This window comes from Cajanus cajan, chromosome 2 (assembly GCF_000230855.2).
Source record: "Cajanus cajan strain Asha chromosome 2, NIPB_CcT2T_4, whole genome shotgun sequence".
Lineage (NCBI taxonomy): Eukaryota > Viridiplantae > Streptophyta > Magnoliopsida > Fabales > Fabaceae > Cajanus > Cajanus cajan.
In genome coordinates, this window is record NC_138518.1 from 3,086,439 (window position 1) to 3,158,527 (window position 72,089).

Consider the following 72,089-nt stretch of genomic DNA (forward strand, 5'->3'; position numbering starts at 1 on the left):
AAACATAGACTAGGTATTTTACTAAATTCTAAAAATGTGCTAATACTAAAACTATAGCACACTAAAGACTTAATCCTAAAAATTAAAACATCTTGCCTAAAGTACCCTATGTGGTAACCTAGGCATTTCCTAGAAAATAAGGAAAATACTACTAAGAAATTTCCTAAACAATTTTGGATTATATTATTTGTTGGATAGTTATGAAAAGAATTTGTCACAAGGAACCTTGAAGGTTCATATGTTATATCCAACAAATAATATATTCCATAAATTGGGTGCATTATTGACACAACTAAGGTAGGAAGACTATCTACCTTGGGCACCACCAAGGAAGTAGCATGAGAAGTGGAACTAAGTGAAGTCCACTTCTCCTTCACCAATTCTTGAAGTTGAGACTCTTTTTCTTTAAAAATAATGGATTTATGAATCTCCTCTTCAAGACTAGTGGTAGAATGAGGGCAAGAGTTAAGATCTATATGAATAAAGAGAATTTTTTTCATAGGAGTTTTAGTACTAAAACAATTCTCTTTAGTCACAAATCCTTTAGAGAATATTTCTTCCTCTTTACTCTTCCCTGCACAAAGTTCTTTATTTTTTTCTATTTCTTCTTTTCTTTTGATTTTCATTTTTCTTCTTCTTTTGTGTTTTCTCATGTCTTCTTTGAATTTTTCTTCTTCTTGTTTAAGAATTCTCAACTTCTCATCTAGGATAGCAAGTTTGGCCTCTCTTTCAATTTTCTCCTTCTCTTTTTGAAAGGCCTCTTGCTTCTTCCATAGTTTAAGTGATTTTAGCTCTTTTGTTAAGTAAGAAATGCTTTTAGGAGAGCTATCACTTCCACTATAGTTGGATTGTTGAGACATTTTAAACAACAAGATTTTTCTCTTCACACAAAAATAGATTTTAAGAAAATAATATTTTTGGAAGTGCTAGACTTGGCAGTTGGAGGTCTAAGAGTACAAATTGAACTTTGGAGGGAGGTGAGCTACTATCGAGCCACTTAATAACCAAGCCTCTTCAAGTAAAAATCTCTAAACCCCTTTGTACTTTGCCTTGCACAAAATGTTTTCACAAAGTTCTTTTCAAAAGAAAAATAACAAGCAAGTGCCTAATGTGTACAATTAAGCAATGCAATCAAAACTTGAACACATAAATTGCATGAAAACTTAAAGACAATAAAATATAAACTAGACGTGGAAAGCAATTAAACCTAGGTGAGAGCTTGAAAGGCACCAAAGACCTTCAAGGACCCTCTCACAAGTACTAAACGAAATTACTATGAGATCACTTAAGGAGAGATGGAGATACACCAAAGGCACTCCAAGACACTCCTTAATAAAGGCCCTGTACAAAAATTTGGAAATTAAAAGATTACAAAGATGAAATGTAAATTTTACACCAAATGAAGTGCAAATTCACATTCAAATGAAATGCAAATTTACACCAAATGAAATGTAAATTCACTTAAAGAAAATTTAGTGGCTGCACCAAGAATTTTAGAAACAAAAATCAGCCACTAATTTAGTGACAACTTTAGTGACGGATTTGGTATTGAAATTTTTGAAGAAAAATTTCTGTCACTAAATTTGTTACTAAATTCTTCACAAAATTTTCACAAAAATTTTGCTCCTTCTTTCTCCAATTCAGCCACCTAGCTTGCAGCCTCTCAATGTGTTTCACTCCTCTTTAGAAGCAACCTTGATGGTGGTTACTCCTAGGTGTATGAATTTCCAAGAAACCAATCCAATGAGAAACAAGCTCCTAGGTCACCACCAAAGTCCTTCAATATTGGCTAACCTTGAGCTTGGCCTTCAACACCTTCCAAGAGGCACTCAACACACCTTAAGATGCTGGAATATTAGTTCAAAAATTGAAAAGGAACAATTAGGAACAGCTACACCAATTGGTGGAAGAAAATGAGACAAGACTAGAAAGAACTCCACAAAAATGACAAGCAACAATTAAGGCTAATTTGGAAAGCTAGCTCACAAAAGATATCCTATCAAAGGCACTAGAATGGATTACAAAACAAAAGATAAGATTAGAAACAAAAATAAGACACAAACTATTTGGCTGGACCGAAAAATATGTAAGCAAACACACACCAAAAACCGAGAGCTAGTAAACTAGTTTTTCACTCCTTTTGGCTTCTTCTTTTGCTATTTTCTTTCTTTTCTTTTGGCAATATATTTTTCACTTATTTTTCATTTAACAACCAGGAGTTTTAATGCCTTTTTAACATATATGAAACTCGGTTTTGATGAATTAAAACTGTTGCAAAAATATTTCACACAAAACAAGAGGTTTTCACATGCATCATTAAACTAGTGCTTCACAATTTTGTGCTATTTTTATGTCAAATTTTTAAGCACTTTTTCTTTTGCTTTTCTAATGCTTTTCACACACTTAAACCTCTGTTTTGCCTCTGTTTTAATGAGTACAAAAATTATAAAAGTTTCAGCCACACCAAAGAATTGAAGAGAACCTAATAGGAGAGTGTTTGAAGCATTTTCTTGACAAACTTTTAACAAGACATAAAGGAAACCTAACTCTAAGAAATTTGCTAGAACTAATAGCAAATCATGAACTCAAATATGTAAATCAAAAGCACATATAGGTAAGGTTCAGATTTAATAAGAAAATACACAAAAATTTCGGACACACAAAAAAATGTTAGGTCAACAAGCTAGTCTAGGAATTTTCAACATGAAAAGGACTACACATGACTTCTATGACAAAACAAGTGATTCAAAAACAAAATCTATGCTCAATGAATGTTGTCCAATCACGGACACATGTTATAGAATGGAGAAGACTCAAGAAAATACAAAAACGCACAAGAACAAGAGAACCTAAAGAACAACACAAGTGATTCACGGATTAGGAAACAAGCAAGAACATGAATCAACTTACTTCTTAAGTGACATATAGGATCTATCAAAAAAATTTAGAAAATTTAGATCCATGCAGCAAACACATATTTAGACATAGGAGAAGGAAGATACAACACGGATTCATACAAAAAAAATATTAGAACACCAAACCTCAAGAGCACTAGGCTCTAGATACCAAAACTGATGGAAGCACTTGGTGAAGATTGATGTTCATCCAAGCTTCCATGCAAGGACCGAAAATACTCCATGAGGTTATCACGTTTTGACCTTGGAATTCTCCTTTGAAGAAGCTTCAATGGAGGAGAAGCACCTTTGAGGATGTTTGGTCACCTCTTGAAGAAGTGAGGAATCTTGAGGAACCAAGCTTCTAGGAGAAGGATCCTTGAGAGAAAACTAGGAACTAGTTCTCACGAAATTGACTCTTGAAAATGAGAGAGAAATCTGATTTCTAATTCTCATAAATGTCCAAAAGTGAATACAAGAGAGGGTTTTACAAATATATAGGGGAGGTAGCTTCTAGGAGAAGCTAACCTTAACCATGGTTCACTAGGAACCATGGTAAGGTGTAGCTAACCATCCATGGTTTCTAAAACTTGTAGGAGAAGCTATCCTTGACCATGGTTCACTTAAGAACCATGGTAAGGTCAGCCTAACTTACAATGGTTTAGAAACTTGGAGGAGAAGCTTTCAAAAACTAGAAGGAAAACTAGTAATTTTCGGCCATGAACAAGAGAGAATGCTAGGCAGCCTTGGCTCCAAATTGCTCCAAGATTTATTTCAAAAATATTTGACTTGGTTTAGTTAGGTTCATCATATGATGATGAGACCTAGCTAAATCAAATCTATGAAAAATTAGGAGCAAAATGAGTCCAATATGCAAAATTTTGCCTAGGCCCAGTTCTGGCCCAATTACTACTCACACCCTCAAGTATTGCTAAATGTCACCCCCTTTTCTCTACTGAAAAAATACAAAATGAATGTATCAACTAGGGAGGTTAAATGGAGTTAAACTCTCCAAGTAGCCTACCTTAAAATCAATATACAAACACTAGAAAAAGCAAGTAAAGTGCCTCACAAATACAAAGGCAAAAATAACCTATACAAAAGAGCTACTATATGTACAAACATAAGAAAAAGGTCTTTAAGATCATCTCATTCCTCTTGGTTCTTTTAGTATATCACCTCTTGGATTCCTTGGCCTTGGCCATAGTCTATCAGATCATCAAGATAAGAGAACATTGGGCAACTTTTTTTCTTCAAAGTATACATTAGTTAGATTTCTAAGTTTAGTTAGTTAGATATTATGTTTCTAGTTTGATAGCATTGACAAACATATGTTTTATAGCTTTTTTTAGGATAATAGGATTTACATTGTCATAATTTATGCTTTTTAAGATTTATATATTATTTTCTTTGTCATTCAATTTTGAAATATAATTTAAATTTCTATTTTGGACTGCCTGATTTAGGTTTTATATTCTGGACTGCCTGGTTTGTTTTATATTCTCGATTATATATATGCAGGTTTTGGGTATATTAAAAAACAATCAAAATATTAAAAAAAAAAGAACGCAATAATTTACGTCAGACTAGACCATGTCCGACGTAAATTATTGCGTCATTTTTTAGCCCCTTTTTACGTCGGGCACTAGGAATATCTGACGTAAATTTACGTCGTCTTTGACAGGCGACGTAAATTTACGTCTCCCGTATTAACGTCGGAGCCTTTTCCGACGTAAAAGGCTCAAAATCTCTGACGTGAAAGACCCTTTTTGTACTAATGTTTCTTTGACAGAAGGATGTGGAGATCATGTGTATAAATAAGTATGAAAAATATATATTATATAAATATAATTAAAATAATAACCCCGTATACAAGGTACTGAACTCGTAAGCTGACGTGACATCTTCTAAATAGTCTTTAAATGGGTTGTAGTTGCGAGAGAAGCAAAATTGGAATGTGCATTTATGATTATTTTGCAAGTCAGTCGATATTGCAGTACACTAAAATTAATTTTTTTGTGGTAATTAATTTATTATTTAACGATCATATAAATAATTATTATTTTTTTAACCAGCAATGGAGACTTTATATTGGCTTTCTCAGGTTTGATTGGAAACTGTTCAGTGCTACAAGCTGAATTATGGGCCATTTTTCATGGTTTGAGACTGATAAAGGATAAATTTCTCTCATATCATATAATCATAGAGTCTGACTCAGTACTAGCTACTGAATTCTTGAACAAAGGTTGTCCCAGATTTCATCTGTGTTACTCCCTTATCAACCAAATTGTTAGGATGGCAGGAGGGTTTTACGAAGTAACACTACAAGAAAAATCAAGATTATCTACGGAAAAATCCGTAGATAAACATAAAAATCCGTAGATAAATGTCAATTATCTACGGATTATCTACGGAAAAAAATCCGTAGATAAAATGGTCGTAGATAACGTTATCTACGGAATTTTCCGTAGATAACGTTATCTACGGAACATTATCTACGGAATTTTCCGTAGATAATGTTATCTACGGATTTTTCCGTAGATAATGTTATCTACGGAATTTTCCGTAGATAACCTGTTTTAGGAAATTTTTATTTAATTTTAATAAATTTATTAAAGTAATAACCCTCATATTTGGCCTCTCAAGGATGCTATTTCATTACACTTCACTTTTTAACATGTTTTGTCCTTATTGCACATTTTCTGGGAAACTTCCCAGAAGGTCACCCATCCCTATACTACTCCAGGTCAAGCACGCTTAACTGTGGAGTTCTTATGAGATAGGCTACAGAAGAGCTAATGCATGTTATCAGTATAAGTAGTGCAAATTAATTCATTTAAGTACAATCTCATACTTATACTATTTTTGGATCCCTCTCATTTTGGTATGTTCAGACCGCTATAAAAATATAAAAATATATAATAATTATATTACCAATAATAATAATAATAATATTATATTTAATTAATATTTATTTATAAATATACTTACTTGTATAATTAACAATTTACTTATTTCTATTTAAAAATAATATTATGATACAATTTAAATTAATTATTATAAATTTAAAAGTTTAAATAATAATTTATATATTTTAAAATTATAATCTTAAATTTTCAATCATTAATAAAATACTAATTTAAAATCTTATCTAATTATATCCTAATATTTTCATATCAAATTTAAAACCATATATTAGTATGTTATTTTTTTTATCATCAATTAATTTAAAATATTATAATGAATTAAATAAAATTTTAAAATATATTTTAATCATAAATAATTTTAAAATGTATTTTAATCAAAAATATATTTTTTGGTCAATACGATAACTAAAAGTATTATGATAAATAATTAAATTAAAAAAATTAAATCTTATAATGATTATTTTTTTAATGATGCTAAATTAAATATTCTAATTATTTTACAATAAATTAAAATGAAAAGATAATAAAATATGTTAATTGATGTTTCAAATATGTAACCTAAGAAATTTATTTACGGGTGAATTTATCTACGAAAATTTCCGTAGATAACTTATCTACGGAATAATCCGTCTGTAGATAACTTATCTACAGAAAAATCCATAGATAAATTATCTATGGAAATTTCCATAGATAACTTATCTACAGAAATTTCTGTAGATAACTTATCTAATAACAATTTTAAAAATATTTATTTTAAAATATTATAATGAATTAACTAAATTTTAAAATATATTTTAATCAAAAATATATTTTTTGGTCGATACAGTGACTAAAAGTATTATAATAAATAATTAAATTTTAAAAAAATTAAATCTTATAATGATTATTTTTTTAATGATGCTAAATTAAATATTTTAATTATTTTACAATAAATTAAAATGAAACGATAATAAAATATGTTAATTGATATTTCAAATAAAATGTTTTACCTACGAAATTTATCTATGGGTGAAGTTATCTACGGAAATTTTCGTAGATAAGTTATCTACGGAAATTTTCGTAGATAAGTTATCTACGGAAATTTCTGTAGATAACTTATCTACGGAAATTTCCGTAGATAACTTATCTACGGAAAAATCCATAGATAAGTTATCTACGGAAAAATCCGTAGATAAGTTACCTACGGAAAAATCCGTAGATAAGTTACCTACGGATTTTTCCATAGATAACTTATCTAATAACAATTTTAAAAATATTTATTTTAAAATATTATAATGAATTAACTAAATTTTAAAATATATTTTAACCAAAAATATATTTTTTGGTCGATACGGTGACTAAAAGTATTATAATAAATAATTAAATTTTAAAAAAATTAAATCTTATAATAATTATTTTTTTAATGATGCTAAATTAAATATTTTAATTATTTTACAATAAATTAAAATGAAACAATAATAAAATATGTTAATTGATATTTCAAATAAAATGTTTTACCTACGAAATTTATCTATGGGTGAAGTTATCTACGGAAATTTTCATAGATAAGTTATCTGTAGATAACTTATCTACGGAAATTTCCGTAGATAACTTATCTACGGAAAAATCCGTAGATAAGTTACCTACGGAAAAATCCGTAGATAAGTTACCTACGGAAAAATTCGTAGATAAGTTACCTACGGATTTTTCCATAGATAACTTATCTAATAACAATTTTAAAAATATTTATTTTAAAATATTATAATGAATTAACTAAATTTTAAAATATATTTTAACCAAAAATATATTTTTTGGTCGATACAGTGACTAAAAGTATTATAATAAATAATTAAATTTTAAAAAAATTAAATCTTATAATGATTATTTTTTTAATAATGCTAAATTAAATATTTTAATTATTTTACAATAAATTAAAATGAAACGATAATAAAATATGTTAATTGATATTTCAAATAAAATGTTTTACCTACGAAATTTATCTATGGATGAAGTTATCTACGGAAATTTCCATAGATAACTTATCTAATAACAATTTTAAAAATATTTATTTTAAAATATTATAATAAATTATCTAAATTTTAAAATATATTTTTTGGTCGATACTGTGACTAAAAGTATTATAATAAATAATTAAATTTTAAAAAAATTAAATCTTATAATGATTATTTTTTTAATGATGCTAAATTAAATATTTTAATTATTTTACAATAAATTAAAATGAAACGATAATAAAAAATGTTAATTGATATTTCAAATAAAATGTTTTACCTATGAAATTTATCTATGGGTGAAGTTATCTACGGAAATTTTCGTAGATAAATTATCTATGGAAAAATCCGTAGATAAGTTATCTACGGAAATTTCCGTAGATAACTAAATATTATCTACGGAAATAATTCCGTAGGTAATATTCCGTAGATAACTAAAAATTATCTACGGAAAAAATTCCGTAGATAATATTCCGTAGATAACTAAACATTATCTACGGAAAAAATTCCGTAGATAATATTCCGTAGATAATAATCATTTTTCTTGTAGTGTAAAGTGTGTTCATATCTTTCGAGAAGCCAACCAAGTAGCGGACATATTTGCTAAATTAGGACTCTCTTTCATAGAGGGATTTCAATGTTTTAACACGCCTCCAAATTGGTCAAATTTTTTGGTTATTAGCAGATAAGTCTGCTGTTTGTTTCCCCCGTGGCTTTTAGTGTTTTTTTGGGCTTCTAAGCCCCTTTGTCAATAAAAAAAATAATATTATTACTAGCATATTTATATAAAATGTTGGTAAAGATCTACTAAATTGTCGAAAAAATTTATTTTTTTAGTGGCAATTTTAGTAGTCATTTTAAAGGCTATTAAAAGTTATTTTTTTTCAATTATTTCCTTTACTTTAAATAATTTATTCCTATAATTTCATTTTCTAAATTCATAACTTATATACTTTTTTTATCTTTACTCGATGTTGTAAGATAAGAGTTGTCTTTTATTTATATATTTTTTAATTTATTTTTTAATTGTCTTGTCTCTTAAGAAATGTGAGATTTATAAGGTGAAAGTTGCTCTCTAATTGTTTTATAACACTATTGAATTTGGTAATAATGGGTGATTTGATACCAATTTAGAATAGTAAATTAGGAGTCAACCCTATAAAACGAACTGTAAGGTGATAGTTATTACTCACTTATATACTATTTAATTATTTTATCTTTAATCGATGTGGAAACACTAGTGGAAAAAAGGCTTTTAAAATCGGTTATTTTGGACTTTTAAAATCGGTTAACGAACCAATCTTAAAAGAGCCGATTTTGAAAAGGTAGACTTTTAAGATCGGTTATCAACCGATTTTAAAAGTAGACTTTTAAGATCGGTTATTTTACAACCGATCTTAAAAGTCTTGACTTTTTAAATCGGTTATAAAACAACCGATCTTAAAAGTCTACTTTTAAAATCGGTTGTTACAGAACCGATTTTAAAAGTCAAGACTTTTAAGATCGGTTATGAGACAACCGATTTTAAAAGTGTTGACTTTTAAGATCGGTTACAATCTTAACCGATCTTAAAAGTAAAGACTTTTAAAATCGGTTATGTAACAACCGATTTTAAAAGTATACTTTTAAAATCGGTTATGGCATAACCGATCTTAAAAGTAGTGATTTTTTTTTGTATGTTTGACTTGTTTTGAGAGCACCTCAGAACAAAAATCCTGCAGAAAAACCAGACAGTTCAAAATATATTCTCAATGAAGAAGCACAAATCGCATACAATTGACAAGATGATAAATGTTAATCATATATATAATTGAATAGTTTTAAATACATCTAATACATAAATAGACTACATTGCTCAATGAAATGTAAGTTCTAACTAGTTAAAGTAATACTATAAAACATAAGCCCAAACTAGTTAAAGTAATGGTCAATAAAAAATGTGGCCCATTGCTCCCTAATGATGTTTATGTCTTCTAGCGGTAATGGTGATCGATCTATAAATATCTGTTAAGAAAAATTAAAATAATTAGTAATAATTCATAAAATATATAGAATGAGAACTTAAAACAAAAACTTTCAAAATTGTAAAACTTACTTCAGTCCACCCAGATACTATTTGTGAATCGACAATAGTATGCATTGTCTTCATTACCTTGGAATTTTTCATGTCATTTTCTTTCTGTTGTTTAAAAATATATAATTCTGATATAAGTTCTCCTCAATACTTGTTAAAGATTTTCTTATTCTTAGAAACTGAGTCATGAATATTGTTTCTTTAACAATTAGTAGTTACTAGTTATTTCATTTTAATAATGGGTAATGTCAGCCAAATTCAATCAATTTTGAAGTTTACGACCACTTTAGTAATTTAATAATTATTACATATGTGGAATAGATATTAAAATTTATGTACAGGTGACAGTTAGCATTAACTTATGAATTAAACTAAATGAATAAAACAAAATGTGTTGCTTACTTAAAGAAAGATCAGAAAAAGGGTTTATGCTTAGTTGAGTTCTTTTGATGCCAGAACTAGCTACTACAACTGGAACAATCCATGGAGAGGTTCCAACTTCCAACGGTCGCTCTGGCAGCAGCTCGCTACTATTGCAGCCACTTTTAGTGAGTTGCTGCTATGTGTCCAACAGTTTTAGGTTTTTGTTGGGGATCTAGCGGTTCCTAATAGCTAGTTGTCAACATGTAATTTTTTTATTTAGACTAGGATGTTGCGTGTCATGTCATGTAAGACTTGCCCATCTTAGTGATGAGTTCAGGACTCACCCATGTGGAATTCAGTCATAGTCTTTTAAAAAAATAAAATTAACATGATATGCAACTCGCTAGTCAAACTAACGAATTGATCCAGTCAAAACAGCCTTGTTTATGAGAGATATATTTGTTGGACAGTAACACTGATAAGGACAATTACATTGGACCACAAGGTCCGTGAACAGGGTAGAGGAAGACAGAAACACAGAAAGGACAGATCAATCTACTCCCATCACAAAATTATTACACAACTTATTCTATGTTTCTCTCTTCTCTTCCTATTTTTCTTCTTATTGATGAAACTAAAAAGTAATGTGAGTGTTAAGTAGGAGTAACGTTACTGTTTCTAAGGAGGTTGACAGTTTTCTGGATATGCTTCTAAAACATGAACAGTAATCGAATCTTTAGTTATTTTTAGGTGCTAGATTCTCAGAGACATCAAATTATCAAAAACATCAACGAGCATTTCTAAATTATTGATTTTTGAGTGGAATACCTTAGTCTTAAACGCAACCTGCAGTACTTTAAAATGCTAAATTCAGCATTTCTAAATTATTGGACTTGATAAATGTTCAGGATATGATTAACAACCACTATATAAAAGTGTTACCAACTTTTAAAGAGATTCTATTATCTTTCACTCGCCTTATGTTTGGCAATCTCTCATCTTCAAATAGAAACACATACAGAACAAAGATCAATTTTAAATTAAAATAATTAAGCAGTAGAAATCATAATAGGTAAGAATCTCACCAGAATCTATGTCAACTCCAAGAATGCTCTGGCAGCAAAACTTCTGTGTTGTGGGGGTTAGAAAAGAGACAACACCTAGGTCAGCGTGATTCAAACTTTACATTTAGAATTGAAATTGTAATTGTTCAAATCAGCTGGAGGGAGAACTAGGATGGGCCTGCAAGAAATTATAAATTTATAGAATAAATTGTATGTTAAAATAGCAAAGGTTTTTAACCAGTTTACTGACTTTCCCTCTCGATTTGTGCTATGTTTGGTTCTCCTCAAAATGATTGGCTTTAAAATTGATTGAACTAACTTCAGCCCTCTTTCATCACCGCCCTCAAATGGTTTCTGAATAAGTTTGTTCCACCTGAATCATATAAAACAAATCTTCACAGTCCAGTACTCCATCCACATACACAAAAAGAGTAAACAATCAAAGTAATAAACAGAATCACAGTTACTTAAAATAAAATGTCTACCCACAACAAATATTTTGCATTAGATGACTACGCTAAACATTCATGACATCCAACTTGGTTTCATACTCCAATTATGTTGCACAGATTTTGACTAGTATATTAATTAATTAAGGATGGTAGTATTTTTTGGACTTTAACTTGTTTAACTAATAACTAGTTGCTGAATATTGTGCTGAATAAAAAATGGAACACTTAGTTTCAACCAAAATAAGAACTCCAAACAAAATAAGAACAATACGAGACTGGACAACTACACATCCAAACAAAATAAGAACCACAAATTCAGTACAGCACAAAAATCAAAAGCTACTTTAATTTCTCTGTTGAATGCCATCATTGGATCAAAATAGAATAATTTTTTGGTTGAGCGATTCAAGTTAGTAGCATAATACCTTCATCTCACTAGTCCTACTGTAGGACAAACAAATTCTATTTCATACAAGATACATTCTGAAACAGGCATTTATATACTGTATGTTAACCCTCTACATTAACCACTAAACATTCTCACAATTTCAGCAGATTCAAGAGGGATTAGAATTGCAGACAACATTATAATTATTTATGCAGAACAATATTTTTTAAAGCAATACATAAAGTAAAAACAGGTATGCATCATTGTATCAACATATATTCATTCATCACAAAAATCAGAAGAGAATAGCTCTTACTGTAATCTCTGTGCCAAACCACTACTTTTAGCTGGAAACTGAAAAGATATGAACCAATTATATCACAAAATTTCAACTCAATCTCACTTTTCCGGTTGGCCACTCTTCTCCACTATCCAAGATTAACATCACTTCAAAGCAAACCCTCTCCAAAGCCCAATCCCCTCGCTGTTCTGCAACCACTTCCAGGGGGAGATTCAATGGTTACGACTTGAGCGACAATGGCGTCACGAGAGACGTCCGCGAAAAAACCCTAACGGAGAACAAAAAAGTGAAGATTGAAACACATACCTCTTGGCGAAGACGAGAGACGTGAAGACTGAAGCACGACAAAGCACGACAAAGCTAAGACGTGAAAACGCTAATGGTGAGCCTGAAAGCACAACAAAGCTGAGACGTGAAAACTGAAGCACGAGAGAGAAGTTGAAAAAGTGGTGAACCTTTAAGATCGTTAGTAAAAGAACCGATTTTGAATATACATACAAAATCGGTTCTCATAAGACCGATTTTAAAAATAGAAACATTGCATACTTTTTTAAATCGGTTATTCTAAAACCGATTTTGTATATCATATATAAAATCAGTTCTAAAACAACCGATCTAAAAAGTAGTAACAAAATGGACCTTTTAAAATCGGTTAGATAATAACCGATTTTAAAATACCCTTTAAAATCGGTTAAAAATGAACCGATTTTAAAAGTTGTGATTTTAATTACAAAAATGCCACCGTCCCTCTTTTAAAATCGGTTCTCCTTTAACCGATTTTAAAACCCCGATCTTAAAAGCTATTTTTGCACTAGTGAACTTAAGTTTTTTCTAATAAATAATTGTCGCTAATAATAAGTTTTAATATAATATAAATATATTTTTAGTGGCTATTATATATTAGCCATTAATATTTTTATATATGACGGCAATTAAATTATTATTATTAAATAATTATCGTTAATAATAAATTTTGTTGTAGTGTTGCTAGACGATCTTCCATGTCTCAGAATGGAGTGATGCAGATTGCTAAAGATCCAGCGAAAAAATATCAAAAGAAAAGAAACATCTTGTCCATTAGTTAATTATATATTAGATATGAATACTTTGATGACAAAATTAAATTGCGCAATGGCACTCATAATTCTTAATATATGTAAATAAACATGTTACTTTTTCTTGAGTATTTTTTTCTTTTTGCAATTTGACTCGACAATTGATTTTAGAGATGAATTTTTAAATTTAAGTTTGATGAAAGAATAGATTACTAAAATCTTCCTCAATAAAAAGGGCTATGAATCTCTTTCTACCTTTATCAAGCCTTTCACATGAGGTTCTTAAAGAATTGAATAATGTATAAATTATAGTATTATTATATAATAAAATATTATATATACTATTATGTGTTGTTAGTTATATATAAAAATATATCAATGCATGTATAATTATAATATAGATTATAATAATTATATAATAGTATAATTTATAATTTAATTAAAATTTTATATATTACAAATAAATTAAAATGAATTTATATGAATATTTGAAAATTCTAAACTTATTTAAAATAACTAGAGGTGTATGTGTGCACATTCGTGTGTGTGTTTGTATATATATATATATACATATATATTGTTAGAAAATATTATAAGAAAATGAAAGAAAAATAGTATTTTATTTGAATATATTATTAGCCACTACTCTAAAAACAAATTTTGGTGGACTTCTAGTACAATTTAAAATTGAATTTTTTCCTAGTGTGTACACAACATTGTGTCTGAACGTGTACACTTGATGTCAAACTACATTAGAGTCTCATGAATAATGCTTTGAACAACAAAGACTAGGATAGGTAATACTAATTAATTTTTTAAAATCATCCTCAAGTATAAAGTCTTTAAATCTCTCTTATTCTAATGTGTTCAAGATGTTACAAGAGCAACAAAAGAGACATGAGTTTATAAACATATAAATGTCTTCATTGGTATGAGGTCTCTTAAGTGATCATTGAAAGTAAATTCATAAGGATTTAAGTTCAGTGTAAACAATATCATACTAATATAAAAATACATACGTGTAAATTCATGATGTATAACAATTGTTGATTTTAAGGTGGCTAAACATTTTAGAAAGGACTACTTAAGAAAAGTTTGCATCGATAAAAAGTTTTAACAAATAAAGAGTTAGGTGTAATGTCATTGTGTGATGCATCATATAATGCAACTATTAAGATGTGAAATCTAAGAGTCATTATGTATAATATTAAAGGTAATCATATCCACCAATTGTTCAAGTGCTTCATCCAGGAAGAATTCTTTGTATCCAACTTATCAATGCAATTTGAATTAGCAACATTGAGATTATCAACATGTTCTTGCAATATGTCGTCTTGTTACCTAATACTCTCACACTTCAGTCGGTAAATGTTTCATTCTCATATTCTTAGCAAATAAACTATTTAGTTTATGCAAATTCTAGCATTCAATATTTTAGTTTGACATTGATATCGTTGTATAACCAATCCTAATTAAATTGGTGTTTTGCGATTGTAGTGAAAAATATAATTTTTTTATCATTTAAGAACTAATGTGATGAATCTTATGTTTTCAACCATTAAAATAACTTCTTATGAATTACAACCAAAATATCAATATATGAATAAAATAAGAAAAATTAAAGTCAGTTAATCATCAAATTATAAATTTAGGTGAAATTTAAACATAATTTTGACTTTATTAGAAAAAAATACTATTATGACCGAATAATCACATTCAAGAGATAGTGCAAATCAATCTCCTTATTCCTGATAATAAAAATGAAAGCAAGAAAATACATAGTTTTGAAATACTTCACACAAGACAAACACGAACGTTTACCCAAAATAGACTACATAAATACATGTACCAAGTTCACACAGCTAACTAACATATAAGAATTACAAACTTTCATAACAACTAGGAGATAATCGTGGCTTAATAAGAACCTGAAGTGGGGTGGCTTTACCATTGGCTATTCCAAAGGTTTCAGTCATATCAATAGGTTCGGTTGACGAATTTAAGATCTCAAAGGAATGCAAAAGACTTGCAAGAGTAAAATGAACAGTATGAAGGCCAAAGGATATTCCAGGACAAATCCTCCTACCACTTCCAAACGGTAATAGCTCAAAATGATGACCCTTCACATCAATATCTTTATGAGTAGTAAAAAATCTTTCTGGTCTAAACTCTAATGGATCTGACCACACATTAAAATCTGTGTGAATTTTCCAAAGATTTGTAATTAGACGAGTTCCTTTCTTGATATTGTATCCACTTAAAATGCAATCATCTGTGAATTCACGAGGCGTTGAGAGGGGAACAGGAGGGTATAATCTCAAAGTTTCTTTGACTATGGCATGAAGATATGTTAACTTACTTACATCAGACTCACGTATGCATCTTTGTTTTCCAACTTGAATATCAAGTTCTGCTTTAACTTTTTCTAATACAAGAGGATTTCTCAGTATCAAACTTATTGCCCATGTCAGAGTGCTACTGCTTGTATCAGTTGCTCCCAAAATTACTGTCTACAAATCAAATATGTGATCCAAAACCTTTTATAAGGAGAGTTTCTAAATCAATAAATAAAGAAAATTGATATGATTTTTGCTTGTTTAAGAATTTGTTATTTCGAATACTTTGAATCTTTTTACATGAATATGAAAAGACTTTAGCATGTTATTACGATTTTGGAATGATACCATTATACTTGGATTTATATATTTTTCATATATATTATTGAAAAGATAGAAATATCATATTTAATGAGAAAAGATTTAGCAATTAATTTTATTATTCATTATATGAATAATTAAATATTAAAATATAATGTAGTCGTATCTTAAAAGAAAATTTTGATTTTTTCCTTTAAATTTTAATTTTGAGTTAATGTTATCCATTTGATATAGTGACCAAGACCTAATTTTAAATACTTTTTGATTAATTAAATATACGAAACATGTTCCATTATATTCATGAAAATTATAAAACTCAATTTATTCTTGAAAAAAAAAATTCAAAGTGAATCTCAAACAACTGATTTTTTTTTTTTAAAATGTAATATATATATATATATATATATATATAATAATAATAATAATGATTAATTGTGCCTTAATGGTAGATTTAAATTATTAGTATTAACTATGTCGATTATTATATGCAAATTATATTTTTTTAATCATTTATAAGACAAAATTAAGAATATTTTTATAAGTGATTAAATTGGATGGACGCGAGGTATAAAATACACAAATGTAAGGTAATCACTCCTATATCATTTATCACTTTTATCATTTTCTTTCTATTTACTGATATTTTTCTTTAATTTTATCTCTTTCATTTCCACAGTCTACACCCCTATACGTTTATCACAGTTGATGACTATATTGAAGATTTAGTTATGTCGAAAAAAAGAAAAATAAAAGACAACGGTGCTAACAATCTTGACGACTACATGAAGAGTATAGGTCCCGTATACATTACCTCTACGGTGGATTTGATGATGGTATCGGCATCGATCCCCTCAATTGTTTTTCCATCAAGCAAGGAAATCATCACATCCATGAAGTCTTGAACGTTCTCACCCAAAGCCCTCTTTTTTCGATGCTCCTCTAACCACTCACTTAACATACTATCCAATTCCTTGCCAATTTCTTTCATGGCCTTCTCATGGCCACCAAAATCAAACCATCTTAAATAAGGAATAGCATCTCCCACTGTGAACACGCCAAACAGACGCAAGAACTCCTTCATAGCTTTTACACATCTCTGTGCCTTCTCATCATCCACACTTGCAGCACCAAAGTATCGCTTTCCAACGGTCATTTGAAAAATAATGTTGAATGTCAAATGAGAAAACCATTGCTTCAGCTCCACCAATGCATAACCAGACTCGCTCTTTGTGCTACTCCAAACATCAAGGAGCTCTTTAATCGAATTTCGAATTTCTGTCACACGAATATGTTGTAGTTGCTCTACTCGACGAGTGGAAAGAATTTCTGATGTTATAATCTTTCGTAACTCCCGCCAATAAGGACCATAGGGTGCTACGGCAAACATGGCTTGGTTGTAGCCTAAGTGCTCAACGGCAACAAGCTTAGGGCGAGAGGAAACGACGGCGTCGTTTTTGGTGAAGCATTCCTTAGCCACTTCCCAATTGCTTATTATTAAAGCCTCTTTGACACCAAGCTTGATAGTGAATATGGGTCCATACTTGTCAGCTAAAGCACCCAAGGTTCTATGTGGTGATTGTGAGCCACTCAACAACGGGAGGTGGCCAAGTATTGGCCATGCCCCTGCAACCGTGGGAGCCTCTTTATTATGACCAAATTTGAAGGGATGATACAAAAACAAATAGAAAAGGAAGAGGAACAGAGAAAGAAGTCCAATGGCAGTTGCATTTAGGTAATTTAGAACAAAATCCATTTTAGCCAAGTTGTACTTTGAAGTTATACAAACAAAACCCTAAACCCTTAAATAGATCCTCCGTTTATATGAATATGCTTGTGATATAATCAATTTTGTATATTAAACACCAAATTTTATACGAGAGTGATTTTAGAGGGTTTTTTTTTTTCCAATAATTTTTATATGAGAGGATTTTAGAGGATTTTATTCGCCACTTCCGATCATGGAAACATTGTGTTATTTTTAATATACAACAATGCTGGCGACAGAACAGCATTATTATTTTTCCTGTACAAGAGATATGAGTTTAGTATCTACAATGAAAGAATAAGTTAATTAGGTAGTGTTTGTTTTCGCTGATTTACTGTTCACGAGCAACGAAAGGCGAAGAAAGTGGCCGTTTGTTTCTGCTGATTTGCGAGGATAGAAAGGCGAAGAAAAGCGGGAGAAGTCTCGTTGCCATCGTCGTGCTATTGCGAAGAAAAGAGATGAAAGTCGCGTAAGATTTGAGAAAACCCGATAATACCCTGTCCAAAAGCTGAAAAGAGGTAAAAAACTAAAGCGAAAATATGTCAGCATAATCGATTATGCATGACACATATATAATCGATTATGGCAGCCCATAATCGATTGTGGGACATACATAATCGATTATGGTAGCACATAATCGATTATGGGCCAGCATAATCGATTATGCATGGCACATAATCGATTATGTGACATATTTTCGCTTCCAATCATGCCCAGAACGGGCCGTTCCAAAATTGGAACGGCCCGTCCAAATTACCAAAACAAGAGTAATTTAGTAGCCTGGAACGGGCTGTTCCGAAACTGGAACGGACCGTTCCAAACTAGTAAATTGGCTTAAAAATTCTAGTTGAGAACGGACCGTTCCAAATTGACATAAAATGCAAACCCCAAATTTGTAATGTTAAAAATTTCTTCATTTTTTAATTGGTAAAAATTAACTTGTACAATTAATAAATATATATTCATCTCATTCTAATTTATGTCAATGATTTATTAATTTTTTTAATTTATTAATTAACTTTCAAAAATTTTATTGTACATTTTTTTATATTAAGAAAATTCTATTATTTAAATATTGACATTAAAAAGTGGAAATATAAAAAAAATAAAGTAATACATGTTTATAAAATTAAAATAATAACACTTTCATAAACATTAATAAAATAATGTTAGAAAATATAATTATCATAATATATTTTGTTATTATTATTTATTATTATAAATATTATTATTATTATCATTATTATTAATATTATTATTATTTATTATAATTAGTATCATTATTATTTATTATGATTCTTATTATTTTTCTAATATTTATTATTATTATTATCATTATTTATTATTATTTTTAATAAATTATACCTATTAATATAATTTTATTATAATTATTATTATTTACAATAAATAACATTTTACTCATTTTTAATCCAAGGGTAAAAGTGTAAATTACATATTCATCTATTAAATTTTTAATTTTTATCTATCATTAAATTTAAAGCAAATATTTAAATTAAATTATTTTTAAATTAAGATTTTATATTTATTTTTTTAGTTAAAATTTTTATATTTTCTTTTAATTATAATAATTATAAATTTTTTTTAACCTAAGGGCAAAATAGTAATCTTACAAAATCATCAATTAAAAAATTTATTTTTATCTATCACATCAATCAATTCACTTACAAACTTTCACAAACTTTCTTTACACTTTCCACTCACTTTCTCTTAATCCAAACAATCACACTTTTCACTCACTTTACCTTCAAATCCCTCCTTGTCCATTTCCCTTTTTTCATCGTCAAATCCAAACAAAGCCTTAATTTTCCCTAATTATCAATTATAGTGACGTCAGTGGAATAATTTTTGACATCAGTCAATCTTATTTGATGGACAATATATTTATAAAAAAAAAAGATTCTTTTGTCACCTAACAATAATTGAGCAGTAGACTGTAGTTGTATATATTATTTACAATTTAGTCTTGTATTTTAATTTGCTAGATGTATCTTATATGTAGCAAATGGACAAAATACTCCAATGATCACAGCTGTTAAACACCGAACTTTTTTTTTTATGACCCTTAAATAGATCCTCCGCTTATAGGAATATTTATGTTTGTGATATAATCAATTTTGTATATCAAACACCAAATTTTATAAGAGTGATGTTTTAGAGGATTTTTTTTAAAGTAAGTTTGTAGACTTTTTTTTTTAATTTATATTTTTTAATTTTTTATATAATTCAATTTTTATTTATTATAAGTATTTGTGAAATAAATTTTAATATTTTAAAATAAATTATCAATAATAAAAATAATATTATAAATTTAATTATATATATAATTAATAAATATTTAACATATGTATTATACATACTAATATACTAGTTATAATTATAATTTTAAATAATTTTCTATATATGTGATTAGATAAAGATGATAAGTTTATAAAAACGAATTTATTAAGTTTTCCGGATGGAAGTTATTTAATTTTCTAATAAATTATTTATTTTTGTCTCCATGCTATCAGTTTTAACTTTAAAGGAACTGATGTTAACAAATTGAATTATAAATATGGATAGATAAACTAGACGGTGTTTATTTTCCTTCAAATACAAGATGAAAATATCATCAAATTAATTTCTCAAGTTCATAAAATAATATTGCTGCTTAATAAAAAAAAATTGTATATTTTAATTTTAAATATGTTTTTAATCTCTATAAAATTAACAAGTCTTGATTTTAGTCTCTGTAAAAATTTTCCTTTGTTTTCCATCCTTATAAAATTAAAATTATTGTTTTTAGTTTTATTTTTATATGATTATATTTTAACCAATTTTTATTTATTAACAAATTAAGTAATCATCTTAAGTTTCAACTACAATTATTACGTATATCATATCGATATTTAGCACTTCAAAAAAATTTATAAATCCTTAAAATAAATGTTATTTATTTACCTTAAAATGATCATTAGGGACTAAAAATAATTGATTTAGATATTAGACGGATGGAAACCAAATAAAAATATTTTATATGATTAAAATCAAAATTTAATCATTTTATAATAACAAAAATCAATGTTTATAAAGTTTAGAAGGATGAAAAAAAAATAGTAGAACTAAAATCAAAATCATCAATTTATTAGGGATTAAAACCATAATTAAACATATATTTTATATATAAATTATTAAGAGTGAGTAAGATCCAATTCATTTGTTGACCTAATTAATTTATTATTGATTTGAATGATCTAAATTTTAATATTAAATTTAATATCATTTGTAATGCACGTTCATATTATATTTTGAATTATTCTAATTTATTTTATATTTTTTAAAGAATAATTTTTTTAGAACATTATGCATTAATAATAATATATTATTTTAGTAGAAAATATGTAATGTAATATTATATTTATAATATTATTATTTATCATAAAATTAATATTATATAAAATATATCTCAATTTAAATTTTATATTTGAATATTTTATAATTTAATCATATATAATATTAATATTAATATATTACTAAAAACATAAATTAATCTAATTTCTTCATATTTATTTTGGAGTCAATAAGATTAAATTTAAACATAAATAAATAATTTAATCAAATTTTCAGTTCAACTATAAACAATTAATAATAAACCTATCCCAACCAGTACTTTATTCACCACTCCGATCATGGAAACTGTTTATTTTTAATATACAACAATGCTGGCGAAAGAACAGCATTATTATTTTTCCTGTACAACAGACATGAGTTGACAATACAATTAAAGGATAAGTTAATGTTAGTTTTCCCTAATTTTCAATTATAGTGACGTAAGTCGAATATTTTTTTGACATCACAGTAAATCATATTTGATGGACAATATATTTATAAAAAAAAAAAAAAATCTTTTGTCACCTAACAATAATTGAGCAGTAGATCGTAGTTGTGTTTATTATTTACAATTTAGTCTTGTATTTTAATTTTATAGATGTATCTTGTATTGTAGTAAATTATTTTAGAAGGCACATAATACTATAAAAGTGTCATTTTTTTAAATGAATTTTCTTATAAAAAAATATTCGTAGAAATTTTTTACGAATTTTCTTGCAAAAAAATATTTACATAAATATTTTTGCGAATTTTCCTGTAAAAAAAATATTCGCATAAATTTTTTGCAAATTTATTTGCGAAAAATAATTTACAGATATTTCTTACAAATTTTGCTACAATTTTAATAATCATTGAATTTTTTTTCAATGGTAAAAATTTGCAGAAAATATTGTAAGAATTTTATTTTGTTTCTTGTAGATTTTCTTGCAAAAATAAATTCGCAAGTAATGTTTAATAAATGGTAGGAAAATTTTGCAGGTAACTTTTTCTACGGATTTTCCTGCAAATTTTAGTCCGCAAGAAAAATAAAAAATATATTTAAATTTATAAATTTAATATTTTAAAAAAACTTCAAGTCCCACATCGATTGAAAATAAAACAATTAAAGAGTGTATAAGTTGGGGCAATACTTACCTTACAAGTTAATTTGTATGGTTGAGTGTTAGATTTATAATCTACAATTTTAGAATTTAAAAGATTATGTATCACATGTTGGAGGCATGGAAACAAATACTTCGGATGAATTCATTGTGAGCATTTGAAAGTTAAAAAATTATTAATAGAATTTATAGGAATTTCTTTAATTTTTTCATAAAAAATATTCCTGCAAATTTTGCTGTGAAATATTTTTTGTAGGAAACTTTCCTGCAATTTTTTTTTGCAAGAAACTTTCCTGCGAATTTTTTTCGCAAGAAATTTCGCAGGAAAATTTCCTGCAAATTTTAAAAGTCGCAAAAATATATTATTCACGAAGGTATTACTTGCACATAAAATTTCGCAGAAAATTTGCAGGAACGATTCTTGCAAATTCTTATGAAAAATTCATAGGAAAAGTTGTGACACCCTTACTACCCCAACACATGTATTGTAATAATGAAAACTTAACAAAAACAATTTTCAGTTTCGGTAAAAGGGTTCACATGAGAATCTTCAAAATTATTCTTCAACAACCACGACAATAAAAATGAAACGTGAGAGTTTACAAATGATTTTCAAAAATAATATTTACAATTCTAATTCCATATAACAATCTATGTCCTAAAGAAAATCCTCTGCCCCGATGTCACAATACTAGAGCATACCCACAACTCAACCGTTAGCATTCTAGATGCCACTCGTAGCCGGATCTTCCTCACCTAAAATATCCACAAATCGCACGGTGAGAAAAGAAAACATCTATATATATAACACATAAGAAAACACAACATATTATCTCATTATAACTTAATATTCATAAATATTTCAACATATCGTATTTCAATCAATCATGCATCGTCATCACATCATAATTCTCAATCACACCAATCATCACAAATCTTGCACTTCACACTATGTCAAGGTCACGCTACCCATTTAACAATCTCAGGCCGTGCTCACCCCTGATATAACACTGTGCCAAGGTCACGTTATCCCTATTCCAGGTCCGTGCTCACCCTTGACATGTTAACCAAGATACCCACGTAACAATCCAGAGCCGTGCTCACCCCTGATATAACCCTGTGCTAAGGTCACGTTATCCCTATTCCAGGACCGTGCTCACCCTTGACATGTTAACCAAGGTCACGATACCCACGTAACAATCCAGAGTCGTGCTCACCCTTGATATAACACTGTGCCAAGGTCACGTTACCCCTAATCTAGGGTCGTGCTCACCCCTGACATGTTAACCAAGGTTACGATACTCATGTAACAATCCAGAGCCGTGCTCACCCTTGATATAACACTGTGCCAAGGTCACGTTACCCCTAACCTAGGGCCGTGCTCACCCCTAACATGTTAACCAAGGTCACGATACTCATGTAACAATCTCGGGCCGTGCTCACCCCTGGTCATAGGTGTGAAGAACCACAATCACATCTCATTCACATCCACATTCACATTCACATCCACATCCACATCCACATCCACATCCACATCTCAATTCCACAATACACACAAAATCCACACAAAATGGTGTTTCACATACCCCTCAAGTAATTCATCATCTAGATCATCAAATAATATAACAATAACATTCATAAACTAATATAAAAAATAACAGAATTATCAATTTAATATAATTTTAACGTAAACAGTAAAATCCCCAATTGTTCCAAAACCTAACTCACAAGCACTTTTCTATAATTTCGTTCTCCCTCTCAGATCATCATTCTTACAAATTATTAGCATATCTATAATCCTCAACACATACAGAATCTAATGGGATCCTCAATTTCTCAAACAGAAATCATCCAATTTTTCACAACCTAACTTACAGGCACTTTTCTATAATTTCGTTTTCTCTCCCAGAGCATCATTTTTACAAGTTAAACATATATTCATAATCCTAAATATATATAGAATCACATAAGATAATTAATTCTCTAAACAGAAATAATTATAAAATTATTCATAACCCTAAGGGCTCTTCCTCTACCCAATTCCCTCATGTAACTCTACATATAAATAATCTCCTTTTCCCCCGTACCTGAATAAATAGGAACTCGGGCAGAACCTCCTCATCTTTTTCCTTAAACAAGGATCGGAACTAAAACTGGGGCAGAACCTCATTCTCTGAGTTCCTCTTGGTCTTCAGAGAGAAGAAGAGGAACGAAAGAGAGAACAGAAGAGAAGAGAGAGTGAGAATGAGAGGTGTGTAGAAATGAGAGGATTTGAGGCCTATTTATAGGATTTTTCGCCCACCTACCACTACGGCCCGTTCCAAAATCGGAACGGCCCGTTCTGGGCCCTTCAAACCTACGTAAATTTTTCAACTGGAACGGCCCGTTCCCAAACCAGAACGGCCCGTTCTCAACCCCAGCAGAACGGCCCGTTTTGCTTCCAGAACGGCCCGTTCTCCAAACCAGAACGGCCCGTTCTCCCATCAGACGACTCGTTCTGCTTCTACAATTTTGGCCATACTCACTATTCCAGAACGGCCCGTTTCAAAATTGAAACGACCCATTCTGGGCCACGAATTGGGCCAAAGGCCCACAAAAAATGGGTTGTTACAAAAGTCGCATGTAATAAGAAAAATTCTAGTAGTGCCAAAAGTCCAGTATGAGTGATTTAGTAGCCTAGAACGGGCCGTTTGTAACATCCCAAATTTTCTACTAATACTACAAATAATTATTATTTATTTTTGTATTTATGAAGATTATTTCCTTATAATTATTTTGATTAATTAGATGAGTTTGATTGAATTTTTAAAGGTTTTTATTAATAATCATTTATGAAAATTATTTTGTATAATATTATTAATAATGATATTTTGTTATAATTATTATTTAAAGAAAATCATGTTTTAAATTGTATTGATATGTTATTTTAATTTGATATATATATATATAAGTATTTATTTATTTATTATTTAAAAAATTCTGGATTTTGATGGTCCCGGAACGGGCCGTTCCACTTTGGGAACGGCCCGTTCCAATTCGAGCAAACATAGGAAAAATTTCAACCCAGAACGGGCCGTTCCAATTTGGGAACGGGCCGTTCCGGATGAGGTTTTAGAGAACAAGTATTGACCCCAGAACGGGCCGTTCTGGTTTTGGAACGGGCCGTTCTGGGAGAAGTTTTTGCACATGTTTTATTTGTCCAAAACGGGCCGTTCCGGATTCGGAACAGGCCGTTCTGGCCACGACCTGATGCTTATAAATAGAACGTTTTTCACTCTCTAAAACTCATTTTTTCATTTTCTAATCTTCTTCCTCCTTTCTCTCTGAAGACGAAGGGGAACCTAGAGGGGGCGACCAACAAGATTCGGCTCCTGCTTATCGAGGTAAGGGGGGAGTGAGAAACCTCGCTCTGGGTGTGGGATTGTATGTTCATGTATGATGTATGATGAGTTTCCTATATGCAATTAATTGTATGATTTGAGATCTCTATGGGTTCCTATGGGAAACCCTATGAGAAAGAGACAAAATACAAATATTTTCTATTTTAATTTCTGATTCTTCTATTGTACTCCTTATTGAATGAGATGTATGAATATGTGATTAATTTTGAAAATAGAAAAGTTTTGATATGAATTAGAGTGCTCTGTGGGTTTCTACGGGAAACCCTATGAGAAAACAGGCAAAATATAAATGTTTTCTGTTTTACCTTCTGAGTTTTCTGTTGTGTTTCTTGATATTTGTTCAGCGTAAATATGTGTCTAATTTATTAAATAAACAAGTTTTGATATGAATTAGAGTGTTCTGTGGGTTCCTGTGGGAACCCTATGAGAAACAGGCATCTAATAGTTTCTGTTTTACCTTCTGATTGTTCTGTTGTATTCATTGTTGTATGAGATGTATGAATATATGTTTACTTTTGCAAATAGATGAGTTTTGATATGAATAAAAGTGCTCTGTGAAAATTGTGAATATGATGTAATAATGCGAATTTGATGATGAAATGTAATGATGAGATGTGATGATGAAATATAATGAGGAGATGTGATGATGAGATATGTTGAGACATGATAATGTGATATGGGAATGAGACATGAAAATGTGATATGTGTTAATGCATAGAGTCTTGTTTGACATGCATCATTTGCATAAATGTTTTAAGGGTACGATATGGAATACACTGCCAGAGAAGGCCCCCTAGTGTAAAAGCTTTGGGGATTAGTCCTTGGGGATAGCTCGGTTTGGAAGTCCCAGTCTCGCCCATTGTGTGCATGGGATGTATCTTGCGCGGCTTAGCTATCCCGACGAGACTCTGGTAGTATATCCTTATAGTGAGAGTGCGCAGAGGGTGTGACCCGGCATGTACTCCTAGACTACTCTTCGTGTATTGCTAGCGGCAATATGCCATGTGATGTTTTACTGGCGCCACATGCATGATAATGTGAAGTCTGTGTCCATGCATGTGCATCCTTATTATTAAATGATGATAAATTACTATTTGTATGACTTGGATGATTGAATAAACTATTGTTGTTGATTGATCTATGAGGTAACTGTATTGTTTGTATTTGGCTATCTGGTGTGCGTTCCTACACCGTGAGCCAGAGTGAGATATGTTTCTCACTCCCTTCTTTTGTGTTGTTTCTCTTGTTTGATATATAGGAGACATTAGCAGCATGAGGCTGAGGATGTGGATGATGGAGCTTAAGCTTCTATGTGGGATTTTGCTCTGATAGGACATGTGACATCGGGACATAGATAGAATTAGAACATGACATTGTTTACGATTTATTAAAGTATATATTTTGAAAAATTCAATTTTTATTCTTTGTAATTTTATTTTCTATTTAGATTAAGGACATGAATGTGAATTCTCTACTCACATGATTATTGGAATTTTCGTTTCAATTTTAAATATATTTTTTTATCCAATAAGATATTTCTTTTTTATTATTGTATATATATATATGTTGGGGTAGAGGGTGTCACACCGTTCCCAAACTACTAAATTGACCTATAAATCGTAGTTGAGAACGGGTCGTTCCAAACCGCAGAATAGGTCGTTCTGGATGGAGCACGAGCCATTATGGATGGAGAATAGGTCGTTCTAAATGAATCCTAGAATGAGCCGTTCTGCATGTTATTTTTGCACATGATGAAAGGATGTAGAACGGTCCGTTTCGGATTCGAAATAGGCCGTTCTGGCCACTCCTGAACTTCTATAAATAGGACTTGTGGGGAGTTGAGGAGAATGAGAGGTTTTAGAGAGAAGTTATAGAGAGAAAGACTCTCACTACAAGAAAAATGCTAATTTTTGACGGATTTTCTTTTTAAATCCGTCGGGAAAAAAAATCCGTCAAAAATAATTTAATCCGTCGAAAATTTCTGACGAAAAATTTCCAACAGAATTTTCCGAAAAAATTTTCCGTAATTATATATATTTTTTAATTTAAAAAGTTTATTAATGTAACAACCCTCATATTTGGCCTCTCAAGGGTTCTATTTCACGACATTTCACTTTTTAGTGTGTTTTATCCTTACTTGCACAATTTCTGGGAAACTTCCCAGAAAGTCACCCATCCCTATACTACTCCAGGTCAAGCATGCTTAACTGTGAAATTCTGATGACTAAGCTATTGAAATGTATATGTATGTTGTCAGTATAACTTGTACAAATTAATTCATTTAAGTCATCCTCAAATATACAATCTCATACTTGTACTATAATAATAATATATAATAATTTTATATTACGAATAATAATAATAATAATAATAATAATAATATATTCAATTATTCTTTATTTATATGTACTTACTTTTATAATTAACATCTACTTATTTCTATTTAAAATTATAATTTAAATTATTTAATTTTATAATTTATAATGATAATATAAATTATAAAATTATAAATATTTATTTATTACATACTTATAAATTAAATTTTAACATTTTAAATAAATTATTAATTAATTTAATATATTTATTTACCTTAAATCAAACATATAAAATTTTAAAAAAAATATTTATCCTTGTTTTATTTTCTAATTATCAACCATTAATAAAATATTAACTTAAAATCTTATCTAATTGTATCATAATATTCTCATATCAAATTTAAAACTAGATATTAATTATACAAAAATTTTCAGATCATATAGTAAATTGTCAATAAGATTTTAGTTAAATAATTTATAATAATTAATGTTTCAATTATATTGTTAATTAGCAAATAATTTATTCTAAAGCTAATTAATTTTTTTATATTAATTATTAGTAAAATTTAATAACTTTTAATTTAACAATTAATTGGATCGATGAAATTTAACACACATCATGAGTTATTGAGCGGAATAACTTTACCAAGAGTTATTTTGTAAGTTATCTTAAATAAAACATATAAAATTCAAAAAATGTATTTATTCTTGTTTTATTTTCTAATTATCAACCATTAATAAACTACTAACTTAAAATCTTATCTAATTATATCATAATATTTTCATATCAAATTTAAAACCAGTTCTTAGATTTTCGACAAATATAAATTTGTCGGAAATATTCCATCAATAATATAGCTTTTCCTACAAAAAAAAAATCATCGAAAATATAAATTTTCTAACAGATTTAATTTTGTTTTATAAGAAATCATCTTCGATGAATATAACATTTTGTATATATGATTTAAGAATAAAGAATTTTAGAGGTGTTAAATATCAATATGATAATAGTACGTAATTGTTGTAGATGACACCTAATATAATTATTTATCTTTTTTTAAAAAATAAAAAGTAGTTAAAAATGATTTCATAAAAAATAAGAATTAAAAATAAAAATTCCAATTTTAGAAAATGAAAAACAATTTTTTTAACAGAAACTAAAATCAAAACTTATTAATTTTATAAGGATTAAAGACATATTTAAGTCATTTTAAAAAGATAAAATTAAAGATAAACTTATTAATTTCTTGTAGTATCTAGGTCTATGAGTTCCTTTCTCTCTCTAATTTCTCTATATGATTCTTCTTCTCCTCTAGATCACTAATGTCTTCTGTCTTCTCTTAAATTTCAAACTAGAAAGCTTATTTTTGGAGGATTGAAGTTCAAGAGTCAAGCTTTGGAGGATATTTCTTCTTCTTCTTCTTCTTCTTCTCAGATTCTTGGCTTTTTTAGAGCCAATCTTCAGGTGAGGGAAGCTAGAATGTAGGTTGTTTAATTTCAAGAGAGTTAGGAACTCCATTGATGTATGAGTTTTGAGAAGTGGTTGAATTAAAGAAATTCCTCATTTTTGTCATTTTTGGGGAAAATGGGTTTTTTTTGATGATTTTAATGTGTTGATTCGTTGCTTGTTGAATCTGAGTTCATTTTTTAGTTGTATGAAGCTTATATGTTGCGTAATTGATGGAATTAAGTTGTTTACATGTTGTTAAAATTATTAAAGTTGTATAGTTGTATAGTTAAATAAAAAGTTGTCAAGCTTATGTAATGTCTATTGTTGAAAGTTGCTTTTAAATAATTGTAAGTTGCTTATTGTTGTAAGATGCCGATTGTTGTATTGTTGTAAGTTACCTATTATTGTAAGATGCCTATTGTTGTATTGTTGTAAGTTGCTTATTGTTATAAGATGCCTATTGTTGTATTGTTGTAAGTTGTCTGTTGTTGTATTGTTGTAAGTTGCCTATTGTTGTATTGTTGTAAAGTTGATTATTGTTGTAAGATGCCTATTGTTGCATTATTGTAAAGTTGAAAAGTTGGGGATGTAACACCCCAGCAACCCGCATGTGGATATTGTCCGCTTTGGCCGCAGCCCTCACGGTTTTGCTTCTGGCAATGGCACTCATGCCACCCCAAAACGCGTCCACACAAGGAAGGTATCCACACCCATATATATGGCATGCTTCGTTCTCCTTCCTAACCGATGTGGGACTTCACAGGGGACATATGGTGAAGATATATGTCCTATGTTGAGATACATAGTACTAAGGTGATAAGTTGAAAGTTATTTTAAAGTTGAATCCCTTAGTACTGTGTGGACGATGTGGAAGTAGTCGATCCATGTCATGGTTGAATGACCAAATTGAGTAAGGTATCTAGTTAGAGATGTAGTCTTTGACTAGGTACTAGAGGGTGCGTGGTACTTGGAGGGCAGTGGGTGGACTAACCCCATATGTGAATTGGTTATGCAGACCAAGGCTGTGGTAGGTTCATACCCAAACCCTTCTGCCCTGATAGTAGTACTGGACCTCCGAGTCTAAGTGACACACTTGAGCAACCGCCTATTTTTATCTATACCTGGTTCTCTTCGGAGTTCCAGTCCTATACCTGACCTGGTTAAGATAGGTCAAATGTTGGATTTGGTAGGGTTTATGCCACCTAGACTTCTCAACCTCAGTTGTTGGAGATCTCCTAATTGTATATGCGTGACGAAGCATTAAATTTTAAGTTGTATATTATTGTTGTTATTGTATTAAAGTTGCTTCTAAGTTGTATGAATGAGTTGGGTTTTTATGTTGAACTGTGTGGTTGTGTTGTGATGATGATTGGATGAATGAGTAGTATAGTATTTTCCTATACTTGTATGGTTGTTTATTGAACTCTAGCTTACCCTTCTATTTCCACGTGGATGGGTTGTTATGATCATACTATGTATGGGAGCAGATCAGGGCTAGGTTGGAGCTGTTGGTTGCGTCCGCTGCTAGAAGTGGAATTTTTGGTTCCTAGTGTCAAAGTTACCACCTTGGATAACAGTTGTTGTGCTTGACCGACACTAGGAGATATTAGTTTTGGATAACTGTATAAATACCTTATATTTAAAAACTCAATTATTCTTATATATTTTTCATGTTTTTGTATTTATGAGTTAACCAATTTTATTATTTATCTTAGTTCACTATTAATAGTGCAATTTCACTAAGTGTAAAGACCACGACGGTTCGTTACTTATCTTATCTGTAGCATATGGACAAAATACTCCAATGATCACAACCGTTAAACACTGAACTCTTTTTTTTTTTTTAAGAAAAAAAAATGATTTTGTTTATTTTCATAAAGTTTATTAAAAAAATACAATATTTTAATTTGAAATCATCTTCTGTCTTCAATGTACATAATTAGTTTTTCAAAAAATGAACCCGTTTAATTTTCTATCTTTAATATATAATAATCAGTAGCTATGACTATATATGAAAAAAAAATTTAATACAAGTTGCAATAAAATTTATAGGAATTTTCCTTCAAACTTATTTTCACAATAAAATTTGCAAAAGTTTCCTACAACTTTGGATTCACAGACACATATATAGAAGTTTTTTCGCTGTTTTTTATTTGTAAGAAAATTTACAGATATTTTTTACATATTTTTGTTCACAAGAAAATCGACAAAAAAAATATTTTTAAGTAGTGTCTAAGTAAAAACTATTTTCTTCTTAAATATATACAGTAATTTTTTAAAGATATAATTGGATAAATTTTTCAAAAATATTTCAGAAAAAAGATAAATAAATATTTTCATAAACCGAAATTCGTATGCATAAATTAAAATTAAGTTTGTGAATAAGTTAAGAAGTCATCATTTTGTTTAAATTTTTAATAAAACATACAGATTTTTATACTTTTTTTTATCAGTTTGTCTAAACTATTATTTTCTTTAAAATAAAATTAGTTTTTCCTTCAATCAATCTCTTTATATTAAATGCAAAGAATTATCTTATATAAGAATTGTAACATCTTTTATCTCACATTCTTATATTTATAGTTAGGGGTGGAAATAAAATACGGCATGTTAAGATAAACTTTGAATATATATGTCAAATTCTATAAAAATAAAGTTAAGTTTAGCTTATTATTTATTATGTTTTTTTTTTTTTTTATAAATAGAGTCTGATCTTTTTGAAGTATAAATAACTTATATATTAACTTATTTAAAAATTTATTTTACATTAATAATATGAAATAGACCAATAATAAGATAACAGTTATATTTTTAAATACATGTACAATTTTTGTTTAATTTGTGAGATAATACCTTTTTAATTTACATGATAAAAAATAATTTATCCTATTATTATTAAAATTTAAAAAGAGCAATTTTTTATAGTGAAATCAATACATTTTTGTTAATTGTAACGATATGCTAGTAATCTAGCTTTATTTCTTATCAATTTACTTTGCATGTCTAACTTTTTTCTGAACACCCGTCTAATTCTAATCACACTTTGGTGTTTTGTCTTTGGCACTAGAGTCGAGATGAAGTTCCTTTCAAATTAATGTAGCTCCTCCTCTTTCATAACAATTATCCGGTCATTGTCTCCTGCTACATTATTTGTTCCTTGCTATGACTCGCTAGATGTATCATCGCTTCATTTAATTGTCATGAAACAAATAATGTGGTCTTGGTACGAGTTTATTTGTATTAGTGTATTAATTTTTTTGTAATAGAGAAAGAATATTACAGAAAAAAGTACTTGAGCATTATTCCCATTTTTTGAGGATGTTTTGAATTATGTGAATGGAATGATTGATGAGTAGGAATGTAAGTAAGTTGACATATTGATCTGCAAATCCATGTAACTCGATCCAACTCAAAGTTACACATTCACGTGTCATTTTTTGAGTGTCTCCCCTTCATGTGCATGTAATTTTTTTAAATCTAAAGTTTACAAGACTACTCTACTCAGTATTCTTCCAACTCATCTAGACCCATTATTTAGTTTTTTTTTTTAAATAAGATAAATCCTAGAGAATAATTTTTTAATGAAAATCGTTGCTTCTTATTTTTCTAGCCGTGTTTCACAACACTTTTTCAATAATTTATAATTGAAAGTGGTTTATTTTAATTGTATCATGTAATTATGTTAAATAAAACATTAATTATATACTTACATATTTATTTTGCTTTGCACTTAAATTAATATGTATTAAATTAAAAAATGTATTTATTTATATAATATAATAAAAAAATTAATTTACATATATTATTTGAAGATTACCACCCTATTTCATCATAACTTGTGTGTGAGTGTATGTTAATGTATATGGATGTACATGAGTTGTCCCTTTAAAAGAAAATAATTTATCTATTCTCTCTTTGTATCATTGCATATGTATCCGGCCAGTACCATAATATCAACTCTAGTACAATGAGTTTTTTTTAGTTTGTAAATTATTATTATAATTATTTTAGTTTATTAAAATATGTGTCAATTATTAAGAATATACCAAATTAAATATAGAAAATATTTAAAATATTTTTTTTATATAATTATCTTTTTTCATTATAGATTTATAAGATTATAACCTATACATGAGTGTATGCTAACATACATGACTGTGTATGAATTGTCCTTCTAACAAAAAATGACTCACTTTTTCCTTTTATGTGACATTGTATATATTTCAAAATTTAAATTTTAATAATATTGAGTAAACTATATTTTATATACAAATTAAAAAATAACTCATAATAATATATTTAAAAATAAAATTATTGACTTTTTAAAAATTAAATTTATTAATCTAATTAACCTAAAAAGATATAGCGCTAAATCCATACACTTCCCTTTAGAGTTTTTTTTTGAGATAATATACTTTTTAATTAATATCATTAGATGACTAGAATTGTGAAATCATCTTAGAATGTGCGGTCAGTTTATAAAGAAAAATTTTAATTGGATTAATATATACCTTTACTAAAATGAGGAAAAAAGTGAACTTAGTGAGGGTAGGATGAACTCTAGCTCCCTAGAACATGTGATGTAGAAACTGGAAAGTATATAATATTGTACTATACACCCTTACTACCCCAACACATATATAATATAATTTAATTAAGAAGAATAAACTTTCAAAGGGTTCATAAAATGGTTCACATAAAACTTCAAAACTGATATTTCTTCAATATAAGAAAATGACTGAAAAATAAAATTTGAAAGGTAAAATTTTAAAATTTACAATTTTAAAATCATTTATTACAATACCAAATCCACATAAATATTCTGTCCTAGAAATCCTCTGCCCCGATGTCACACTATCAGAGCATTCCCATAATTTAACTGTTGGCATTCTAGATGCCACTCGTAGCCGGATCTTCTTCACCTAAAATATTCACAGTTTATACGGTGAGAATATAAAATATCTATATGCAAAGTACATACAAACACATCACAATATAATATCATCATAATTCATTATTTAATAATATATATATATATATATATATATATATATATATATATATATATCAATCATTCATCATCTTCACATCTCAATTCACATTTAACATATCTCATTTCACATACATATCTCAATCCATCATAATCCATACCAATTATACAATTTACAACATCATTTCCATATTCATAATTCATGTCAATCTTACAATTAACAATATCATTTCTACATCCATAATTCACATCAATCTTACAATTAACAATATGTCAAGACCTCGCCACATCTGACACAAGTGATACAGGTTAATTGCCTCACTCAACCCACACCATACCAGGGTTCTTATCATCCCTGATCATCTAGGAGTACGCTCGTCCCTGAAGCATCACCTACCCAGGGTTCGTATCATCCCTGATCATTCAGGAGTACGCTCGTCCCTGAAGCATGAATGTGAGGAACCACAATCACATTACAATCCATACAATCTCTTGCAATTAACCCTATGTCAGGGCTACCATTCGACACAAGTGGTGTGTATTAACTGTCTTACTCATCCCACACCATACTAGGGTCACACCCTCCCTGTAGCACCACTTACCCAAGGGTCGTGCCATCCCTAGTCACTAGTGTGAGGAAACACATCACAATCACAACCTTAATCATGTCCATACAACATCTCATCTCATATCACGATTTCATATCACATACACAATTTCATATCACATACTCAACAGATAAGTCTAATAAAATAAGGGTTTACACATCCTCACGCAATTCACCATGAATACTCATTATAACAATAATATAAAACTCAGTTAATTCCCCAGTTTAATACAATATTAAATCAATAGAATTATCAATTTACTATAACATTCATAAATGTAATAATAATCAATAAAATTAGCAATTTAATATAATTTTAATACAAACGATAAAATCTCCAATTATTCCAAAACCCAACTCACAGACACTTTTCTACAATTTCGTTCTCCTTCTTAGATCATCATTCTTACAAATTAAATATGTATTTCTAATCCTCAACACATACAGAATCTACTAGGATAATCAATTTCTCAAACATAAATATTCTAATTTTCCCCAAAACCTAGCTTACAAGCACTTTTCTACAATTTCGCTCTCTCTCCTAGAGCATCATTTTTACAAATAAATCATATATTCATAATCCTAAATTCATATAGAATCACTTAAAACCAAGAATTCTCCAAACAGAAATAATTATAAAATTAGGGTTCTTCCTCTACTCAATTCCCTCATGTAACTCTACATATAAATAATTCCTTTTTTTCCCCCGTACCTGGATAAATAGGAACTCGGGCAGAACCTCCTCCTCTTTTTCCTTAAACAAGGATCGGAACTAAAACTGGAGCAGAACCTCATCCTCTGAGTTCCTCTTGGTCTTTAGAGAGAAGAAGAGGAACGAAAGAGAGAACAGAAGAGAAGAGAGAGTGAGAATGAGAGGTGTGTAGAATTGAGAGGATTTGAGGCCTATTTATAGGATTTTTCGCCCACCTACCACTACGGCCCGTTCTGGGCCCTTCAAGCCTACGTAAATTTTTCAACTGGAATGGCCTGTTCGCAAACCAGAACGACCCGCGTTCTCAAACCCAGCAGAACGGCCCGTTCTGCTTCCAGAACGGCCCGTTCTCCAAACCAGAACGGCCCGTTCTCCAAACCAGAACGGCCCGTTCTCCCATCAGAACGGCCCGTTCTGCTTCTACAGTTTTGGCCATACTCACTATTCCAGAACGGCCCATTTCAAAATTGAAACGGCCCGTTCTGGGCCACGAATTGGGCCTTTGGCCCACGAAAAATGGGCTGTTACAATACTCCCCTCCTTTAAGAAATTTCGTCCCCGAAATTTTTGTAATGATAGACTTCTCTCTTCTTACTTTCTAATCTTTATGCAACCTCACTACCTTACTGATATACAACTCTATCAATTTTATCAAAGGATTTCTAAGGGTAAGACATGTAAACTTGGCAAGTCTATCCACTGAAACACAAATAAAATCAATCTCTTAAGGTCTATCCACTCACCATCTCACTTCCAAAATGGAACGTCTAAGTGCTACAAAATTCTTAAAGATTTCTAGTATGCTAACCACACGTATACAATTGCTTTACTCCTCTCTTCATCTTAGGTCACTACACTTCCGCTGCGCTACTCTGATACATCGTAGTAGCTCTTAAATGAATGCTAAGAGTACTCTTACGTTCTTTTTCTAAGATCATCTTTTTTTTTTTTTTTTTTTTTTTTAATTCAAGGTTACTAAGCACCCAAATTTGCTCTTGCACTTCAAAACAATGTCGATTTCTATTCAAAAAAATGGTTATCTATACTTCTACCAATCTTCTCCATTTGATTTCCTAAGAAAGGATCTGACTCCTAGGCTTCTCTAATCTCATCCGTTTAATTCACTAGTCACTTTCAACATAATTAATTCAATGCTCCCAAGGATAATCTCATACACCAAGCATAAGTCTTTAAATTCTTCAATCAAATCTAATCCTTAAATCATCAAGAATGATATATTAGAGGTTATCATAATCAAGGCATCTGCCACAATATTAGTTTTACTTCTATGATCATTTCTAAAGATCAAGTACCTAAGCGTAAGTACACTCGGTATTCATATCAGATCTCTAATTTCACCACTCCATCTACACCTAAGTCATACTCTTATTCATCTCCTTATCCCATAGCCTCATATCTTGGCACCAAAATTATGCTTCTCTAATTTCCTTCAACAATTCATTCGTTACTCAAGTCATACTTAGTCTCACACTACTAAGGGTAACCTTATAAGCCAAACTTAAGTCTCTAATTTGAGCCAAAAAGATTCATCTCTCTAATCATAAGGGAAGATAAATATAAAGGTTTCCTACACAAACATCGATCACCACAATGGCTTTAGTCAAATAATAAATAAGATCAAAATCTTATTCCTTAAGAAATTCCAACTATTTCTTCTGTCACGTAATTAACTCCTTCAGTCAACAGATAATTAAGGCTCTAACGATCAATAAATATCTCAAGCTTAGAATCATATACGTAGTATCTGCAAATCTTAGTATAAATATTAAAGCTGCTAACTCAAGGTCATGGATAAGAAAATCCCTCTCATGAATCATAACCTACTACCTTTCCTTCTTGCCACAACACTCCTCCCAAACCTATCTTTAGAATCATAACTATATATCACAAAATTCTTATTAAAATCTAGTAGTATTAACACTAGTCAATCTTTCCTAAAGAGTTTGAAAACTACCTTCGCATTTGTTATCCCATACAAAGGCAACTCTTTTCCTAGTCAATCCAGTCAAAGGAATACTTTGGGTAGTTAAAAATAAACATAGGTCTAGGAATTCCTGATATAGATTAACCTTTCGAACTACTGCTGATTACAGGGGTAGGCAAGAGACAACCTGGTGGACTGAAACATCTTAATAACCAGAGGAAAGAATGCAAAAGTGATTCCCGTAGTGAGGGCAGTTTAAACCATGAACAACTATCTTAAAAATTTTACTCAATAAATTTCTTATAAACTATCCCAATAAAACTCCTAATTTTACTAGTTGACTGAGATATCTCTCACTTAAGCACAACTTCTACCTTAGGTAGATTTACGTTATACCTCCGCCAGAAATTACATGGCCTAGAACACTCACCTCATACAATCAAAATTCATACTTAGATAATCTAGCCTAAATCTATCTTGAATATATCTTCACACTTAACTCTAATATGATGATATCAATCCTAAGGTCAAAACCTCTTATTAACACACAAACATCCACTAATTGATCGATAATATCCTCATACATGCATATCAGATCATATTAGAATACCTCTTTCACATATATCATCCCTAAGCATGCAAGAATTGATCATCGTTTACACCATATTGCATGTACATGAATCATCTTTATCACATAACATCATATCATTTTAATTAACCTTTCAATGACAAAACCTCAAAACATCACCAAATCTATTTTTATCCTTGCTATGCCTAACATCTCAAAACATCATGACAGCATATATCTACCTGACACACAGAGTTACACCCATCCAAATGATCTTAAACCTATCTCAAACGAAAGCTAGGTGAATAAGCTACAACTCTTATGAAGACATAAGATTCCAAAAAAATCACCTTCTTAGCTAAAAATTCAAAAATTACTTCAAGTATATTCAGCTCTTACAACTAAACTTCTGATCACCAAAACCGTCATAACTAAAGTTATAAACCTCCGTTTTATCTTATTCCAGTTCCATCGGAAAGATAATATCCAAAGCCACAACTTTCATGAAGATCACAAAATCTGATTCTGTCAATATGATACTCATACTGGCACAACGAAATCTCAACGAAAAATATTCCCCATATCATACAGCAATAGTGTACTAACATTTCATACAATACCTCAACCATTCCAAAATCACTTCTTTCCACCTTAAACTCATATTCCAGCTTTCCATTACAATCCAAAACAGTTCACATATTCAGTGTAAAGGACTTAGAGAATAAAATTCACATGTTACCTAAACCATAAAAGGTTAACATGCAATAGTACCAACACTCAAAGAAATTACCAACGTTCCAATCTCTCATCAAAATATCAAAACTCTAATTCTCAGATACAATCTCCTTGGATTCAATTGCAATCACTATAGATTCTAGAAATTCCAATAACCGTAAACTTTCGACAAATTAATGTCTCACTCAAATCCAAGATTCCAATTTTCTAGTTGATTAGCAAGGCTTCGTCCACTACTACTGGCACGTATGCTCGCAATACGAGCGACACTACTCAACCACTACCTCTCTCGTAAGAAAGGAGTATCAAAACAATTAAGCAATCATGAATAGCATCAACTAAGCAATATCATGTCTTTCAACTAAATTATAAAAAGCAATACACAACTAAGCACAAGACTAACGTCATCAGGGAAACGTCATCATTATCCTTCTCAAAACATTGTTAGAGTACACACAATTAAATAGCAACCAACAAAATCAATCATCATACTAGCACATCAATAAATTTCATATTCAATTCATTCTATCATCCATCTACCAAACAAGCATAGTAGACTCATAACTCACGGTCGATTGGATCGACCTGCTCTGATACCACTAAATGTGACACCCTTACTACCCCAACACATATATAATATAATTTAATTAAGAAGAATAAACTTTCAAAGGGTTCGTAAAAGGGTTCACATAAAACTACAAAACTGTTCTTTCTTCAATATAAGAAAATGACTGAAAAATAAAAATTGAAAGGTAAAATTTTAGAATTTACAATTTTAAAATCATTTATTACAATACCAAATCCACATAAATATTCTGTCCTAGAAATCCTCTGCCCCGATGTCACACTATCAGAGCATTCCCATAATTTAACTGTTGGCATTCTAGATGCCACTCGTAGCGGGATCTTCTTCACCTAAAATATCCACACTTTATACGGTGAGAATAGAAAATATCTATATGCAAAGTACATACAAACACATCACAATATAATCTCATCATAATTCATTATTTAATAATATATATATATATATATATATATATATATATATATATATCAATCATTCATCATCTTCACATCTCAATTCACATACATATCTCAATCCATCATAATCCATACCAATTATACAATTTACAACATCATTTCCATATTCATAATTCATGTCAATCTTACAATTAACAATATCATTTCCACATCCATAATTCACACCAATCTTACAATTAACAATATGCCAAGACCTCGCCACATCTGACACAAGTGATACGGGTTAATTGCCTCACACAACCCACACCATACCAGGGTTCTTATCATCCCTGATCATCTAGGAGTACGCTCGTCCCTGAAGCATCACCTACCTAGGGTTCGTATCATCCCTGATCATTCAGGAGTACGCTCGTCCCTGAAGCATGAATGTGAGGAACCACAATCACATTACAATCCATACAATCTCTTGCAATTAACCCTATGTCAGGGCTGCCATAATCGACATAAGTGGTGTGTGTTAACTGTCTTACTCATCCCACACCATACTAGGGTCATGCCCTCCCTGTAGCACCATTTACCTAAGGGTCGTGCCATCCCTAGTCACTAGTGTGAGGAAACACATCACAATCACAACCTTAATCATGTCCATACAACATCTCATCTCATATCACGATTTCATATCACATACACAATTTCATATCACATACTCAACAGATAAGTCTAATAAAATAAGGGTTTACACATCCTCACGCAATTCACCATGAATACTCATTATAACAATAATATAAAACTCAGTTAATTCCCCAGTTTAATACAATATTAAATCAATAGAATTATCAATTTACTATAACATTCATAAATGTAATAATAATCAATAAAATTAGCAATTTAATATAATTTTAATACAAACGATAAAATCTCCAATTATTCCAAAACCCAACTTACAAGCATTTTTCTACAATTTCGTTCTCCTTCTTAGATCATCATTCTTACAAATTAAATATGTATTTCTAATCCTCAACACATACAGAATCTACTAGGATAATCAATTTCTCAAACAGAAATATTCTAATTTTCTCCAAAACCTAGCTTACAAGCACTTTTCTACAATTTCGCTCTCTCTCCCAGAGCATCATTTTTACAAATAAATCATATATTCATAATCCTAAATTCATATAGACTCACTTAAAACCAAGAATTCTCCAAACAGAAATAATTATAAAATTAGGGTTCTTCCTCTACTCAATTCCCTCATGTAACTCTACATAAAAATAATTCCTTTTTTTCCCCCGTACCTGGATAAATAGGAACTCGGGCAGAACCTCCTCCTCTTTTTCCTTAAACAAGGATCGGAACTAAAACTGGAGCAGAACCTCATCCTCTGAGTTCCTCTTGGTCTTTAGAGAGAAGAAGAGGAACGAAAGAGAGAACAGAAGAGAAGAGAGAGTGAGAATGAGAGGTGTGTAGAATTGAGAGGATTTGAGGCCTATTTATAGGATTTTTCGCCCACCTACCACTACGGCCCGTTCCAAAATCAGAACGGCCCATTCTGGGCCCTTCAAGCCTACGTAAATTTTTGAACTGGAACGGCCCGTTCCCAAACCAGAACGGCCCGTTCTCAAACCCAGCAGAACGGCCCGTTCTGCTTCCAGAACGGCCCGTTCTGCTTCCAGAACGGCCCGTTCTCCAAACCAGAACGGCCCGTTCTCCCATCAGAACGGCCCGTTCTCCCATCAGAACGGCTCGTTCTGCTTCTACAGTTTTGGCCATACTCACTATTCCAGAACGGCCCGTTTCAAAATTGAAACGGCCCGTTCTGGGCCATGAATTGGGCCTTTGGCCCACGAAAAATGGGCTGTTACAATGGCTAGTTGTATAGTATAATCAAGCAAAGATTTAGGTAGTGGTGATGCTTCCTACTGTAGGAAAAAAAGGAGAGGGTTAGTTCTTGCGAATATTTAGAGGTTAGAATTGCTTAATATTGTGAGAACAAACATTGTACTCACTCTATATAGTTTCATTCAATCTTCCCATTAAAATTTCAAAAGATCATTGAAATAACTGTTATATGTTGGTGAGAACAATTGTCTTGTATGATTATATTTCTTTATTTTATTTGGAGTGAATTTTTTTTTTTTTTTTTAAGAAATAGACAACTACGAGAACTAATGGTAACAATCCTATTGTACATGAGTACGATGATATAAGTGTGAACATATTCTACAATATAGCTTATGCTAATTGTAAAGGTAATTATTTACAACTTTGTCACACATTTTTTTTTCTATATCCATACGGACCAATACCTAGATAAAATTGTTTTATATATTGTTTTAAAATACTTCTTTTATGTTCTCTCATTGAAAGATTTCACACTGAAATGTCACTACGTTATTGTTATTGGTCTCTTGCTCGCATCCTTCTTGTGTTGTGCTAATATTATAGGTATTCTTTTTTATCTTCCTCACCCCTATTAGTGTTTGTATTGATATTAGATAAGTCTATCTATTGGTTCAAAAGCACACTTTTAATGGCTAAAAAAATTTGATTTTAGGGGATGTCATAAGCAATCTTGTTTGTACTATTAGCTCACAATTCCTTCATAACAGTTAGCAAGCCATGGAGAGATTATTACTTTACACAAGAGGAGATATAATAATACATTATATCATGATTTAGTTTAAATAAATTAAAGATTGTAATGAAATATTTAGTATGTCACAAAAATAGATAAAATATTTAAAAAAAAAATAAATTTTAAAACAAAACTAAACATTAACACACAAATTATTGCATCGATCTAAAAAATAATGTAAGGATGGTCCACGGCCATCAATCACATCACTTAAGATAAAGTCGATTTGAAAATCGATAAACTCCCTTTTCCACTAGTGCACTTAACCATCGTAATGTAGTTTCTAACTATTATTTCATGAAGTAAAAAATATACAGTTGAAACACACATAAAGTCGATTTGAAAATCAAAATTCCCTTTTCCACTGGTGCACTTAACCATCAATATGTAGTTTCTAACTATTATTTCATGAAGTAAAAAATATACAGTTGAAACACACGGTGCAATTCAATGCTATATAAAAGAAACAATCTCAAAGTGCACAAAACAATATTATGTCTAGGTCAAAGAAAATAAACAACAATAATAATAATAATAATAATAATAATAATAATAATAATAATAATAATAATAATAATAATAATAATAATAATAATAATAATAATGTAAATTAATAATTGAATCTAAAAAATATCAAGAGAAAATTACACAACGTAACTCAGCCAATAAATAAAAATATAAATTGTAACCGATTTTAAAACTATACAAACAAAAAACAAATTAATAAAGACATTTAAAATTATAATAAAATTTTCCAACACTTCTCATCCAGTTTTAATCACTAGCTTTGATTCGTTCAAAATGTTCCTCAATGTCTACATATTGTTATATACCCAATTCTCACGAGTGGGCGGATGAATGTTTCAGACTCGTATTATCAGCAATACTCAAAGAGTGCTCTTTGTTAAAAGATGTAGTCAGTCAGTGATATTATGAGCGAAGAGATATGAGTTTTAGGAAATAGAAAAATCTAGAATTCACAGAAAATAACATAAATTCAAATATGACAAAAGGCACACACCCACCATAAAAATCCCAAAATTCCTTTCATCTTCTGCCACGCATAACTTCCACGTAAGTTTTGGTGGATGAGTACTACAACATATCTTACTATTTTCATTCCCTTTATTCTCAACTTCTTGGCCCATTTGCTGATGCATGCTGAATTATCTTATCCAAACATCCCTTTGAAATAAGCTTCTCTGCCACTCAACCTCCATCAGCAGCACACACCATGCATACATGCACCGACACAACACAATTCGCAATACAATTATACAAACCTCCTTATGAACCACCAAATAAAATAGAATTTATATTGACACATGTTTCCCCCTACTACACGTTAGTCTATGCAGATGTTAGCTTTTGCGTCACTTTAATTAGCTTTTGCAACATCAACTTATGGCCGACAGCAAAAACATAATTTATTGTCGTGATCATTTTCAATATAAATGGATTTCTTTTTATCATTTAAGAACTAAAATTATCAATCTTATGTTTTCCAGAATTAAAAAGAACTTTTTATTAATTAAAGCCAATCAAAATACCAATAAAATAACAAAAATTAAAGTTAGTCAATCATAGAATCAGAAATTTGGGTGGAACTCAAAATATAATTTTCGCCTTAGAAAAATCACTATTACGACCGCGTAACCACGTTAAACAAAAAATACTTAAAACCAACCTTTTATTTCATGTGAATTAAAATGAAAGAAACATAATACATAGTTTTGAAACATTTTACAAGACAAAGCTGCAGGTTTAACCAAAATAAATTACATATAGTTTTACAACCAAAATACATGCACCAAGTTCATACCATTATTTAACACATAAAGATCACAAGCTCTCCTAATTATCAATTAGGAGACAGTCGTGGTTTAATAAGAATCTTAAGTGGAGTGGCTTTATTGTAGGTTATTCCAAGGGTTTCAGTCATATCAATAGGTTCGGTTGGTGATTCTAAGATCTCAAAGGAATGCAAAAGAATCGCAAGACTGAAATGAACAATTTGAAGGCCAAAGGTTATTCCAGGACAAATTCTCCTACCACTTCCGAATGGTAATAGCTCAAAATGATGACCCTTCATATCAATATCTTTATAAGTAGTAAGAAACCTTTCTGGTTTGAACTCTAATGGATCTGACCAAACATTAAGATCCGTGTTGATTTTCCAAAGATTTGTAATCAGACGAGTTCCCTTTTTAACATTGAAACCACTTAAAGTGCAATCTTCTGTGATTTCACGAGGTGTTGAGAGAGGAGCAGGAGGATACAATCTTAAAGTTTCTTTGACTGTGGCTTGAAAGTACGTTAACTTATTTAAATCAGACTCACATATGCATCTCTTTTTTCCAACTTGAATGTCAAGTTCTGCCATAATTTTTTCTAATATAGGAGGATTTTTCAATATCAAACATATTGCCCATATAAGAACAGTACTAATTGTATCCGTTCCTGCCGATATTATTGCCTACAAATCAAATATGTAATCCAAAAGCTTGTATAAGTGGCAATTTGTAAATAAATAAATAAAGCAAATGGATATGATATTTGCATGTTTAGGAATTTGTTGTTTCAAATACTCTCAGTCTTTGTACATGAATGTGGAAAGATATTGGCATGTTATTCCGATTTTGGAATTTTACTTTTACAATTAAATTTATATGTTTTTCATATATATATATATATGCTTTTCGTGTATCTCTACTCTCTTTCCAAAATATAGAAATGAAGTGTCATTTTATTATTATTGATGTAGTTAACGAGTATAATATGGTTTTGATTGTAATATGACAATATGACTCAAATGATTTTAAAGATTTTAATAAATGATTAAATTCTAGTTGGTAACATTATGTTATATTCTGCAATTAACAAAAAATTAGTAATGATTAATATTAGTAATTCAAAAAAATTATTTAATAGTCAAAGCTTGCAACGGTTTTAATTGTTATTATTAGTAACAAGCAATTTATTAAGGATGGATTAACTTGTTAATTGTGTTATGTTACTAACAATTAATTATGTTATATTGAAATTCATTAAGATTATCTAAGGGTATTTAATTTTTTAAGAAATTTAATTTTTTTATTTTTCTTAATATGCTTATAATTTTAATTAATTATTGATTAGTTATAGTTAGGAGTGGAAATAAGTCATGTCTTAAACATGAGATCATGGTCTGATCTCTTTAAAGTCAAGTCTAGCTTGACCTGATCTATTTAATAAAAATGTCACATTTAGACTTTTAAAAAAAGTTCATTTATATAAAAAGACTAGGCTTAGACTTATAAAAAGGTCTATTAGGCTTAATAGGTTTGCTTATTTATTTATATAATATATAAAAAACTAATATGTATATTATTAAAAATGTAACTAAACAAATAATTTATAAAACAAAAATAAATCATCGAAATTTAAAATATTTTTTGATACAAATTTTTTTTCATTATAAGTTTATAAACTTATAACCTATGCATGAGTGTACATCAACATACATGGTTATGTATGAATTAACCTTTCAGCAGAAAATGATTCATTTTTTCTTACATATTTATTTTAAAATTTAAATTTTAGTAATATTGAGTAAACTATATTTAGAAATAAATTTATTCATTTTTTAACAATTAAGTTTATTGGTCTAATTAATATTAATAATTTAAATAAGCTTTTAAATAGGTTAATGGGTCAAGTTAGACCCAACTTATATATTCAAAGTCTAGCCTGACCTGACTTATTTCCATTCTTAGCCATAGTATATTTAGTTAATTGAAATTATATATTTTGTTGCTTAAATCACATAAAGAATTAGACATAATATTGTAATTGATTATACCAAAATATAATTAGTTTTCTCACATAAATTATTGTTATGCCTATAATCAATTAGGATAAATATCAAATTATATTTCTTAATTTACCCATAGAAATTAAGAAAATGAACATAATTTGATAGTTTTGTCATAAGTTATGTAATGAATCTAATTGAGTAAAGCTTTAGCCTATAGGCAAATTTTATGTCCTTAAATTCATATATTTATATATAATTTACATCAATCTCATATTATATATGAATAATGAGTGCTTATGTTTAAACTTTGGAATTATGAAATATGTAACACCCCGAATTTGCTACTTGATTATTAATTATTTTTATATAGTTATTTTTGTTAATTAAAGGGGTTTTATAGAGGTTTGTATTAATTTAAAATTATTTAAGAAAATTTTTATAAAAATTCTATTTTTTTTACCCTGGAACGGACTGTTCCAAAAAGTGGAACGGGTCGTTCCAAACGAAGAAAATAAGTTATTTTTGTAGCAGCAGAACGGGTCGTTCCAAAAGTGGAACGGGCCGTTCCAAAGAAGAAAAAATGCCACTGTGGGTTTTTCCAGAACGGGCCGTTCCCAAAGGGAAACCGGCCGTTCCGAAATTCTAAAATTGCCTAAAGACCTTAGTTGGGAATGGCCCGTTCCAACTATGGTCAATCAGTGTTAACGTGAACTTCAGAACGGGCAGTTCTACTTTTTGAAATGGGTTGTTCTGCTTTTTGAAACGGGCCATTCCGAATTCAATACGGGTCGTTCCGGGTACACCAGGTTGCCTATAAATAGGGGCAGGGGGGTGAAAATTTTATAACTGAGGGAGAAGTGAAAATCTTAGAGAGAGAAAAAGAGAGAAAGAGAGAGAGAGAGAGAAAGAGAAAGAGAAAGAAAGAGAGGGAAAGAAAGAGGAAATCCAGAGGAGGAGGCCCTGCCCAATTTTCAACTCCGCTTATCCAGGTAAGGGGGGAATGAGAAACCTCGCTCAGGGGTGTGGGGATAATTGTTGGATAGTTTGTTTGTCGGATTGGCCCCCAATCCCTTGCCGTTGTTCTGTTTGGTTTACTTTATTCCTTGTTACTTTGTTCTTGTTACTTTGTTCTTGTTACTTTTACTTTGTTCTTGTTACTCTGTTCCTTGTTATTTTGTTCCTTGTTACTTTGTTCCTTGTTACTTTGTTCCTTGTTACTTTGTTCCTTGTTACTTTGTTCCTTGAAAGTAATAAATGAATATGGAATTAATGCTAAAAATAAATAAGTTTTAATATGAACAAGACTGTTCTTTATGAATTCCTGTGCGGACCTTATGAGGAGTATTTATGACATGACCATGTGAAATATGGACAAATGACATGAGACCTAAGAATGGACTATTGAGACAAGATATGATTATGAGAACATGAAAAATGATGACATGATATACATAATGAAATTCTGTAATAAATTAAATATTGAGTCAATGAAATAATGACTTTATGACATGCATCATATGCATATATGACTCCAGGTGTGCCGCTGTGGCCGCATACCAGTGATGTAACTTGCTAACAATGTGTACCTTAGGGTCACCGACAGTTGTGATATGCTAACCAGGTGTACTTTAGGGTCACCGACAGTTGTGATATGCTAACAAGGTGTACCTTAGGGTCATCGACAGTTGTAACTAGGTGTGTCTTATGGTCACCAGTGATGAATTGTGAAACTTCCTTATGGCGCCACATGCATGCATTTGAGTCGAGTTCATGACAGCATAGCATGATAAATGAGTATATATGTGATATTGATTATTTATGTGTATTGTGTACATGTGACTTATATATGTTGTGCGTGTGTGTGCTATCTAACTTTTATTTCTTCACCTGAAACTAAGTGAGATGTTTCTCACTCCCTTGTTGTTTTTGTATATGTTTAAATTATGTTGCAGGTGAACAACATCATGAGGATGTTGGTGATGAGGTTTAAGGCTTCAGTTGGGCATGCTCTGATAGGATGTGACATCGGGCATACCTAGGCTTGTTTTTGGGATGTTATTATTTTAAAAGCTTTAATTTTCTCTTCTTTGTAATTTTGAACGTTCTTGAGAAAAGACTAAAATATGCACCTTTGTCATATTATTTTTATTATAAGATTTGAAAGTTCAGATTAGTTTCTAACTAGGAGGCACTGCCACCTTTGCTGGAATTAATCTATATTTTTCTTTTACATGATCTCTTGAATTTTGATACTTACATGATGATTTTCTATGATTTATGAGTTACGAATGTGAATCTTCTACCTTATGATATGAGACAATTATTTTATTCATGAAAAATGTTATCAAACCATGAAAGGTTTTATTTACTCCAAAGAGAAAAAAAAATTTGTTTATATTTATTGTGTATTAATATTGGGGTAGAGGGTGTCACATTTAGTGGTATCAGAGCAGGTCGATCCAATCGACCAAGAGTTATGAGTTTACTATGCTTATTTGTTTGATGAATGATGGACTGAATTGATTGTGGAACTTGTTAGTATGCTAGTGTGATGGTTGATTATGTTTATTAATTGTATTATTTTCTTAGACAATGGCTGGTAGAAATGATCGTGCGATTGCTGATGCTCTTCAAGCATTAGCACAAGCTATGAATAATAACAATAGGGCTGAGGTCGCTCCTAACTAGTTGGAGCAATTTCAACGAAATCACCCACCTACCTTTAAAGGAGGATATGACCCAAATGCTGCTATGAATTGGCTAATGGAAATTGAGAAGATCTTCAATGTCATGAATTGTCCCCTCACTCAGAAGGTGAAGTTGGCCACCTTCATGTTGACTGCTGATGCTCACTTTTGGTGGGAAGGAGCACTTCGGAGGATGATTGATGGAGGGGTGCACTTGAATTGGGACAACTTCAAGAAGGCTTTTCTTGAGAAGTATTTCCCGGATGATGTGAGGAGTAAAAAAGAAATGGAATTTCTTGAGCTGAATCAAGGGAACAACACAGTGGCAGAATATGCTGCCAAATTTGATGCTTTGGTTCGTTATTATACACACTACCATGGTGAGGGTGGTGAAATGGCTAAATGCATAAAATTTGTAAATGGTCTGAGTCCTAAAGTGAAAACTGCAATTAACTATCATGAGATATATCACTTTCCCACTCTGGTCAATAAGTGCAATATTTATGATCATGACAATCGTGCTCATGCTTCTTTCTATAAAGGAGTTGGAGGTCCTATCCGTACTGTGAGTTCTAGTACTTCGGGTAGGAGTAAGCCTTACTCCGCTCCTAATAGATTTCAAGGGAGTAAAGCTATTGCTAATAAAAGCAAGTCATTTACTAGAGGATCCACTGTTAGTGCTACTGGAAGTGTTGGAGGATCTATGTCCACTCCTTCAGGAAGATGTGGAAAGTGTGGACGTATTGGTCATAATCAGTCTGAGTGTAGTGACAAGGAGGTTACTTGCTTCAATTGCAGGGGCAAGGGTCACATCAGCACCCACTGTCCTGAACCACCAAGAACACGTGTTATTAGATTGGATTCGCAAACTGAGCGTCCAAAAACTGTAGGGAGAGTATTTGCTCTTAGTGGTGCTGAAGCTTCTCGGTCAGAAAATTTGATACAAGGTACTTGTTTCATAGCTGAGACTCCTTTTGTTGTACTATTTGATTCTGGTGCAACTCATTCCTTTATTTCTGTCTCTTGTGTCCAAAAATTGAATTTGCTTGTGTCTTTGTTAGATTTTGATTTAGTTGTTGAAACCCCTACTAATGGTCCTGTGACTACATCCCTAGTGTGTTTGAAATGTCCTTTGACAGTTTCTGATAAGCAGTTTCTAGTTGACTTAATTTGTTTGCCTCTTAGTCAATTAGATGTAATTCTTGGCATGGATTGGTTATCTTCTCACCATGTCCTTTTAAACTGCTTTGATATTTCCTTTGGTGAATGTAAGAGTACGAAATTTCTTAGTGCCGCTGACATTAAAACTTGTTTAAAAGAAAATGAAAGAGTGTACATGATCTTAGCTTCCGTAACACTTGAGACTGATAGTAAGCTAGATGAGATTCCCTTAGTGAGAGAATTTCCATAAGTATTTCCTAAGGATGTGTCTAGTTTACCACCTGAGAGAGAGATTGAGTTTAGCATAGACTTAGTACCAGGTACCTCACCCATATCTATAGCACCATATAGGATGTCCCCTACGGAGTTAGTTGAGCTTAAGAAACAAATAGAGGAACTGCAAGAGAAACAATTCATTAGGCCTAGTGTTTCGCTTTGGGGAGCGCCTGTTTTATTAGTTAAGAAGAAAGATGGGAGCATGAGGTTGTGCGTAGACTATAGGCAACTGAATAAAGTGACCATTAAGAATAAGTATCCTTTGCCTAGGATAGATGACCTTATGGATCAACTAGTTGGAGCTTGTGTGTTCAGTAAGATAGATTTAAGGTCAGGATACCATCAGATTAGAGTGAGAGCTGAGGATGTTCCTAAGACTGCTTTTATAACTTGCTATGGGCACTATGAGTATTTAATTATGCCTTTTGGTGTGACTAATGCACCTGGTGTTTTTATGGACTACGTGAATAGGATCTTTCACCCTTACTTGGATAGATTTGTAGTGGTCTTCATAGATGATATCCTAGTGTATTCCAAGACTAGGGAGGAACATGTTGACCACCTTAGGATCGTTCTTCAAACCCTTAAGGAGAAGCAGTTGTATGCAAAATTGTCAAAATGTGAATTTTGGTTGGATAGTGTGAACTTTCTAGGACATGTGATATCCAAGGGTGGAATAGTTGTAGATCCTGCTAAGGTAGAAGCTGTGTTAGAGTGGAGTACACTTAAATCAGTATTTGAGATTAGGAGTTTCCTAGGACTAGCCGGTTATTACAGAAGGTTCATAGAGAATTTCTCTAGGCTAGCTCTTCCTTTGACTAAGCTGACGAAGAAGGATCAACCTTTTGTGTGGGATTCTAGGTGTGATGAGAGTTTTCAAGAGCTTAAGAGGAGATTAACTAGTGCCCCTGTGTTAGTGTTATCTGATCCTAGTAAGACTTTTGAGGTATTTTCTGATGCTTCTAAAATGGGTTTAGGAGGAGTGCTTATGCAGGAGGGTAAGGTAGTAGCCTATGCTTCTAGACAACTTAAAATTCATGAGCAAAACTATCCTACCCATGACCTTGAGTTAGCTGCAATAGTATTTGTGCTTAAGTTGTGGAGACATTACTTGTTTGGGTCTAGGTTTGAGGTTTTTAGTGACCATAAAAGCCTTAAGTACTTGTTTGACCAAAAGGAATTGAATATGAGGCAGAGGAGATGGTTAGAGTTCCTTAAAGATTATGAGTTTCAATTGAATTATCACCCTGGCAAAGCTAATGTTGTAGCTGATGCTTTGAGTAGAAAATCTTTGAAAGTGTCTTCTTTGATAATTAGGGAATTGCAAATGATTGAGGAGTTTAGGGATATGAGCTTAGGGTGTGAGTTGACCTCTAAAAGTATTAAGTTGGGAACTTTGAGAGTGACTAATAGCTTGATAGATGAGATTAGAGAAGGTCAGAAGACAGATCCTTTCTTATTGAGTCAAGTAGAGAAATTGAATCAAGGTGTGGAGAGTGAGTTTAGATTTGGAGTGGATGGAGTTTTGAGATTTAAGGATAGGTGGTGCATTCCTAGTGTGCCAGAGCTTAAGAGAGCAATCCTAGAAGAAGGTCATAGGAGTAGCCTTAATATCCATCCAGGAGCCACTAAGATGTACCAAGACCTTAAGAAGATGTTTTGGTGGCCTAAGATGAAGAGGGAAGTGGAGGAATTTGTGTATGCTTGCTTAGTATGTCAGAAAACTAAGGTAGAACACCAAAAACCTTCAGGTCTGATGCAACCTTTAGATGTGCCTGTGTGGAAATGGGATAGCATCTCTATGGATTTTGTAGTTGGGTTACCTAGAACTGTGAAGAACTTGGATGCTATATGGGTCATTGTGGATAGATTGACTAAGTCTGCCCATTTTATTCCCATTAATATTAGGTACCCTTTGGAGAGGTTAACCAAGTTGTACATCAGTGAGATCGTGAGATTGCATGGAGTTCCTACTAGTATAGTGTTTGATAGAGATCCTAGGTTCACCTCTAGATTTTTGGGGAGTTTGCATAAGGCTTTAGGCACTAAGCTTAGATTGAGTTCAGCCTACCATCCCCAAACAGATGGTCAAACTGAGAGGACCATACAGTCTTTGGAAGACTTGTTGAGGGCTTGCATCTTAGAACATGGGGGTAGTTGGGACAGTTTCCTACCTTTGATAGAGTTTACCTACAATAATAGCTACCATTCTAGTATTGGGATGGCACCCTATGAGGCTTTGTATGGTAGGAGATGTAGAACACCTTTATGTTGGGTAGAACCTAGAGAGAATGCTATGTTAGGACCCGAGATAGTTCAACAAACTACTGAACAGGTTAAGATGATCCAAGAAAGGATGAGAGCAACCCAGAGTAGACAAAAGAGTTATAATGACAAAAGGAGAAAAGATCTTGAGTTTAAAGAAGGTGATCATGTATTCCTTAAAGTCACTCCTTGGACAGGAGTAGGCAGAGTACTGAAATCCCGTAAGCTTACTCCACGTTTCATTGGTCCTTATCAAATTCTTAAAAGGATCAGTGAAGTAGCCTATCAAATTGCCTTGCCTCCATCTCTTTCAAATCTCCATAGTGTCTTTCATGTTTCCCAACTCAGAAAGTATGTCTATGATCCTTCCCATATCATTGAGTCTGACAACATTCAGTTGAAGGATAATCTTACCTATGAAACAGTTCCTTTAAGGATTGATGACACGAGGGTGAAACAACTGAGAGGAAAGGAAATCCCTTTGGTTAAGGTCGTTTGGGGAGGAAATTTTGAAGAAAGTGCTACATGGGAATTAGAAAGCAAGATGCGAGAAGCTTATCCATTTCTGTTTTCAGGTAAATTTCGGGGACGAAATTTCTAAAAGGAGGGGAGAATTGTAACACCCCGAATTTGCTACTTGATTATTAATTATTTTTATATAGTTATTTTTGTTAATTAAAGGGGTTTTATAGAGGTTTGTATTAATTTAAAATTATTTACGAAATTTTTTATAAAAATTCTATTTTTTTTACCCTGGAACGGGCTGTTCCAAAAAGTGGAACGGGTCGTTCCAAACGAAGAAAATAAGTTATTTTTGAAGTAGCAGAACGGGCCGTTCCAAAAGAGGAACGGGCCGTTCCAAAGAAAAAAAAATGCCTCTGGGGGTTTTTCCAGAACGGACCGTTCCCAAAGGGAAACGGGCTGTTCCCAAATTCTAAAATTGCCTAAAGACCTTAGTTGGGAACGTGCCGTTCTACTTTTTGAAATGGGCCGTTCCGATTTTGGAACGGGTCGTTCCAGTTGTACATTTTGCACAGATTCGAAGGATCCGGAACGGGCCGTTCTGAATTCAATACGGGTCGTTCCGGGTACACCAGGTTGCCTATAAATAGGGGCAGGGGGGTGAAAATTTTATAACTGAGGGAGAAGTGAAAATCTTAGAGAGAGAAAGAGAGAGAAAGAGAGAGAGAGAGAGAGAGAAAGAGAAAGAGATAGAAAGAGAGGGAAAGAAAGAGGAGGAGGCCCTGCCCAATTTTCAACTCCGCTTATCCAGGTAAGGGGGGAATGAGAAACCTCGCTCAGGGGTGTGGGGATAATTGTTGGATAGTTTGTTTGTCGGATTGGCCCCCAATCCTTTGCCGTTGTTCTGTTTGGTTTACTTTATTCCTTGTTACTTTGTTCTTGTTACTTTGTTCTTGTTATTTTGTTCTTGTTACTTTGTTCTTGTTATTTTGTTCTTGTTACTTTTACTTTGTTCTTGTTACTCTGTTCCTTGTTATTTTGTTCCTTGTTACTCTGTTCCTTGTTATTTTGTTCCTTGTTACTTTGTTCCTTGTTACTTTGTTCCTTGTTACTTTGTTCCTTGTTACTTTGTTCCTTGTTACTTTGTTCCTTGAAAGTAATAAATGAATATGGAATTAATGCTAAAAATAAATAAGTTTTAATATGAACAAGACTGTTCTTTATGAATTCCTGTGCGGACCTTATGAGGAGTATTTATGACATGACCATGTGAAATATGGACAAATGACATGAGACCTAAGAATGGACTATTGAGACAAGATATGATTATGAGAACATGAAAAATGATGACATGATATACTTAATGAAATTCTGTAATAAGTTAAATATTGAGTCAATGAAATAATGACTGTATGACATGCATCATATGCATATGACTCCAGGTGTGCCGCTGAGGCCGCATACCAGTGATGTAACTTGCTAACAAGGTGTACCTTAGGGTCACCGACAGTTGTGATATGCTAACAAGGTGTACCTTAGGGTCATCGACAGTTGTAACCAGGTGTGCCTTATGGTCACCAGTGATGAATTGTGAAACTTCCTTATGGCGCCACATGCATGCATTTGAGTCGAGTTCATGACAGCATAGCATGATAAATAAGTATATATGTGATATTGATTATTTATGTGTATTGTGTACATGTGACTTATATATGTTGTGCGTGTGTGTGCTATCTAACTTTTATTTCTTCACCTGAAACTGAGTGAGGTTTCTCACTCCCTTGTTGTTTTTGTATATGTTTAAATTATGTTGCAGGTGAAAAACATCATGAGGATGTTGGTGATGAGGCTTAAGGCTTCAGTTGGGCATGCTCTGATAGGATGTGACATCGGGCATAGCTAGGCTTGTTTTTGGGATGTTATTATTTTAAAAGCTTTAATTTTCTCTTCTTTGTAATTTTGAACGTTCTTGAGAAAAGACTAAAATATGCACCTTTGTCATATTATTTTTATTATAAGATTTGAAAGTTCAGATTAGTTCCTAACTAGGAAGCACTGCCACCTTTGCTGGAATTAATCTATATTTTTCTTTTACATGATCTCTTGAATTTTGATACTTACATGGTGATTTTCTATGATTTATGAGTTACGAATGTGAATCTTCTACCTTATGATATGAGACAATTATTTTATTCATGAAAAATGTTATCAATCCATGAAAGGTTTTATTTACTCCAAAGAGAAAAAAAAATTGTTTATATTTATTGTGTATTAATATTGGGGTAGAGGGTGTCAGAAAATATGCAAATGTTTCTTATGTAAATTATGATAAAGAATTAATTCATGAACTAATATATGAATTACATGTTTGGAAGTATCCATAACATCTTAGACAATGTAATGAAAATTTTATTTCACAAGGAAGAAATAATTAATTAAAGTTAATTATGGGCTAAATGTCATGATAGGATCGGTATTTCTATAACCATAGGCATAATCTATTTTATTGTTATATTTATTGTCCATGTAAAAGTGTGTAAATTCTATTCTTGTTTGCATAAAAAATTTTGAATTTATTAATTTATGAATTATCATAGCATTCATATTTTATTATGAAAGGGTATATATTTTATCACCCTATACAAACATTTCAAAAGCTAGTGGAAGTAAAAAATTTCAAATAAGTGAAAGTAAATTCTCAACAAATGAAATTTGATCAAGAAAATAAGTGAGAGTATATAATACTCTTGAATATCACTTTAAAAAAGATATTTGTTGGATGGTATGAAATTATATTATACACATAATGGTTTTTGTCTTAAAATTGTCAATTTTATTGAAAACCAATTAAAAACTTTTGGCTAAGCATTCTTTTTGAAGAATATTAAAGGTGAAATTCAAGATAAAAAAAAATTGACATAAAGTAGAAGAACTCTCTCTATATTTCTAAATACCTAAATATTTTATTACATATTTAGAAGTTCAATAGTGATAACTACATAAGATACATTTCCGTTATTATAAGTTATAAATTAACATTTTATTTTTCTTTCAAGGTAATCATTAATCTATAATTTTCTATTATTATTATTATTATTATTATTATTATTATTATTATTATTATTATTATTATTATTATTATTATTATTATTATTATTATTATTATTATTATTATTATTATTATTATTATTATTATTATTATTATTATTATTATTATTATTATTATTATTATTATTATTCATTGTCTTTTACTCTATATATCTCCCACTTTTTCACGCACTACAACGTTTTTCACGATTCATGTTTATATCGAAGATTTACTAAAGTTCAAATTAAAGTCGTTAAATTTATGAGATTTTTTTATTTAAATTTTTTATTAAACTTTAGATTGGATATTTGAAAAGTAATTCATTTATTCTAATTAAGTCTAAATTAATATAATTAATTCATTTAATAATTCATTATTTATATTAAATTTCAATAATTTAACAAATGATTAAGAATTTTAACGAGTAAATAAAGTTTACAATTTTTTTTATAAAATTTTAAAATTATTTAATATTTTATAAATTAATTCAAATAAATATATAATACATTTTTGTAAATAATTAATGGATTGAATTTATGTAACAAAGTTTTAAATAATTTTTAAATTTTGTTAGAATTTGTAAATTTGATCTATTAATTAAAATTCTTTATTTAATCGTTGGAATAGATTATAAATCATTAACTTAAGTAATTATACAAAAAATTATTCTTAAAATAAATGAATCCTTCATTATTTATCATTGTTTTACATATCTTTTTTTACGATTACTTCATCTAATACCAATGAATAGGATTATTAGTAAATAAAATTTATTAAAAATTTTCAATTGATATAAATCTATATATAGATATCCTCTTTTATAAGTTTTAATGAGAATTTTTCATCTTTAATTTTAATTTCCATGCAACGTTCAATTTTTCTATATTTTTACAAAATATTTCCGACAAAAGTCACTAGTGCACACAATCTTGAAAACTACATGAATATAGGTCTCGTGTGTATATATATATATATCTATACCTGGACAGTGGATTTGATGATGGTATCGCCGTCAATCCCATCAAGTGTTTTCCCATCAAGCAAGGAAATCATCACATCCATGAAGTCTTGAACGTTCTCACCCAAAGCCCATTTTTGTCGATGCTCCTCTAACCACTCACTTAATATACCATCAAATTCCTTGCCAATTTCTTTCATGGCCTTTTCATGGCCACCAAAATCAAACCGTCTCAAATAAGGAATAGCATCTGCCACTGTGAACACACCAAACAGACGCATGAGCTCTTTTACAGCTTTTACACATCTCTGTGCCTTCTCATCATCCACACTTGCAGCACCAAAATATCGCTTTCCAACGGTCATTTGAAAAACAATGTTGAATATCAAATGAGAAAACCATTGCTTCAGCTCCACCAGGGCATAACCAGACTCGATCTTTGTGCTACTCCAAACATCAAGGAGCTCCTTAATCGAATTTCGAATTTCTGTCACATGAACATGTTGTAGTTGCTCTACTCGGCGATTGGAGAGGATCTCTGATGTTATAATCTTTCGTATTTCGCGCCAATAAGGACCATAGGGTGCTACGGCAAACATGGCTTGGTTGTAGCCCAAGTGTTCAAAGACAACAAGCTTGGGACGAGAAGAAACGACAAGGTCATTCGTGGTAAAGCATTCCTTAGCCACTTCCCAGTTGTTGATTACCAAAGTCTCTTTGGCACCAAGTTTGATAGTGAATATGGGACCATACTTGTCAGCTAAAGCACCCAAGGTTCTATGTGGTGATTGTGCACCACTCAACAACGGGAGGTGGCCAAGTATTGGCCATGCACCTGCAACCATGGGAGCCTCTTTATTATGACCAAATTTGAAGGGATGATACAAAAACAAATAGAAGAGGAAGAGGAATAGAGAAAGAAGTCCAATGGCAGTTGCATTTAGGTAATTTAGAACAATATCCATTTTAGCCAAGTTGTACTTTGAAGTTGCTGATTATTACCCTTAAATAGATCCTCCGTTTATACGAATATTTATGTTTGTGATATAATCAATTTTGTATATGAAACACCAAATTTTATATGAGAGTGATTTTGTGACACCCTTCTACCCCATAATAAATAAGTAACAACAATAAGAATAATTCAATAAATATAACATCAAGAAGGGTCCACATATTTTTATAAAAACTCATAGGTTCACAAGTCTTGAGATAAATAGAAATAATAATAATAATAATAATAATAATAATAACGTTTTACTCTTAAAAGAAAATTATCAAGGTCTCTCTAAAAAAAGAAAGGAATCCAAAATTTACAAATATAAAGTGAATATAAAACTCTTAAAAATAAGTCTCCTCAAACGACAAATAACAATTCATAACTAAAACTTCCTAAATCTATGCCCCAATGTCACATTCTATCAGAGCAGAACCCTTTCCCTTTAGAACTCAACACTATGAGTGCCTTCATCTTCACCTAAAAGAAAACCACATAAAAACAGGACGGTGAGAGATAGATAACATCATATATGAACATAGAGCTACCCAATTCCCACCCCACACCGTGCACCAAAATATCATCATTAAATATAAACAACAAATACATCTCATATAATTACCAAACATCATTTTTTTCAATCATACAAACTTTCATACACATGCTCACTATATGCTCATGCACATCTCCTCTCCTAAGAGTCTCAACTTGGCACTCCGCACAATGGGCGTACCTCGTCAATTCCCTTAGTTGTTGCCAATGCGGGCATACCGTTCTCACACCCTCCCAGGGCCGGTATGTTGCACGGTTAAACACCCAGCGGCCCGTGCAAAGGCAATCCACCCACCGTTAAACCCTCTGTGGCCGGTGAGCTGCGCAGTTAGACACTCAACGGCCCACGCATGGAATGCCTCCCGTCATGGTCCCCCCTGTCTCAACCCCTCTCGGGGCCCAGGGTCCAATGCAATATAGCCACGTCTGGCTTCTCAAGCACCACATGCAACTCATAAGTCTCATGCAACTCATGCATCCCACGTAACTCATAATTAATGCATCTCAATTATATAACATCATCACATGTCAATAACAATCCATGCAATATCATCCTCACATGCTAGGCACCTATCATTAAGTTATCAACATCATAGATCACAAATTTCACATAATTCTTCACACACATCATAATATCTATGACATTCAGTTAATAATTTAACCATAACTCGAGATATACATATCCTTTCTAAGTGATCCCAACTCCATTAGAATCCTAACATCAATATCTACAACTTTCATGAAGAACACAAATCCTAATAAAGTCGTTTAGGTTACCATTCAGGGCTCACAAAAAATGATGTTGTGGTTCGCACACAGATTGGAAGGCTCAAATTGCAACTCACATAACTTGATCAAATCTTAATATTTTTACACGATTCTTGTGTCTAAATTGTAGCCCCAGATGTCTAGTTTCTAAAAAAACAAACGGAACTCGATTTGGATAACTACACAGAAAGATATCGCAAAATTACAAACGTATGTCGGGGTCCCAGAGCCCAAACCTGGCGCTGAGCGCCAAAATCACTGGAAGTCTGGCGCTGGGCGCCGAAAACTGGCGCTGAGCGCCCAAATCTCTGCCCAGACTCCCCTCTGTGAAATTAAACCTGCGTTTTACGAGTTCCAATATGGTTTTTACCAATTTTCACCACTTCTACACCCCGTTGGTTCAGTTTAACTCCATTTATATTCTTCATACGTTCCAAATCAATCCATATACATCTTAAGCCTCAAAAATTGGTTTCCATTGGTTTTACAAAAAAAAAATCTAAACTCTTCTTAACACATAAAATTCAAGTCATCAAATTTAAGGATAAAGAATTAACAAGAAAGCCCCAATGGAATTCAAAGACAATTCAAGAAATAAGTTCTTCCAAATGAATTAAGAATTTAGAACATCGATTGCACAGATAATCATTCAGAATTGTAAATAGAGTTCCTAGAGGGACTTAGGGATTGCCCTCACTACCCGAGCACCCCTATATTCACATATGAAGAAACTCATCTCCCCCGTACCTTAAGGGTGATGAACGAAGGCCAACAGAAGAACGACGGAGCAATCTGAACACTTTACGCCTTCCTTCAAGAATTTTCTCCTCTCCCCTCTTCCTTCAAGCGTCTGACGTTAAAAATGAATATTAGGTAACTGACTACCCCCAAAACCCCTCTAATAATTCCGACTGGGCCAGGCCCATACTCACCCGCCCATCCCCCTCTATTTAATTAAAATGGTAAATAAATAAATAAAAAAAATAGAACAGTTTCAACTTCTATAATTATTTAAAATACTAATTTATTTTCTGCTCTCTAGAATATAAATATAAATAACTACTAGACTCAAGTTTCTCTCGTAAATATAATTATTATTATTTAGAATCTACTGCAATTTTATAAAATTACTAAATAAAATGATATAAATTATTTTCATAAAAATAGTAATTAATTAAAATTTAATTAATTTAAAATTTAGGATGTTACAGATTTTAGAGGATTTTTTTTTTTCAATAAGTTTCTAGAATTTTTTAAGTTTTTATATAATTTAATTTTTATTTATTATAAATATTTGTGAAATAAATTTTAATATTTTAAAATAAATTATCAATAATAAAAGTAATATTATAAAATTAATTATATATAATAAATATTTAACATATGTATTATACATACTAATATACTGGTTATAATTATAATTTTAAATAATTTTCTATATATGTGATTAGATGAAGATGATAAGTTTATAAAAACGAATTTATTAAGTTTTCCGGATGGAAGTTATTTAATATTTTAATTTTCTAATAAGTATTTATTTTTGTCTCCATTCTATCTGTTTTAACTTTAAAGGAACTGATGTTAATAAATTAAATTATAAATATGGATAGATAAACTAGACGGTGTTTATTTTCCTTCAAATACAAGATGAAAATATCATCAAATTAATTTCTCAAGTTCTTAAAATAATATTTCTGCTTAATAAAAAATAAAAAATATTATATATTTTAAGTTTAAATATGTTTTTAATCTCTATAAAATTAACAAGTCTTGATTTTATCCCTGTAAAATTTTTCCTTTGTTTTCCATCCTTATAAAACTAAAATTATTGTTTTTAGTCCTTATTTTTATGTAATTATATTTTAACTACTTCTTATTTATTAAAAAGTTAAGTAATTATCTTAAGCTTTATCTACAACTATTATTGATATCATATTGATATTTAACACCTTCAAAAAATTTATAAGTTCTTAAAATAAATTTTATTTATCCACCTTAAAATAATCATTATGAACTAAAAAAAATTGATTTAGATATTATAGGGATGGAAACCAAAGAAAAATATTTTATAGGATCAAAATCAAAATTTAATCATTTTACAATAACCAAAATTAATGTTTATAAATTTTAGAAAGATGAAAAATAAAGAAAAATTTTAGCAAAATCAAAATCAAAATCATCAATTTTATAGGAAACAAAATCATATTTAAACATATATTTTAAATATAAATTATTAAGAGTGACTAAGATCGAATTCATTTGCTACATATTTAAACATATATTTTGAATGATCTAAATTTTAATATTAAATTTAATGTCATTTGTAATACACGTTCATATTATATTTTGAATTATTCTAATTTATTTTATATTTTTAAAGAATAATTTTTTTAGAACAATTATGCATTAATCATAATATATTATTTTAGTAGAAAATATGTAATATAATATTATATTTATAATAGCATCATTTATCATAAAATTAATATTATATAAAATATATCTCAATTTAAATTTTATATTTGAATTTTTTATAATTTAACCATATATAATATTGATATTAATATATTACTAAAAAACATAAATTAATCTAATTTCTTCATATTTATTTTGGAGTCAAAAAGATTAAATATAAATATAATAAATAATTTAATCAAAGTTTCAGTTCAACTATAAACAATTAATAATAAACCTATCCCAACCAGTACTTTATTCACCACTCCAATCATGGAAACTGTGTATTTTTAATATACAACAATGCTGGCGGAAGAACAGCATTATTATTTTTCCTGTACAACAGACATGAGTTCACTATACAATTAAAGGATAAGTTAACAAGGATATATTCTCAAAAAAATCAATCGAAATATCTTTCAAATCTTTTAAATTTCATATTTTTTTAATAAATTCACTATAAAATAATTATTTAATTTAATATTTTATAGTTTAAATTAACTTTTTAAGCATTTAGAACAATTTTCGAAAACATCTAAAATTTTTCATTTTTAATATACAGCAGTGCTGGCGAAAGAACAGCACTATTATTTTTCCTGTACAACAGACATGAGTTGACTATAAAATTAAAGGATAAGTTAATGACTTAATGTTAGTTTTACTTAATTGTCAACTATAGTGACGTAAGTCGAATATTTTTTTACATTAGTAAAACTTATTTGATTGACAATATATTTATAAAAAAAAAATTCTTTTGTCACCTAACAATAATTGAGCAGTAGACCGTAGTTTTGTTTATTATTTACAATTTAGTCTTCTATTTTAATTTTCTAGATGTATCTTATATGTAGCAAATGGACAAAATACTCCAATGATCACAGCTGTTAAACACTGAACTTTTTTTTTTTTATAGAAAAAAATGTTTTTGTTTATTTTCATAAAGTTTATTAAAAAATATACAATATTTTAATTTGAAATCATCTTCTGTCATCAATTCATAATTAGTTTTTCAAAAAATAAACCCGTTTAATTTTCTATCTTTAATATATAATAATCAGTAGCTATGACTATATATGAAAGAAATTTTTAATACAAGTTGCAATAAAATTTATAGGAATTTCCTTCAAATTTATTTACACAAAAAATTTTTTTTGCAATAATTTCCTACAACTTTGGATTCACAGAAACATATATAGAACTTTTTTCGCTGTTTTTTATTTGTAGGAAAATTTTCAGATATTTTCTACATATTTTTGCTCACAAGAAAATCGACAAGAAAAAACATATTTTTAAGTAGTATTTAAGTAAAAACTATTTTCTGTTTAAATTTACACAGTAATTTTTTAAAGATATAATTGGATAAATTTTTCAAAAATATTTCAGAAAAAAGATAAATAAATATTTTCATAAACTAAAATTGGTAAGCATAAATTAAAAATAAGTTTGTGAATAAGTTAAGAAGTCCCTTTGTTTAAATTTTTAATAAAACATACATATTTTTATACTTTTTTTATTAGTTTGTTTAAGCTATTACTTTTTAAATAAAACTAGTTTTTTCTTGAATCAATTTTTTTATATTAAATGTGAAGGATTATCTTATACAGTGATATCTTTATAGTCGGGGATAGGAATAAAGCAAGTCATGTCGGGCCAAATTTTGAATATATATATATATATATATATCATATTTTATAAAAATAAAGTTAAAGTCTAACCTATTATTTATTATATTTTTTTTATAAGTATATATAGTTTGATCTTTTTGAAGCCTAGAATGACTTATTAACCCATTTAAAAGTTTATTTTATATTAACAATTTTAAATAAATTGATAAATTTAATTTTAAATAAGTTAACAATTATATTTTTAAATATGTGAAAGTCTTTGTTTAATTTACAAGACAAGACTTTTTTTAATTTTGTGACACCATCTACCTCAACACAAATATACAATAAATAACACATACTATTATGAATAAATGAAAACCTTCATAGTTAAAATAGTTGTTTCAAATAACAAGGAGTAAAAGGTTCATATCCATAATTCATTAGCCAAATCTCAAATGCTGAATTACAAAGAATTAAAATCAAGTTTTCCAAAACGAACAAAGGACAATGATTTGCTAAAACTAATCCTAACTAAGCTTCGATGTCACATGTCCTATCAGAGCACACCTAATAATAAGGTCTAAGCCTTATCACCAATGTGACACCTTTACTACCCCAACACATATATTGTAATAATGTAAATAAACTAAAGAAATAAAATTTTCAACATTAGTTTAGGGTTCCACATAAAAACCTTCATAAATGTTCTTCAATATCCAAAATAATCAAAAATAAAACTTGAAAAATAAAACATAAGAGTTTACAAATTATTTTCAAAAGAATAAGTATAACTCTAAATACATATAAAAATCCATGTCTGAAAAATCCTCTACCTGAATGCCACAATATCAGAGCACACTGACAACTCAATTGTTGGAATTCTGGATGTCACTCATAGTTGAATCTTCTTCACCTAAAACATCCACAAATTGTACGATGAGAAAAAAATACCTATATGTAAAGCACATACAGACAGACCACAATGTAATCTCATCATAACTCATTACATAATGAAATATTTACAACCATTTCTACATATCATAATTCTATCAATCATGCATCATCTTTACATCACAATTCTCAATCACACCAATTCACTACATCATATAATTTGTACTATGTTAAGCTCACGCCACCCCTATAGCATCTCGTGCCCAAAGTTGTGCCATGTTAACATAAGTACTAATTATCACACACAAATCTTGCAATTAACACTATGCCATGCTCACGCCACCCTTATAGCATCGCTTGCCCAAGGTCATGTCACGTTGACATACGTGTTAATTGCCTCACTCGTCCCATACTATGCCATGCTCATGTCACCCTTGTAGCTTCTCATGTCCAAGATCGTGCCACGTTGACATAAGTATGAGGATATCCACAATCACATCACATGCAATTCATACCAACATACTAACATCATAATTAAATCATCAATTAAACCCTAACACCTTAAAACATCAAAACAACATACGTCTCCCTTTGACAACTATCAATGAAAACAACACACACAGAGTTATACTCATCCAAATAAGCTCAAACCTATCTCAAAACAAATATAAGAGGATCATCTAAAACTCTTATGAAGACATAAAATTCTTAAAAAAATCATCTATTGAGCTAAAAATTTCAAAATCTGAAACATATATATTCCACGTTGACAGCTTAATTGTTGTTCACTAAAATAGCCATATTTAGAGTTCTAAACATCCTTTTTGAGTGATTCCATAGGCATTAGAAATCTAACAACACAAAACTTAATATTTCGTGCACTGGAATGGAGATTCAACTTATAAGTCGCGTAACTCAATCAATTCTTAACATTTTTACATGATTCTAGAGTCTAAATTATAGTCCAACGTGTTTACCTTCTAACCCAACAAAAAAAAAATTGTTTTGGTTAATCACACAAAAAGATATTACAAAAATACTAAGGTACATCCACAAGTAAAATCTCCTAATTACTCATCAATTCATATAATTAAGGGTGTTCATCAATCTACAAGAACCCTAATTTAAAAAGCACACCCCAATAAATTCAATCATCATCTAAATCATCAATTTTACCAAATAACATCACAACCAAATTTATAAATCAATATGAAACCCGATTGAATAATCAATTTTATAGAATCTTAACTCAAATAGTAAAACCCCTAATTTTTCCAAAACCTAACTCACAGACACTTTTCTACAATTTTGTTCTCTCTCCCGGATCATCATTTTTACAAATTATTTGCATATTCATAATCCTCAATACATGCAACATTTAATGGGATCATCAATTCCTCAAAAAAATAATAATTATAAAATTACCTAAAATCCTATAGGGATTCCTCTTCTATCCAATTCCCTCATGTAACTTTACATATAAATAATCTCTTTTCCCCCGTACCTGATGGTGTGAATATAATAGTTTTGGTTAAATCCGAGGCCGTTCCTGATTTTTCCTTCTCAGAGCTTCTGTGTTTCCTCTTTTCTCCTCTTACTCCTTTAGAATATCCAAAAATGAGAACTGATGGGATTAGTCCGCTAATCCTTCCTTTTCATTCCTTCAGGTCGGGTCAACCTAACCTAACTCAATTTCGACCTATTTCTCCTTCCTTTCCAAAATAATTATTAAATAATAATACTAATAATATAAAATATATTTCTCTTCAATAAAAATAATAATTATTATTTCTCTACATCCCCAAAATATAATAAAACTATAATTTTATAAATAATATTATTTTCTGGAAAAAAAATAGGGTGTTACAGCCAACATCCTCATGTTGATGATGACCTGCAACACAATAAGGCACATAGAGAAAATAGGAAAGTGAGAAACATCTCACTCAGGTTAAGGTGTAAAAATAACAATCAGTCAACACACACAAATCATAACAAACACAGTCATAGCTACGCATTAATCAGGTGCAAATTCAAGTTACACATATAACAATAATATATACATAGTCATTCATCATGCCCTAATGTCATGGACTCGACTAAAAAATGCATGCATATGGCGCTAGTTCACATATCACATATCACCACTACAAAAAATATGCAATTTAGCGACCACCCAAATCGGTCGGTATTTACCTTAGCGACCGAATTTAATCAGTCGCTAAAACCCTGGTCGCTAAGCTATTTAGCGATGGAAAAATTTTCAGTCGCTAATTCAGTCGCAAAATGGTTGCAATGATTTTGGTCGCTGAAGTGTATGAGACCAAATTAGTGACTGAATAAATTAGTCGCTAAATATTTATTTTTTATTTTATTAAATTTTATAGACGTCGCAAATTTGGTTGCTACGAACCACTCATATTTGGCCTCTTAAGGATTTTATTTCATAATAATTAACTTTTTAGCATGTTTTGTCCTTAATTACACAATTTTTGAAAGCTTTTCAGAAGATCACCCATCCCTATATTACTCTAAGTCAAGCACGCTTAACTGTGACGTTCTGATGATATAAGCTATCGAAAAGCAGATGCATGTTGTTAGTATAAGTAGTACAAATTAATTCATTTAAGTCATCCTCAACTATCCAATCTCATACTTATATTATCTTTGGATCCTTATCAATATTAGTGTATCCGGACTGTTATAAATATATAATAATATATATAATAATTATATTATATTTAATTAATCTTTATTTATATATATACTTACTTTTATAATTAACAATCTACTTATTTCTATTTAAAATTAATTTTATGATACAATTTAAATTATTTATTATTGTTCTTACCGGAAATCTGCTATAGAGCTGATCCGCCAGGTAAGATCGGTGAGCCTCCTTCACGGGTACGCTGGTGCTCCAAGATGGGGGTGGTACCTGCAAAAGAGACTCCGATGCTAAAGTTAGTGTTTGTGGGAGTATGAATCTCGTATATGTAATGCACGTACCTTAGTGTGAATTAGGGTTGTTTTGGGCCTTGGGCCTGAGATAAGATATGATAGGATTAAATGATGGACCCCGTCTAAAGCGAGATCGCTCGAGATCGGTTACGATCTGCTTAAATGTCGAGCTGACGTCGTGTAGCGCGTGCCCGACCTCATTTTGTGCAGTGATGCCGAGCTCGGAGCTCGGCTTCGCGGTACGGACAATACACTAGCCCCCCGAACTCCGAAGTCCGTTAGGTTGAGGAGTTAAGACCGAGCTCGCTGGGGGGGAGTGACCTTTCGCGTACTTCTTCCTGTTGAGATGCCATGTGTCACGACTATTCATTTCCCAGAAACGTGCAAGTGGCGCGTTATGGGAAATGACGGTTATGCAATGATGGACTTGCAATTAATTGTGTTGTCAGGCGTGCCCCCTGACCGACACGTGGCGTGGCGGTTTTGAAATGTGGGAAAAAGCCCTTCTCTTTTTCTCTCCCGCGTCTCTTCCCGTACGCTTCACTCTCTTCTACTCTTTAGCTTCTTGGGTACGATAGTCTTCTGTGCTTTCTTGTTACTATCTTTCTTGCTTTCGGTCGCCTTTCGTCTTCGTTTTCACAGTCTTTCTTCGAGTTTTCTTGATGACTGGTGGTCGTGGCGTTGGTTCTTCTGCGCTTGCCAGGGGCAAGGCGCGCGGCAACGCGGTGGCTACCGGGAGGGGTGCCGCCGAGAGGAGAGAGTTACCCCCGCCTAAGGACCTGGAGCCGGGTGTTCCTGGTTACGACTGGGTCAAGCGCGAGGTGGGGGTCGTCCAAAGTGTGTTCAGGTCGCGCCTGGGTGTCGATGCGGTTTGGGAGACGCACCAGATTTGTGACCCCACCATTTCTCGGACGATTCGGCTCGAGCCTTGTCCGGCTGGTGAGGGTGTGTTCATGGGGAAGCTGACCGATCCCCCCACTTTTATGTTTATCAGAGTTTCTTCAGGGACCTGGGCGTCTGTCTTCCTTTTACTTAGTTTGAGTGTGACTTCTTGAACTATATCAGCGCGGCCCCTTGTCAGCTGCACCCCAATAGCTGGGGCTTTTTGAGGGCGTTTCAGGTCCTGTGCGTGGTCTTAGGGCTGGAGTTGTCCCTTCGCGTTTTCCTTCATTTCTACCAGCTGAAGCTGGGCGTTCCACCGTATGACATTCTGATGGAACTAGGTGAGGAGAATGATGATCCTTCACTTGATTCCATGCAAGGACCGAATGCAACTTGAGGTTAATCCCTTGGATGAATCTTGAATCTCCATGAAAGAGGCTTCCATGAAGGAGAAGTCATGATAGGTGGTTCGGCCACTTCTAGTTAGGGTAGAAGATTGAGGAACCAAAACAAAGGTTGAAGAACCTTTGAGGGAAACCTAGAGTGGAGGTGCTCACGGTTTTGGTGACTCTTGTTTGAGAGAGAAAATTCAGAGTTTATTTCTCAAATATGACAAAAGTGAGTACAAGTGTAGGAAAATCAAATATATAGGGAATAGTAGCTTGTAGGAGAAGTTATCCCTAACCATGGTTCATTAAGAACCATGGTAGGATTAACTTAAACTCCTACGGTTTAGCTAGCTTCTAGGAGAAGCTAAACCTTGACCATGGTTCTTTTAGGAACCAAGGTAAGGTTAAGCTAACCTTGCTTGAGTTTAGAAGCTTGCAAGACAAGCTTCAAACTCAAGCAAGAATGCTTGAAAAATTCGGCCAAGGAGAAGGAAGTAAGCTAGGCGGCCCATGGTTCAAATTACTCCTTGATTTAATTTGAAATTCTTTGATTTGGTTTAGTTAGGTTCATCATATGATGATGAAACCTAGCTAAATCAAATCTATGAAAAATTAGGAGCAAAATGAGTCCAATATGTAAAATTTTGCCTAGGCCCAACTCTGGCCCAATTTCTAAGCACACTCCCTAACTTTGCTAAATGTCACCCCCTTTTTCCTACTGAAAAAAAAAGAATGAGTGTGTCAACTAGGGAGGTTAAATGGAGTTAAACTCTCCAAGTAACCTACCTCAAAATCAATATACAAACACTAGAAAAAGCTAGTAAAGTGCCTCACAAATACAAAGGCAAAAATAACCTATACACAAGACTATGTATAAACTGTACAATATAAACAAGTAGAACTAAGGCCTTCTCTTCATGATAGAGCATTCCAAGTGAAGATTATCTTGGGCCTGACAAGCCCATTAGTCTTCTCTAGATCCAGCTCTTCCTGTATCCTCCTAGCCATAGCTCTGGTCACTGGGCCCTTGGCCCATGGTCTATCATCCCCTCCTTCTTGAGAAAGATTTGTCCTCAAATCTGTAGGTTCATCTTCTTCACCATAGCCTGTAAAAGGAATAAGATCACTCACATTAAAAGTGTTACTCACTCCATAATCACTGGGAAGATCTAACCTATAAGCATTATCATTTATTCTTTGGAGGACTTGGAAGGGACCATCTCCTCTTGGGTTGAGTTTAGACTTCCTTTGAGAAGGAAATCTTTCCTTTCTCAAATGAAGCCAAACCCAATCCCCTTCCTAAAAGATGAGGGCTTTCTTTCCCTTGCTTCTATCTAAAGCAGTTCTCTCATTTTGTTGTTGTATTTGAGTTTTAACCTTCTCATGCAATTTCTTAACAAATTCAGCCCTCGATACCCCTTCTTTATGAAAATAATGAGAAGAATCTGGTAGGGGTATTAGGTCTAAAGGAGTACGAGGGTTAAAACCATATACAACCTCAAAAGGTGAGATTTTGGTAGTCTTATGGACTACCCTGTTGTAAGCAAATTCAATGTGGGGCAAGTACTCATCCCAAGATTTATGGTTACCCTTAAGGACTGCCCTTAATATTGTAGATAGGGATCTATTAACTACTTCCGTTTGCCCATCAGTTTGTGGGTGACAAGTAGTAGAGAAAAGTAATTTAGTTCCTAGCCTACTCCAAAGAGTTTTCCAGAAATGACTAAGGAATTTAGTATCCCTATCTGAGACAATAGTTTTGGGTAGACCATGAAGTCTAACCACTTCCTTGAAGAAGAGTCTTGCTATGTTGCTTGCATCATCTATTTTGTGGCAGGGTATAAAGTGGGCCATTTTACTAAATCTGTCCACTACCACAAAAATAGAATCCATGCCTCTCTGGGTCTTGGGCAAGCCCAAAATAAAATCCATACTAATATCAACCCATGGAGAGTTAGCAACAGGTAAGGGTGTATAGATGCCATGAGGCATTACTTTAGACTTTGCTTGTAAACAAGCTATACATCTAGAGCAAAACCTCTCAACATCCCTTCTCATATGGGGCCAAAAGAATTTTTCTTTTAAAAAGCTTAGAGTCTTTTCAACTCCAAAGTGCCCCATGAGACCACCCTCATGACTTTCTTGAATAAGGAGTTTTCTTATAGATCCTTGGGGTATACAAATTCTTCCCTCTTTATACAAGTACCCCTCAGAAATATAGAAACCTCCTTGAGGCTTTGCTAAGCATTGGGTATAGTTTTCTTTGAATTCGAGATCATTAGTATACAATTCCTTAATGTGATTAAATCCCAAGATTTGAGATCCAAGAGAGACTAACAAAGTATGTCTCCTAGAAAGGGCATCAGCCACAACATTATTTTTTCCTTTCTTGTATTTAATCACATATGGAAATTGTTCTAAGAACTCTACCCACTTAGCATGCCTTTTGTTTAGTTTGCCTTGACCCCTCAGATACTTAAGTGACTCATGGTCACTATGAATGACAAATTCTTTGGGAATAAGGTAGTGTTCCCAAGTTTGAAGGGCCCTAACCAAAGCATAAAGCTCCTTGTCATAAGTAGGGTAGTTAAGAGAGGCACCTTTGAGTTTTTCACTGAAATATGCAATAGGGTGCCCACCCTGTAACAAAACCGCACCTATGCCAACTCCAGAAGCATCACATTCTAACTCAAAAGTTTTTGAAAAATCTGGTAGAGCTAGAAGTGGTGCATGAGTAAGCTTATGCTTTAAAGTTATGAAGGCATTTTCTTGTTTCTCTCCCCATATAAATTCCACATTTTCTTGACTAAATCATTTAATGGGGAGGCAAGTGTGGAGAAATTAGGAACAAACCTCCTATAGAAGCTTGCCAAACCATGGAAGCTCCTAATATCTCCAACACTTTTAGGAGTGGGCCATTCTTGGATGGCCTTGATTTTCTCGGGGTCCACATGAACCCCTTTTTTACTAATTATAAACCCTAGAAAAACTACACTATCTACACAAAAGGTACATTTTTCTAAATTTCCAAAAAGTTGATTTTTCCTAAGAATATCAAAAACTTGCCTTAAGTGTCCTATATGATCACTTAGACTCCTACTGTATATGAGAATATCATCAAAATAAACTACTACA

At 31.2% G+C, this 72,089-nt stretch overlaps 1 protein-coding gene and 2 pseudogenes across 1 annotated transcript; all 3 read right to left on the reverse strand.

Annotated features, from left to right (window-relative positions):
• Positions 1-15,230: 15,230 nt before the first annotated feature.
• Positions 15,231-18,044, reverse strand: LOC109810277 (cytochrome P450 82A4). Its single transcript, XM_020373698.3, has 2 exons — positions 16,975-18,044; positions 15,231-16,016 (listed from the first exon to the last, which is right to left on the reverse strand). Exons 1-2 carry the CDS (start codon positions 17,914-17,916, stop codon positions 15,387-15,389), a joined length of 1,572 nt encoding a protein of 523 aa, XP_020229287.2. The 5' UTR covers positions 17,917-18,044; the 3' UTR covers positions 15,231-15,386.
• A 26,577-nt stretch (positions 18,045-44,621) lies between these two features.
• On the reverse strand, positions 44,622-45,143 carry LOC145954081 (cytochrome P450 82A4 pseudogene; annotated as a pseudogene).
• Positions 45,144-57,470: 12,327 nt separating this feature from the next.
• Positions 57,471-58,418, reverse strand: LOC145954082 (cytochrome P450 82A4 pseudogene; annotated as a pseudogene).
• Between the last annotated feature and the right edge of the window lie 13,671 nt (positions 58,419-72,089).

Coding starts and splice junctions, on each gene's coding strand:
- LOC109810277 (XM_020373698.3), bottom strand. CDS start 17,916: ATGGATTTTGTTCTAAATTACCTAAATGCAACTGCCATTGGACTTCTT. Junction 16,017..16,974: donor TCATCAAATCCACCGTAGAG/GTAATGTATACG, acceptor TTTGATTTGTAG/ACAGTAATTTTGGGAGCAAC.